The sequence below is a fragment of the Phalangium opilio genome, unplaced genomic scaffold (assembly GCF_054372755.1).
Source record: "Phalangium opilio isolate 3A_F unplaced genomic scaffold, DU_Popi_V2 ptg000042l_1, whole genome shotgun sequence".
NCBI classification, from domain to species: Eukaryota; Metazoa; Arthropoda; class Arachnida; order Opiliones; family Phalangiidae; genus Phalangium; species Phalangium opilio.
Window position 1 is genome coordinate 10648616 of NW_028324166.1, and position 72089 is coordinate 10720704.

The 72089-nt window shown below is 35.9% G+C and overlaps 2 protein-coding genes across 5 annotated transcripts; one reads left to right on the plus strand and one right to left on the minus strand.

Annotated features, from left to right (window-relative positions):
* The first annotated feature begins 271 nt into the window (after positions 1-271).
* On the plus strand, positions 272-4852 carry LOC149679117 (uncharacterized). Its single transcript, XM_089836939.1, has 2 exons — positions 272-3728; positions 3802-4852. The coding sequence occupies exons 1-2, from the start codon at positions 354-356 to the stop codon at positions 3871-3873; spliced, it is 3447 nt and encodes a 1148-aa protein (XP_089693065.1). The 5' UTR covers positions 272-353; the 3' UTR covers positions 3874-4852.
* Positions 4853-18982: 14130 nt separating this feature from the next.
* LOC149679118 (uncharacterized) lies at positions 18983-24128 on the minus strand. 4 transcript variants are annotated; one of them, XM_089836943.1, is made up of 3 exons: positions 23202-23857; positions 22914-23116; positions 18983-20197 (listed from the first exon to the last, which is right to left on the minus strand). In XM_089836943.1, exon 3 carries the CDS (start codon positions 20118-20120, stop codon positions 19296-19298), a length of 825 nt encoding a protein of 274 aa, XP_089693069.1. In that variant the 5' UTR covers positions 20121-20197; positions 22914-23116; positions 23202-23857; the 3' UTR covers positions 18983-19295. The 4 variants fall into 4 exon arrangements, with proteins under 4 accessions (XP_089693069.1, XP_089693067.1, XP_089693066.1 ...); XM_089836941.1 differs by lacking the exons at positions 22914-23116; positions 23202-23857 and adding an exon at positions 23901-24128; XM_089836940.1 differs by lacking the exons at positions 22914-23116; positions 23202-23857 and adding an exon at positions 23871-24128.
* Positions 24129-72089: the final 47961 nt, after the last annotated feature.

Consider the following 72089-nt stretch of genomic DNA (forward strand, 5'->3'; position numbering starts at 1 on the left):
AGTGTCAGTCTAAAATATAGTCAGAAGAGTTGATAGTTTCGCTATCTATGATAGTTTGAGAGGAAAAATATCTATCTAACCAGCAATGTCAGTCTAAAATATAGTCAGAAGAGTTGATAGTTCCGCCATCTATGATGGTTTGAGAGGAAAAAAATCTATCTAAGAAGGAGTTCCACTCTAAAATATAGCCAGAAGAATTGATAGTTTCGCCATCTATGATAGTTTGATAGGAAAAAAATCTATCTAAGGAGGAGTGCCCAACTCTGCTCAAAGTGTGTCGCTACGGTTTTCCTCGAAACGTAACAAACGTTGCGACTTTGAACTCTGTTGAATCAGTTACGCGTCATCGTAAAATGAAACGAGGCCAAAAACGTCTGTACGATTTGCCCAGAAATGAAAACGAAGTTTTTATCAATGACTACAATCCGGCATTACTTTTGGCTTTGAAAGCCAATATGGATTTGCAGTTTGTCGCCGATTCCTCGGAACAAGTGGCGATATACGTCACGTCGTACGTGACAAAGGGAGATCGGGCTGAAATGGATCAGTGTTTCGCTGAGTTGGCACACGAAAGCTTGTCAAAAAGATTGTTCGCTTATGGACTGAAATCTTTCACAAATAAGTCGGTCGGAATTTACGAAGCTTTGGACATGATGTTGGGTCAGAAATTGTATCAAAAGTCTGACAGCACCAAGTTTATTAACACTAACGTGAAAGAAAACCGATCCAAAGTTTTGAAATGTTACAAGGATCTTGCACGCTTGAGGGAAATTGATCCTGAAAGCGAAGACATCTGCCAAAAAGGGTTTGTGGACGACAAGTATCCCAACAGACCCGATAGCTTGGAAGATTTAAGCTTGCGAGAGTTCGGACGGTTTTACGATTACGTAAAGTACTCGGAGGGAGCTAAAAAATCTGAAAATGTAATCGAGTTGAAAAATAATCTCGGTTTCATGAGAAAGAGGATTAAGCCCTACATAATAGAACATTACGTTCACGACCCAATAGAGGAACCAGAAAAGTACTGCCACGCTCTACTAATTCTGTTCAAACCATGGCGAAACGAGACTGAGTTATTGGGCGAGTTTGCAACGTTCGCTGAAGCTTTCGAAAGCTCATTATCAACGCTAAAACCCATGAGAGAATACCACGAGAAATTCTCGGTATCCAAAGAAGTTCTAAAGAAGCGCAAAGCCTCCGAAAAAGCTAAAGAGATTGCCGCGATTTCGGATGCAGAAAGCTATGACGATGAAAATGCCCTTCAAGGGAAAGAAATCGTCGTTGAAACAGAAAATGCGATGCATGATGTCGAAGCCGCTATGGAAATTGATTTCGAGGGCACGGCACTAGACCAAGTTGCCTTACTCAACAATGATCAAAAAAGGGTTTATGACAAAGTCATGGATCACTTCACTCAAGAGGGAGGGAAAATTGAGAATTTCTGCCACTTTGTATCTGGTCCGGGCGGCACTGGAAAGTCCTTTCTTATTGCTACTATCGCCAACGCCGTTAGACGTCACTTTAAAAATGCCGGTAGCGTCGCGATAGCCGCTCCCACGGGCTTGGCAGCCCTAAATGTCAACGGCGTAACGTTGCACAGATTACTTATGTTGCCAGTAGAACATGGGCGTACCGCGGAATACCATTCCCTCAATTCCGAAAACATTTCCATTATGAAACAAACTCTGGGAAATTTGAAACTCTTGATTGTCGATGAGATTTCTATGGTGTCTTCGGTACTACTAACTTACGTTCATTTGAGGCTAAATGAATTTTGGGAAATGAACAAGCCTTTCGGCGGTGTGGTTTGCGTTCTTGTTTTTGGAGATTTCTTCCAATTGCCGCCTGTACAGGGTAATCCTGCGTTTTTAAAAGTCACTTCCCAGGAAGCTAGACTAAGATTTAATAGCATTGGAGGCACTGATCTTTGGAAGTATTTCCGATACGATGAACTAACGCAAAACGTTCGTCAGGCGGACGACCGAGTTTATGGCGACCTTCTTAACCGAATTAGAGTCGGAACTGTTACGAAAGATGACGTTTCAACCTTAGAAAGTAGACTAGTTACGGGAGGGAACAAAATTCAGGTGGCTATGAATCTTTACCTTAAGCTGGTTAAAGAAGGATTTCATCCCATCTGTTTGATGCCGAAATTGGCCATGTGCGATAAATTCAACATAAAAATGCTAGAGGAAAGCCGACAAAAAGTTGAATGCGTTCAATGCGAAGACAAACTCGTTGATTACGACAAAAAAATTACCAAAAACATTGTCAGGAGACTGAAAATGTTAGACAATGAGCCGTCAAAAACTGGAGGTCTAGAGAGCAAGCTGTATCTCTGCGTTGGATCTCGAATAATGGTTAGGAGAAACATCAATTTCGAAGAAGGTGTTATTAACGGCACCATGGCCATTATAACGGGATTCCAAAAGAACGACAGTGGGAACATCACTGGTATCCGTATCAGAGTAGATCGGGAACCAAGCGACGAGAACAATAAGCCCGACTTTTTAGTCGAGAAAATAAGCGTCAAGTTCTTGCTAATGACCAATTTATACGTCAAACGAACGCAATTTCCGATAATCTTGGCATATGCCATTACTATACACAAAAGCCAGGGAATGAGTTTAAAATGCGCAATTATGGATTTGGGATCAAATTTATTTGGAACTGGCATGGCATACGTCGCTTTATCGCGAGTGACTTCCTTGGCCGGTCTCCATCTCTTGCAATTAGACCCGAATAAAATTACGGCAGATGGACGAGCCATTGCGGAGTATAACAGGCTGCGTCAAAAACACAGACCTGATCTTCCACTTATAGAAATAGTCGGGTCGGAAGGAAAGAGAGGTACAAAAAGGCCGACGTCGAGGTGTATTTTAGAAGTTGAAGGAGAGAGATCTGATGAAACGTTAAAAGAAAGACCAAATAAAAAGATCAGACTAGGTCTTCAGAGCATAGACATTTTTCCCTTGAAGGGATTTCAAAATGGAGATGGAGTAACGTGCTACGCAAATAGCGTTTTGCAATTGTTGTTACTGATTCCGGAATTAAGGAACATTATTAAAGAGCACAAAGGATCATTGAGCGATAAGCCCATTTTGACTTGCCTTCGTAACACTATTGAGCATGTTGAAAATTCCAATGAGAGTTTCAGCGACGATGGTTTCAATTTGCGAACGGCTGTTGGGTTGCCTTTTACCCACAACGAACAGCAAGATGCAAGTGAATTCTTATGGGTTCTCTTGCCAAGACTTTGCGAAGAAATGGAAACTCCTGACTCTAACGCTCTGCGGGAACTATTATGGACAAAGTCGCAAAACGTTACCAAATGCCCCAGCTGTCACCTGGAAAAAAGTTCTGGAAACTTTATCCAAAGCTGCATCTTCACTCTTCCTTTGCCAAACCTCTGTAAAATTGATTGGAAACTATTAGTCGAAAGGATGAGACCAACAATGATGCCATGCGAAACGTGTAAACGCAGAGAAATTGATGAACGTGATGTATTGATTTCAGCCGGTAAGTACGTATTTCTGTGGTTTCCAAGAGATACTGTAGTAAATGGTCACCCAATTAAGATTTTAACCAAAATATCCGGATTCGAAAATCAGAAAGTGGTTTTAAACCACAGCGTTTACAAAACTAGGGGCGTGATCATTCATAAAGGTTCTTCTTTAAACCAAGGTCACTATCTAAACTTTATTCGAAAAGATAACAGCTGGTACGAGGTTAGTGACACAACAATCACCAAGCGAGACAGATTCGTCAGTAACTTGACTGACGTCTCAATCATCCTTCTAGAGAAAGTCTCTCTTTTTTAAAGAGAACCCAGCAAAACTGGCGTTGTTCAGAGTGATCAATAAAAACTGGTAAATTAAGGAAACATAGGAAATTTGCCCTTGAAATATACGCAGATATTGGTGTAAAATGTTACCGAGAAAATAATGAAATTGCAGGGGAAAAACTTGGGAGAAATTGTGGGGAAAAAACTAGGAAGAAATTGTAGGGAAAAAACTAGAAAGCAATTGTTGAAAAATAACGGAGATATAAAGGAAAATATAAATTATCTAGCAAATACTCCATTCAAATATTAAGTAGGAACTTTATTATAATTTCATGGTTTCTGAGTTCAACAAAACTAATCAAAATCAAATGTTATAACTTCACTATTGCGAGTTAAATTCCAGCAATTTTGAAATTCATCCAAGATAAAGGAAATAGTTATAGTTATTTAGAAGTTATATACAAACCCCCAAGAAACTAATTCCCTGGCGACTATTGCTATTGCTAAATATTCCCCGCAAACGAAGAACGCTTAGGAATATTCCAAAATGTAACTTTTCCGTTTTAATTTCAATATATCATTAACATAGTTCGCAAAATCACCAGCGCCAATTAAATCTAGGAACATTAAATTATATAAAGCTGCCAAACAAAACAAGGGGATCTAGCTCATAATTAAGCCATATCACTTGTGATCTCTCGCCATCCCTGATTCAGTAAATTTTCTCTTACTGAAATATCCTCTAGTATACGGGTGAATGGGGGGCGGGTATTTTTCCTTTGCCTGCGATGCAACGTGGATCACACTTGTCTAAGGCCATACTTAATTCCGTTAAAAAGATACTATGGCCATAATCTTCCAAGCACGCGCCTAGACAATCTTCTTTAGGCTTTTTCCCTCTGACCGCTTCAATCTCTTTTTCCTCTCTCTTGAGGCTGATTTAGCACCGTTAAAAGTATTATAGACATCGTCTTCAAGCTCTTCTACTCATGATGCATTCCTCAAAAATTCTCATTGATATATGTATAGAGTGTACACAACAAATAAAAAATTTTATTCTACATTTCAAATACTGTCATTTTTAAACTAACTTCATATATAAAGTACAACATTATATACTTATCGAAAACTATGTTATTGGATATGAGTTCATATAATTAACGATACTTAAGTACTTATTTAAGCTATTAGAAATAGATCAATCCCAAATGTATGTCATTACAAAAAACATGAAATTATTCAAATTTTAATTACATTAAGACTGAAGGGACAGATATTATAAAAAAACGTCTTGGTTTGGACCAAGGCCGAAAAAACAAACGATATGTCTGAGGTATATCAATTGACTGAAGTTTCAGATATTGCAATTTCTTTTTAAATTATTTTTATTCCTTTAATCCTTAATCAATATTTGATTCAATCAAGTAATTTTTACTGTTAATCGATCTATTCCCTCTAAATTAATTTAAAAAATTACATATCTACGCTTTTTCAAGAATAATTCCATTTTCCGAAAACATTTTATCATGAAATTAATTATTTTGAAGGGATTTCGTGTCGATACTCTTTAACTTCTAAGCAACGGACACAGTTTTAAGTCTTGCTGCCTTGACAAATTTTCAAGTTTGCACCAAAATAGTTTAAATCTGTTGTAAGTTGCTGAGAAATTATGATAAAGAATTTATTTTGCTCAAACTAATTTATAAACTTATGTCGTCTACTTAAGACAAAGCAACAACCTCGGTCCTGTGTGGTTTCTTTTAATAGGTAGCTCTCATTTTATGCACTGGAAAAATATGATATCGGTATAAATATAACCAAAGGAAAGGGTAAAGTTTACATAAAAAGAAATACTTCTCAGTTCCAATTACTTGTTTTTTCCTGAGGAAGTAAAATGGTTGAACACATCATACCTTACCAGTTCTGCCAAGGACCGATCATACAGAAATTACATAAGGAGAAACTAAAACACGGGCGATGCCGCCATTGGGGTCTTCTCCCTCTCGCCTAGAAGCACCGCTATAGGCAGTGCGAGTTGACTTGCCTCCCGCCTGTAGTGAACTTTGGCCCCTCGCCCCTGTGTGTTTTCCGAAATGGTCTCTACGCCTGATAAAATGATTACGCGTAATACGTAACCGGTGTACAAGTTGCGCCAACAATGTAGTAAGGGGTTCCAAATCTAGATTGAGTTATGGCCAAGAAGCTTTGAAGTTCGGAGAGGGAAACTGCAGTGCAACCTTTCTTTCATAGTCGCGACAAAAAAAATGTATCATTTCGATATTCGAAGTTAAATGTATAAATTCGCGCCCCCAATATATGCATCCACTATTAAATATTTACATTTTCCTTTCGATTTATATCAAAGATCGCTTCCTCTTTTTAGACACTTCGTATGATAATTCAAATATTCAATATTCATCCCCCAACACGTACTCCCTTCAAAATAATTAATTTCATGATAAAATGTTTTCGGAAAATGCAATTATTCTTGAAAAAGCGTAGATATGTAATTTTTTAAATTAATTTAGAGGGAATAGATCGATTAACAGTAAAAATTACTTGATTGAATCAAATATTGATTAAGGATTAAAGGAATAAAAATAATTTAAAAAGAAATTGCAATATCTGAAACTTCAGTCAATTGATATACCTCAGACATATCGTTTGTTTTTTCGGCCTTGGTCCAAACCAAGACGTTTTTTTATAATATATCTATGGCCTAAGCGGAAAACCACAGTAACGCGGCGGCGAATCACTTGTACCTTTGTATCCCTACCTCTTGAAGTTATAGTTCCTGGTACACGTGACTATTAGACCGAGTGGGGAAAGGTAAAGCCCCGCCCATTGACATGCGCGGTAACCACATAATGTTTTACTTCCAACAGCAACAAGTAGATGGCGGGAAAAATCTATCCTTTAGCGCGAAATTGAAATTGCTTCGTTTTAGAACATTGCTTTTGCTATAGATAATGTAAGTTCAAATCTTAATAAAAAGATGAATGTTCGTTGTATTATATAGATTTTAAAATATATTTCTCGCCATGTTTTAAACAACATACACATTGTTTATTACTAAACAATATAAGTTAATATTTTTAAGTCCATGAGTTTTTTATTATTCTTTTATAATTATGGGAATAAGTTGTCTTTAGGATTTAAATTTTATTATTTCTTAAAAAATATGAGTTGTAAATGTCCAATCCCGAGTTGCAGAAACAGAAATGGATGTATATTTCCCAAATAATCCCAACGTTAGGAAAAAATGTTCAAATTTATCGGTGGACCAAGCAATGATGCCTTAAAAGGATAATACCGGCACTTCCGTCTTTTGCAAGATAATGTCTTGTTCTATCAATGAAAGATTAATAGTTTACTAATAGCCACTTCGTTTGCATTATCATTTTTCTCTGAATTGCTTTGGTAGAAATAATAAAGAAACTCCCAAATGAAGTTCCTTCAATTGAAGCCCCAAAACCAACTGATGCATTCTTGTGTCTGAGATGAATAAAAGAATGAACAGAGGAAATGTATAACAAGTTTGGATTTAATAACATCTCTTGCTCGTTTGCAATCAGGATTGTTTTTGTTATTTATTGAGGTTAATTCCAGGATGAGGAGAGACGTTTTTGTAAAGTGCTACGCTTGAAGTTAATTGAATTGGTCAAAAACGTAAGTAATCGAAATTATGAAATAGAATGAATGTATGTTAAACTTGCTTTGCTTGGGCAAAATTAATGCAAAGTTAAGACCATAACAAGACAAGTCATTATCGTCATTATTTACGTTTGTGGGAGCTAAATTGACTCCAAGAGCCGCTCTTTACAAAGACTACTCTCCTCATCCTGCAATTAACTGCAAACGTTCGCAGACAAATGATCCTTCAAACAAATTAGCTATTTGAAAACTGTTAGTCTTTTATTGAAAAAAAGAAGACATGAACTCGCAAAGACGCAAGGGCAGGTATTTTCCAATCAAGGCATCATCGTTCGGTCTACCAATAATTTAAACCATTTTTCATAACGTCAGGATTAATAATAATAAATGTAAATCCTTTATTGTTTAGTAATAAATAATGTGTACGTGGTAGGAAATATACATATAACACAAATATTCACCTTTTCATTATGATTTGAACTAACGTTACGTATAGCAACACCAATGATCTATAACTTAGCATTTTAAATTTCGCTCCCAAAAAGTAGATTTTTTCGCCATCTACGTGTTGCTGTTGGAAGTACAACATCCAGTGGTTATCGCGCATGTCAATGGGCGGGGCTTTACATTTCTTCACTCGAACTACTTTCGGTGATGAATTGCTTTGAAGCACGATTGGCTGCTCTAAACGGAGGGAAGTTCGAATACCACCAATCTGGTTTGACTTTATCTTTTACGCGTCGTCTGCTCAAGAGTTTTCTTTAAAACCACAGGAAAAGGCGCTACAGACTTCAATTTCTACACTTTCTGTACGTAGTAGCCTATTCACTTTTGTTAATACTAAGGGGGATTTGGCTGGATACCCTTATAATTTAAGTTCGTAACATTTTCACTTATCTTAGCGACCTGGTCCACGATGTACGGGAACGGAACGTTGCTGAGGAAGGCGCGCACATATTCCTTTGTTTCAAAACGGTTATGAACACGCGCGCGTTAGTCGGGATCAACTTGAGTTTCTCCGCACGAGGGTTATCCCTTAGTCTTTAGGTCGAGTTTTAGGTAGAGTTTATTTAACATGGGCAGAGATTTGCCATCTCTATCAAAACTTAGCGAGCGCGAAGTTGTAAGCGCGCGTCCGCTTCGGACTAGTCCTGGTCTCGATCTACTCAACCCTTTCTCTTTCCAAGATGTTCTCTGATATTCGTTTTGAAAAGAAAGAGAACCCGTGACCCGAGGTTTTTTACCTTTAGGTCGTTTCGGGTCAACCTTAATGTTATTGGGCCGGGCAACCTTTGTACGCGGGGCCAACAATCCTCCTTTGAAATCTTCTTAAGAATTTTTTACGGGTCACATCTACGCGAGGGTACCCAGCTTTAGGGAAATCAGTGAGCACAAAAATAATTGGATAATGTGCTCCCTGGGGAAATCCAGCCATTGAAATTGTAATCTTTAAACCATTATTGTTTGTTTTCATCAATAATAAAATAGGGGCCTTTTTACCAATATAAGTAAATATCGTAAATGTCGTTACAAATCCAAATATCGTCACACATTCCTTATTGTTCCATTAAAGTCACTTTTTAACTTAATAATATAAAGCTAAGTGTGCACTTTTACGGCAATAACTTAATGCAATTGATCATTTAAGTACAATTTGAGGAAGATACGTGTTAGTCACTTGAGTAAGTACGGCTGCTCTTTGTCGGTTTAAGGCTCTTTCGGCTTCAGCAAATTAAGCATCTTTCCGTTTGATCGCCATGACTATCCTAGCTCTTTCTCGTTCCGTAGCTGCATATTCTGGGTCTTGGCGCTTCAGAGCCATCAATTCTCTGTTTCTCGCCCGCTCAAATTCCATAAAGGCAGGGTCTTTTCGTTTTCTAGCTTTGGCCTGACGAACATTTTCTCGTTCCCTCGAGGCATATTCGGGATCTGCTCTTTTTATCGCCATTCTTTGTCTAGCTTTCATATGCTGTTCTGCTTATAGGTATATCCAGAAGTATATAATTCTTCTCTTCGAGAGAAGTGTACCACAAAGCTGGGTGAGTGTAACGTCACTCTTCCCATTCCCAACATCGGAACACTTAGAGCAAGGTTACTAAACCGAATCACACACACGATAAATAGTTCCCTCATCATTACTCTATTAGCGTTTAAATATTTGGCAAGACGCGCTTGCGCATTTTGTCCCACGTCAAGACGAGATTTGTGGGATGATTGCTGGGGATTTAGTGCCAAACAACTATTGAATTCACCTTACGGTGCGATGCCCATTTGTAGTTTGATGAGCGGGAACGCAAACTAAAAGGGGGAGCCTGGGAAGAATGACGTTACATAACTAAAGCATTAAGAGGATACAGAGCGTCATCCTTCTTCCATTATCCCCTTCTGGTATAACATAATTTAAGTCCTAAGTCTTTTTAAAAAATAGATTTTAATAACGCTAATTATAATCAAAAATACGACGGACAACGATAATTGAATATTTTAAAATAACATTCTGGTACATTTTTATACGCTTAACAACGTATTTATATTATATCCACATTTAAGATGATCAACCTTTAAATTGATAGTGAATGTTAGGAAACAATCAAATGCTATTTTTGTCTAGATTGACTAACTGGTATAAACTAAACCGTCCTGGTAAAGTTTTATACGCTTAACAACATACTTAAATTTAATTAAGATTGTGCGTGTCAGTTTTAAGATATTCAACATTAAAAGGTAGAGTGCAACAATTTTCGCCTATTTGCTGTCAGTTTTCCTAGTTTGTAATCGAGTTCTACGCGGTTCCTCATATAAAAGTGATAGTTTTTATTTTAGTTCAATGCGGTTAGTAAACATATACACTGTCAAATTGAAGATATTTAACTTTGGAGTTGAACACCTTGATATTATATAAATTTGTCACCATGCCCATGTGCCATCTAGGGAAGAGCAGTGTAACAAATTTATAATAATTGCTCTTTTAACCCAATTTTTACTTCCTCGAGTGACGTATGTCTCGGAGTGGTTCTAATTACAACGCGTCTGTCTGTCTGTTGTTACACCCCAGGGGACCGCGTTCGCAGTTGGAAAATCGGGGTAAATGTGTTCTCAATTTACGGACCGGAAATTTGGAAAATTGTATTCCACTTACACTGGCTATTGCACCATTGCCACCACCATCTTCTAGTCATTTGTCCATCCCACATTTGCACCACTCTATAGTCATTAGCTTCTATACATTACCATCACCTGGACTTTGTCCATCCCACATGGACACCAGTAGGCACTTACTGGCTTTTAAACACCACCATCATCTGGTCTCTTGTCCCTCCCACTTGGACACCAGTCTATACTTACTGGTTTCTAATCACCACCATTTTCTGCACTTTGTCCATCCCATATGTACAACAGTCAGTACACACTGGCTTGTAATCACCACCATCATCTGTTTTTTCTCCATCCCACATGGACACCAGTCTGTACTTACTGGCTTATAATCATCAACTGCTCTTTGTTCATCCCACATGGACACCAGTCTGTACACACTGGCTTCTACACACCACCATCTTCTGGTCCTTGTCCATCCCACATGGACACCAGTCTCTACACACTGGCTTCTACTCCATCATCATTAAGGTCAAGACGTACGCGGCGATCGGCTAGGGTTACGAGAAACGTCTAGCCTCCCAATGGCGGGGTTTCCACCAAAGGTTCACGCAATTATTATTATTTGAAATGGCTGTCTATATATTACTTAAGCTATACTACATCTGTATATAGGATAATCCTTGCTTTAGTGATTACACGAAAAGAGCTAAGGCCTTGACGCTGTCTTGTAAATCAAGTATTATCCGATATAGGCTTGGTGAACCAAAGAGTAAATAATTGAGACCTGAGGTGAAGTAAACTATGGGTTTTGATTTGCGTGTCTGTATTGAAGAGACATAAACGGTTCAGAGTGAGCCGAAAGTTAAATACACGTTTAAACAATAAGGTTTAGATTGTTAGGAGTTGACGCTTAAACCCGTTTTAAATCTGGCGCGGTTATTGATTATATGAACACTAGCGACATCTACAAAAGCAATCAAGCTAGCATTTTTAATCATGTCATCAGATGTATGAGTCAGCTCGGTTAAGAAACCGACGTCCAATTATGTTTTCAGACTCTCGTAGCATATTTTGTCATTTCTCTTGTTAATAAATCGTCTTTCGTTATGCTTGAGTAGTTCTTATTTAGCTACAGTACAAATTATAACAGATTTTATAAAAGAAGATAGCATCGTGGTGGCAATTAGATGACTGAAAGCGCTAATCGTAATCGGGTTGTAGCTTCGGAGTTTTCATTCTTGTTATGGTGCGCATTGATTTTCATTGCGTGTAAGAAAGTCAGCTTTGGTGATATTTAACGTTAACACTCATGTTGGCATTTGGCAAACTAAGAATATCGTTGAGGTGAAACGAGATGTTAGGGCCACATCATAGTGATGTTAGGGCCATATCATAAATAACACAGGACTAACATTTAAGTTTCGCGCCTTCCTATCACATATTCAATAACAGATGGCCCTGTGCACTACGGCCTGTAGAAATATATCTCGAAAACCAGCATGCCAAATAATCTCTCTTCAGTTCGCGCTCAGACTTCACGGTCTTCACCTTGTACCAGTATAAATCCTTGTTAACTATTTTTTTAATACCAAGGCGTCAAATTGTAGCATTTATTGTAAAACAGTAAATATTCTTCAAAAATAAACTCCACTAAACATTGAAATTAAAGAAAATTATTAATTTAAACTCGTTTTATATACTTAATCAAAAATCCCATTAACTCAGTTAAGATTCCTATTTCACACTAGTTAATTCATATTATCTTTAAAATACATAAATAGGCGTAAAAAAGTTTGGGGTAAACTAGTGAATGTTCGACAAGTATCAAATCTCCACTAAACATAGCAAAGAAGCTAAATTATTTATTGAAACTAATTTTATAAGCTAAAATAACATTGTCAAACCACAATCAAACATTAATTTCAAGTTACTTAAGTATAAATAACGTGAAATTAGACCAAAAACATATATTTTTGAATAAAAATTCCAATAACTTTTAATTGAACTGCTTAATTAAGATTAAAACTAAACGACCCGTTTTTTCAAGTCCCATTTTTTCCTATTTCACACAAAAGTTAATTTATTATATTTATAAAATACATTAATAGGCGCGAAATTCAAAAGTTTTCGGTTAAACTAAAATAGTGAATGTTTGGCGAGGATAAAAACTCCACTAAACATTGTAATTAAAACGAATTATTTATATAAACTCATTTTTTGGACTAAATTAACTCTACTGAACCAAGATATAACGTTTAATTCAACTTAACGTGAAGTTAACACAAAACCAACAGCTTTGGGTAATATCACCGATAACTTTTAATTAAAGTAATAAGTGAATATTAAAAATGCACGATTTGTATCGTCCAACCTCATTTTTACTATTTTACGTTTAAATTAATCTAAATAATAGTTAAAATACACTAATATTAGTGAAATTTAAAGGTTTGTGGTAAAATAGTGATAATTGGGCATTTTTCAGCAAAATATTATTCGAGCCTTTCAAGAAGAGCGAAATTCGAAAGTTTGGGGTAAAATAGTGAATGTTCGGCAAGGTCCGAATCCAAAACTCCACTATGAATTGCAATTAGGGTGAACTATTTATTGAAACTCAATTTGTCAGCTAAATTAACTATAATGAACCCCGATGTTACGTTAATTTAAACTTAGTTAAAGTGAAATTAACTGAAAAAAACAATTTTTTGTTTAAGAACATGGATCACTTTGAGGTAAAACTAACAAATTAAGATAAGACATCACATGGCGTACAGCGTCAAATGTTTCCTATCTTACATTTAAAGTAATATAAATGATCATTAAAAGACATAAAAAAGGAATAATTTAAAATTTTAGGGTAAAATAGTGAATATTCGGCAAAAAGTTAAAAACGCCCCTAATTGTTGCAATTCTAATAAATATTGAATTAAAACTAGTATTACAAACTAAATCAATACTAGAGAAACAAAACATTCCTTTAAATTAAACTTAACGAAGTATAATTAAGCTGAAATTAACCCAAAACACAAATTGTTTTTGATAAAACATTGACAACATATAATTAAACTAGCAAATTAAAATTAAAACTACACTTATCATTCACCGAGCCTCCAGTTTCCTTTTAATACTTACAATTATTTAAATTGTCACTTAGAAGCATTTTTTCATAGACGTTAGACACGGCTTCAAGCAAAAGAATTTTGGTGGACTGCTGGACGTTTTAGGATTCTTACACCGGATGTTTCATTGAAACCCTATATCAAGCATGCTTTACTATGCCCACCCCCGTTTTTGTAAAGGGTCTTACTGAACGATGATTTAAAAAAATCTAAGTCAAATGAAATTGTTGAACTACTTCATTTTCCCTTGAATCCGCCACTGCGTTCTAGTTCAATGTTTCGTAGAAACCCATTTGTTCATAAAAATGAAACAGTAAGTTTAAGCCCGTTAGTCTTCAAGCTTTAAACATGGACTTTGTAAGTCTAAAACGAACCAGCAAAGACATCCCTTGCAACCAGAGAACAGTCCCCCAACCCACAAAAATATGAAATATTATGAATATATATTTGACTAGTATCCCCGCGTTGCCCGGGTGTTTTAAGGAACTATGTCGACGATAAACACTAAATAGACTTTGCTCCCACTTCAATTTTTTTACAACTTTCAAAATCAATGTTACGACGCTTAAATAGTGGCTAAAATGATCCAGAGTATGATGTTCTTAACAGGCTTAATGGCTTGGGTTCACCGCATTACCAGTCTATAGACGACTACAATCAATGCACTTCTAAAACTTTCCCATAGTGTTAACGATGTTGGGAAAGAACAAGCATGCAAACCAAGAACTTTCGAAAATATATTTAGATTAAAATTTGATCACTGTGACGGTCCTAAGACAATACAGAATGCCAACTTATAATAATAAACGTATGATAACATGTGTGGCAATATGAACAAACAGTAATATTAAGCTATTAAACCTCTATACGTGTTACCAGAAGGGGATAATAGAAGAAGGATGACACTCTGTATCCTTTTAATACTTTAGTTATGTAACGTCATTCTTCCTAGGCTCACCCTTTTTGTTTGCTTTCCCGCTCATCTAACTTCAGATGGGCATCAGGTGAATTCTATAATTATTTGGCACTAAATCCGCCGCAATCAACCCACAAACCTCGTCTTGTAGCCCAGGACTTTTAGGGTTTGACCTAGAACATTTGAACATAAAGATGAAAATTGGTACATGTGTTATTTTCGACCCAACAAAAATATACTAAAAGTCCCCTGCTGTAGAGCGCGAGCTTTCGCCGCCATCTTGGAAAATGGCCGCCGGGAATGCCAGCTACAATGTATGCCACATTCTTCTTCAAAAATTATGAAAATTGGTACACATTGTGACTGGGACCACATGAGCATCATAGAAAAATTTTACAGCTCTGTGTTCGATAGTTTGGTCGCCATATTGGAAAATGGCCGCCGTGAAAGCTAGGTACAGTATATTTCACTATGTTGTTGGAAAATTATGAAAATGGATATATATTATAATCAGAGCTGTGTAAACATCATAGTAAAATATTGAAGCCATTCATGAGATAGTTTGGCCGCCATGTTGGAAAATGGCCGCCGGAAATGTCATTTAGATACAGTATACTTTTCAAAAATTATAAAAATTGGTACATTTAGTGTTGAAGACCGTCTAAACATCATTATTGAATATTGAAGACGTGCTACTGATAGTTTGGGCGCCATCTTGGAAAATGACTGCTGGAATTACTAAATATATTTCAAACATAAATCTTTTCGAAATTCCTATATTGAGTAAGTGATTTTCATTAACGTAATAAGCACCAAAAAATAGCCATCTCCAAGTCGATATTATTGACGCCATCTTTAAAAATGGCCACTCGAAAATTATTACCCTAAATTCTGAAAGAATGAAAAGTCATTCAAAGCTGTAATTCTCAACATGTTGATTAGGGTATATAATTTAATATGGGGGTTTATACATTCTTGTGTTGTTAAAGATTAGATTTAAGACAAATCTCTAACAGTTCGTTCATATTCATCTCGTCAGTCTGAAGATTTTTTTCACAATAATTGCATGTCAGAGGCCTTGATTAGGCGCAGTACCTAGCTGTTGGCTCATCATATTCCAAATTGAACCTGCGGAAACGTCGTGATGGCACACGGGATCGGACAGCGGCCCCGACAAACGCCCCTTGGGCAGGTGACAGAAGCTGGACACCGTCAGCGGCGAGCCTAGCCAGAAGGTGGTCGGTGAAAGGGAAGGATTAAGGCAGCAGGAGGGTCGAGGGGACGGAGGATTTCCATCCAAGCACATCAGTGCCACACGACCGAAACAATGTATCTGCGACCCTCAGAGGGTTGCCAATATCGGGGTCAGCCAATTAAGGCAACACCTGGGCGGGGGCGAAGCGGCCGAGCAAAACCTTCAGGGAACGGGACAAGGAACGGTCTGAACCAAGGGTGAACCCAAGCAACTCCTGAACCGGCACACCGAACTCGGGCCCCCTCCGCCACAAGAAGCCCTTTTGCTCTGATCCATCACAGCTAGTACAGCGACAATGCCCACACAATGCTGAGTAAACTAATTCACATCGTCTACATCCACAGCTCTTTACACAAGAGGTTCTGGAGTTACAGATAATGAGTATTAAACGTTGGTCTTGAGTGGCGTGAATGGGACTTAGGATTCGGGATCGCGAACCCATCCCCATTCTTCGCGGTTTAAATGGTTTCCTAGCTATTGTTGTAGCGGAATAGCTTGGCTCTTTTGCTAGACTATCACACCAGAATTGGAACGTCTTCATTCTTAAATCTGAGACCAAAACGACACCAAGAAGAGAATCTCAAATGGAGGCATTTGAGAAAAAAAGGTTCAGAGAACACTTATTTCATTTACATACTGGATGTGGTTATGATAAGGCGGGGTTTAAAGGCACAGGATCACCGAATTTCTAGTCAGGACATAGTTTCAAAAACTAGAAATTTTGCCCTGCCGTCAAGTAGCGCCCTCAGAAAAAAAACGGGGAAAATCATCATGAACCCCTTCATCATCTCTATTTTAGTCCCCCCATCCAAAACCGAAAGAATTTACCCCTCCCCCACTCTATTTTTTGACACGTGCAGTTTCACTACCCCCTAATCCCGTTTTCACGGTGGTATTGCCCTCCAAAACTTTCCATACAGCCCTGCACTTGAAAAAAAAAAGCTTCCCTAGGGGCTAGGGCATTTCTTCGAACTTCGAATCATTGAGAATAAATATAAGGAGGACTAAACAGCATAGCTTTCAGTTCCGCCTTGCTATAGTCGTGTTCAAGAGCAGATGAGCGGACTACTTGTTTTTCTATAGAGTATCACCAGCCCTAATTATGATTGTATAGGCATCTTCTCATCAACAGAAGTATAGTAGGCAGTACTCCCAAGCACATTCATCAAAAGGTCCCAAGTTTAGGCGTTACTACTCCTATAAATTCTCTATGGTTTATGCTATGTTGGTGGTAAAATGCATAAAGGTCACGCCTATTAGATTATTTTGAGGGCTTAGGTTCGGTCTAAGTAAAGGGAAACCAAAAACTTTCCTTTATTTTTTATTGTTCAAATTTTCAATGGTAAAAAGAGTAAGAATTTTTTTACTCCTGAGTTGTCTCATTCGCTGCTTTTCAGTCACTAGACTCGGGCAAAGAAAATATACGCTCCAGGAATGGAAGGTATGTCTCGGGGTTGGGTTGACAAGGAACTTCCGGTCTATGCAAATAGGGTGTGATACTGTGCCTTTAAAGTAATGAGAGATAATCAACATCTTACAAATACGTTGAGAGTTTTTAATGAAAATATTAAGTCAACAATAGCTAGAAAACGATTTAATCCCGAACAGTGGGCATGGGTTCGCTATCGCTAAAGTCAAAGATCTATTCACACTCTGATTCCTGCATCAGATATAGCTTTGCTTTCCTTTGTTTCAGATTTTAGGATAGTAATCTTTCAGTGACCATTTTTAAAGAATGGGGTCGATAACTTAGACTTGGAAATAGTTATTTTTATGGTGATTAATACGTTCATGACAATCATCTACTCAGTAAAGAAATATCGAAAAGATTTATATATCGGTAATATATTCGGCATTTCACGCAGTCAATTTCCAAGTTGGCGCCCAAACTATCAGCAGCACGTCTTCAATATTCAAGTACGATTTTTAGACGGTCTTCAACAATAAATGTACCAATTTTTATAATTTTTGAAAAGTATTTTGTATCTAAATGACATTCCCGGCGGCCATTTTCCAACATGGCGGCCAAACTATCTCATGAATGGCTTCGATATTTTACTACGAGTTTCTCACAGCTTTAACTATAATATCTATAAATGTTCATAATTTTCCAACAATATGGTGAAATAAACTGTACCTAGCATTCACGGCGGCCATTTTCCAGTATGGCGACCAAACTATCAAACACAGAGCTGTGAAATTTTACTATGATGTTCATGTGGTTACGATCATAATATGCACCAATTTTCGTAATTTTTGAAGAAGAATGTGGAATACATTGATGCTGGCATTCCCGGCGGCCATTTTCCAAGATGGCGGCGAAAGCTCGCGCTCTACAGCAGGGGACTTTTAGTATATTTTTTGTTGGGTCAAATACAACACATGTACCAATTTTCATCTTTATGTTCAAATGTTCTAGGTCAAGCCCTTTTTTAGCCTATCTGTCCTGGCCTATTGGGGGGGGGGGAGGGAATCCACAAGCTTGTCTTACCAAATTGTTAAACGCTAATAGAGTAATAATGAGGGAAGTATTTATCGCGTATGTGATTCGGTTTAGTAACCTTGCTCCAAATGTTCCGAAGAATGACGTTACACTTACCTCGCTTTGTGGAACACTTCTCTCGAAGAGAAGTATTATATACTTCTGGTGATACTCCTACTACTATGTGCTGAAAAAACAATAAGCAAGAATGCAACGGTAAAGTTAGAGTTAGCGACAGTCTGGGAAATAGCACACTTCCTCTGGTCCAAAACCAGTTTATTAATTGCTTGGACTAGTTTTTTAATTCAAAAAGTGGGGCTTACTGGTCCTCGGGACCAGTTTATTATTTGCAAATCTATAAGAGAACAAAGCCTGGGACCAGTCCGGAGACCAGTTTATTATTTCGGACCCTAGGGGGGTCACTGGTCCCAAGGACTAGTTTAAAAAATATCCTTATTTCCCAGACTGGTTAGCGACATTTTTCCTGTCTTTGTTTTTCTTTTTGAGACCATTCAGTACCAGAGCCGATGACGAAGTTAAGCAAATGACGATCCAGGACCTTTATCAAGTACTACGTTAAAACCTGAAGAAACTTCAGACAATTCAAGTGGAAATGAAAGTTCCGAGGAGTCTGGTGGCAGAAATGGAACTCGTTCGAAAGAAAAAAAAAGCTCAAAAGTTTGGAAATGCGTTTGGGTATCCAAAATTTATTATGGATTTTTAAATTTTAGTATCCTCTATGTGAATTTTATTACATTTAATACAAAATTAATTCTGAAAATGGGATTGTAACAATTTAATATAGTGCCCCAAGTGTCTTGTCTCTGAAAATGTGCTCCGCTTCCATTAACACCCTCCCGAACAGAAAAATTGAATGGTTTATTACACAGTTTCGGGGTATTCATTACAGAAGAGGACGATAGATTGTTTTTTGTCCTACATATTAAAAATGTGAATCCATCCATTCATGTGACTTTTCCGTTTATGTACTATCACATGACATCTCTGCCTGCATCCATAGTCACGCTGATCACATTTGAAGGTTTTTTACCACTGTGAATGCGTTCATGTCTGATCAAATAATTTTTCCGCGTACTTGCATAGCCACATTGATCACATTTGAAGGGTTTTTCACCGCTATGAATGCGTTTATGTGTGGTTAAATGGAACTTACGCCTGCTGGAAAAGTCACATTGATCACATTTGAAGGGTTTTTCAGCACTGTGAATGCGTTGATGTGTGATCAAATCTTTCTTCTGTGTACTTGCATAGTCACATTGATCACATTTGAAGGGTTTTTCAGCAGTGTGAATGCGTTGATGTGTGATCAAATCTTTCTTCTGTGTACTTGCATAGTCACATTGATCACATTTGAAGGGTTTTTCACCGCTATGAATGCGTTGATGAGTGATCAAATTATTCTTCTTTGTACTGGCATAGTCACATTGATCACATTGGAAGGGTTTTTCACCACTGTGAATGAGTTGGTGAGTGATCAAATTACTCTTCATTTTACTGGCATAGTCACATTGATCACATTTGAAGGGTTTTTCACCAGTGTGAATGCGTTGATGTTTGATCAAATCATTCTTCCACGTACTTGCATAGTCACATTGATCACATTTGAAGGGTTTTTCACCACTGTGAATGCGTTGATGAGCGATCAAATTATTCTTCTTTGTACTGGCATAGTCACATTGATCACATTGGAAGGGTTTTTCACCACTGTGAATGCGTTGATGAGTGATCAAATTATTCTTCCACGTACTTGCATAGTCACATTGATCACATTTGAAGTGTTTTTCTTCCTTACCCATTCTAGCGCGACGCTGTAGACCCCTTTTATAATCAGTTGAATATTTGAACCGAGTTGAACGTTTCTTCTTGAATTTCCCTACAGAAAATTATTAATGAAATATAAAAACCACACATACACCATTTACTTTTTAGTATCAAAAATACTGTAACATTCAAGCGCACTTCATAAAAAAGGATAATGCTAAGGTCTACGAAAACTAAGTTTTAAAGAAAAGAAACGGTACTGATCAGGGGGTTATCCGATGAATAAACGACTTTATCAACAAAAAGGAGATGTACATCAACTGAAATGCAGGCCCGCGAAACTAGAAAGGTCGTATTTTCATTAAATTAATTTAGCCTGGATAATTGGTTCAAATAAGCTACATCGAGGATGTCAAAACCAGAACAAAAAAAAAAAAACTCGGTAAATTCAAGTACGTTCTGAATTAAAGAGGAAGAAAGAGGGAAATTGAGCTCCACGAAGAAAATTTTAGTTAAAAATCCTAGACACTTTTCAAGATTATGCCTGACTATTTGAGTTGTAAACCAGAGCCGACTTCATCGTAGCATTGAGCGCCCCATGATTTGATTAAAACTTTTTACGACACGTATAAACCCCGAGATTTTTGCCAATTTTACGCAAATTCCTCACTCAGGTATGAACTTTGAAATGGGGGTCTACCTATTTACACCAGGAGTGAAATGGGTTTCGGTTTTTCACCTACATCAATGCCACTAGCGTATTTCATTTACCGCTCAATGCCGCTAGATAATCTCGAGCTCGGATTTCCGTTTTCCAATTACCGAGCGCTGGATCCGAGATCTCATTGGTGCCTATCTGTACAGAACAGATAGCTCGCTAAATTTTTAAAAACATGACGACCCAAGAGCTCGTAATAGCAGCCACATCATACCCTACTTAACAGGCGTACATAACATTTATGTGAATAGCCCCTCGATGCGCTACTTTTAACTGTGCTAAAATGATTACCCGTAATCCTTACTTCAATAAATTTACTTATGTTATAATTGTAATAGTGCGACACAAAGAGAAATTTTGAGTGAGTAGCCCCTCGATGCGCTACCCTTAACATTGCTAAAATCATTACCCGTAAGACCATTTTAAAAACAACAATGCTAAAATGATTACACACAAGTAACCCTTAGTATCAGAACAGAAAATTTTAGTGGTTACCCCCTCGATGATCGAGTTACCATTAACAGTAACTGGCTCTATACTGGGATCATCAGACCCATACTATCTTACGGGGCACTTGTCTGGTGGACAAGGGTCCGGCTTAAGACGGTGCAGGCTGCCCTGCGCAAGCTTCAAAGGCTTGCCTGCATTGGTGTTACGGGGGCCATGAGATCGACCCCAACTGCTTCCCTGGAGGTGCTCCTTGACATGCTTCCTCTTCATCTCTTCATTGAGGAGGAGGCTGTCATGGGAGCCTACAGGCTCAACATTAGTGGCTGCTGGGTTCCAAGACTTTGGGATTACAGCCATACGAAGCTCTTTCGGGAGTACGCCGCACTTGAGCCGTCGCTTACGATGTGCTCTGACAAAACCGTTACCAGTTTTGATTTCACTAAGCCTTTCAGCATCCACTTTCCCAGTCGGGCAGAGTGGACTAACCTGCTGCCTCTTGGCACTGGGGGTGAAACTATTTGGTTCACCGATGGTTCCAAGACTGATTCCGGCGCTGGCGCCGGCTATTACTGCCAAACCACAAGGGTCGGCTTTTCTGCTTGCCTGGGTACCTTCGCTAGTGTGTTCCAGGCGGAAATTGCCGCGATCTGTTATTGCGCAGATTACTGCATTAACAAAGGGTATACCGGACGGACTGTGAGAATTTATTCTGACAGTCAGGCCGCCCTGAACGCGCTGAACCAGTGTCAGATTACCTCTCAACTGGTGCGCAGCTGCCTTGATCTGCTAGCTCGACTGGCATCCTGCAACAGGGTTCTGTTGTACTGGGTGCCAGGGCATAGCGGATATCATGGCAATGAGCAAGCCGATAGATTTGCGAAAAGGGGTGCGGAGGCCAAGCTCTTGGGGCCGGAGCCGGCCGTCCCCATCCCCTACAGGCACGTCAAACGGTGTCTGCATGACAGGTTGACTGTCATACAAAACCAGCTCTGGCATAACATGGAGGGCCAGAGACAGACTAAACTTTTTGTCAATGGTCCCTGCAGGTCTCGTGCCAGAGACCTAATTTCGCTCAGCAGACGGGATATTAGGCTGGCCACCGGTCTTTTGACCGGGCACTGTCGGCTTAATAGGCACCTCCATCTGATGGGTTTTGCCGACGACCCTCTCTGTAGGTCGTGTCAGGAGAAGGAAGAAACATCCGCTCACGTACTTTGCGAGTGCGACTGCTTCGCCTCGCTTAGACTAGAATATTTTGATTCACATACTTTGGAACCCTCGAGGGTCTCCTCTATTACGGTGGAGCGAATTCTACGCTACGCTGCAGCTACGGGCCTATTCAAGGCCTGAATATGAGGATGCACAATATGCCTTTGGCATCGGTGCTAGGGCGTGTACCCTCCTCAACAACAATAATAATAATAATACCATTAACAGTGCTAAACTGAACACGTACTTAACGCTCGATTAATACACGCACAGAAAGTTTTAGTTTACAAAATAAACTTATGCCGACGCATGCTTTTCGCATCTTATAAAATTCTAACATGAACTTATGGCCAGAAGCGTTTGAAAGAGAAAGAATTCGGTAAAACACCCAATAATTGTTATATCCCGGTGCCTTATGACCAATCTAAAAATAGCATCAGTATATACTTGCTTTTGCTTTTAAAATTTCCCTTGATTTCTTTGAATGTTGAAATAGGGGATGGGGAGCGTGATTGAAAGCGTAAAATCCTTATTGTCGACGGCTGACAGAGAATTTAAAGGGAGTAGGAAACCTCCCATTTAAATTAAGGCAATAAAATAATGCTCTCCCTCGCTTTAAATATATCCAGCAAACGTAAAACTCAATTCACAATGCTTAACCACAAATAAATGCTACGGTTATACTTACTATTATAATCCCCTTCATCTTAAAATACACGAAATTAAAATATCACCTCACCACAATTCTCTCTCATTCACTCTCCCTTCAATGACGAACGAAAAATCTTTCAAGACAACGACACCGCCCACCACAACTGACAACAACAACAGGGCAGATCAAACTAAGACCCACATCGTAGATGTTCATCATACCATGTGGCTAAAAACGTTAACGCAGCTCCGGAAAAGAAGCGGATTTTATGTTATCGAGAGCAAATAGAGAGCGGTCTCATAGCAGGTAAATGGAATACGCTATTAGACCAGGGTTCGAATTAAAAAGCCCAGCCCAAAATAACCCCGCGGGTTTAATTGGGTTTTACCCACCATAAAAAACCCATTTAATAAAAGCCATCACTAAGATCTTCAATTTTGATGAATTTGAATGCTAGATAGTTTAAGATGTTTGTTGTTTCAACTTCAAAAGTATTATTTAACAATATTCATTATTTTTAATGAAACGTTTTAAGACGTTTTATTAAGCTGTTACTTTTGAATGACAATTTCTACCATGAACGCAACTGCTAAAGTGAAAAAACCCAAAAAAAAAACTTAAATACGCAATAAAACCCGGTGGGCTGGGTTTTTTTGAACCCTGTATTAGACTTTACACCGAGAGAGCGGGATTAATTGATTAGCATATTTCCCCCATCCTGGGTACTCAAGACTATTAAAGTATAAAATGGCTTACCAATTTCCGAACAAGGCGATGAAGTATTACCTTCGAAATTCTTTGGAGCGACATCTTCACGTGTCTCCAAGTTGGACACCAAACTATTGCTTTCAACTTCAACCGGTATTTCGGGCAAATGGCTTCCCAATGAGACGGAGGTCAATTCTGATATTTCACTTGGGTTACGTCCAAGTTTAGGTACACACACTGGATCACTCGATGACCTCGGATCAACAAACTTTCGCTTTCGCAAGCGCAGTTTCATAGTTTCATTTAGTCTATAAGTTTTCCTCGCATCTGTCAAGGTGATTCTGGATTGGATATCATCAAGATCGTTTTCTAGGGCTCCTTCTAGTGAATCGATTTCGACATTTGCGTCAAGATGATTTTCGACTTCAACATTAAATTCTGGAACACGAAATTTCGGCGATCGAGTTGCAATATCCTCAGTTTCTCCCTCAGTCGAGAAATTTTGTGATTTACAGTAATAATCATCGTTAATGATAATATTGTTCTCGATAGGTCCTCCTGGCGAATAGCTTTTTGTCGTCGTTGTGTCAGGAGGTATTTCGAATTGGTTTTCAACCTCGAGGTTACAGGGTAAAGGCGCGCGTAGAGGAAAATTGTTACTCGTAATTTGCGTTATAAGCCCCTCATTTTCAGCCTTTTTCGACGTAATTTTAGTTTCGGTGTTTGTATCGTGAACCTCCGCAACATATTGACAATCAGAAACTGTTGATTCTTGAATAATATCCTCTTTACACGGAATGCATTGGACAATTGGAAGGGTTAACTCCTGGCCATTACTTCCCGAATCATTTTCAACAGGTTCAGTTTTCACGTAGTCATCGTTGGATAAATGATGTACTCCACATTGCTCCTATTTTTTTTTAAATAATTAACAATAGTTCTTAAACTAATTAATTTTTCTATTGACCATGAAGATGAAGAATGTTCCATTATTTCCATACCATCAGATCTTCGATCCTCCTTTCCAGCTCTTTAATGAGCCTATTGAGCCTTTCAATTTCGTCAACTTGCTTATTTATCGTTAATGAAGTTCTGATTCTCTCTTTTTCCATGTTTGAAATTAAAACATTACACTAAACAAAATAAGATTCCATTACAAAAGTTAATATTCTCGGGACTTCCTTTGGGGGATGAGCAAAAAGGTCCTAATTCTGTTTCTTTGTTAATAACGACAAAACTAAATATTTATTTTTGATAACGAGGGATGTGCTACCAATTCTCTTAGCTTTGATTCCCTTACTTCTTTGATCAGATCATCTTTGCTTAAGTCATCATAATTAAAATTTTCCTCATCTTTCATTTCCTAAAAATATGGTTTCCGTAATTTTGTATTTTCCCAAAACAGGGAACATTCCAATAATTTCGGAAATACCTCTTTAATCGCCACCCTTTGAAGATTGACCAAACTCATTTCGGAATTTTGTAAATTGAGTTTGTGAAATTGTAAATCTTCCCTAAAATAAAATCATTTAAAAAAAGAACAATTAACAAGTAAGATCTATTTCTTTTCAAAGTATAATAGTTTCGATATGGTTGGATCCATTACATGCCCTATTGACATCCAAGTCGCATTATATTCTTCACTTACCAGCTTAAACGTTTGACCATAACGCGACAATCTTTCAGAAAATCCATCATACTTCTTAGCACAGTTTCCCTGTTAAGATAACATATGTAACGGCCGCCACTTTTTTACAGAATTACAGAAAGTGCCTACAAGTGCCCTCAGTAGGAAAACTACTATAGCAGTAGTTTTATAGAAAAAGACTTATATTTAAGTTAATTACCGGTGAAACTGGTTCAAAATTGCATATATATAATAAGTAAGCTATGATCTATATTATAAAACATTTTAAAACTTAATTCCGAACTAATTTACTTAAATTTAAGGGTGACTACAACTTACTGTTATACACAAAATGCTTACATTTAAGTTAATTACGGGTCAAATTAATTCAAATTTACTATACATAATCAGAAACGTGTTTGGTTTAATATACACTACTTAAATAGTTAATAACTAGCTATTGTCTCACTTAATTTCAGGGTGTCTACAACACACTATTTTACAGATTCATGGGTGCCTCCAAATATACTATTTTACAGAAAATGCTTACATTTAAGTTAATTACGGATAAAATTAATTCAAATTTACTATACATAATCAGAAACGTGTTTGGTTTAATATACACTACTTAAATAGTTAATAACTAGCTATTATCTCACTTAAATTCAGGGTGTCTACAACACACTATTTTACAGAAAATGCGATTATTTAAGTTAATTACGGGTCAAATTAATTCAAATTACCTACATCTACTAAGAATATTACGCTCTATAATATGAACGCATTTAAAAATTAATTTCTATCAAATATACTTAAATTTAAGGGTGCGTACAGATTTTGTACTCGGGAAAAGATGACTTACAGGAGGCACTATTTTACAGAAAATGCGATTATTTAAGTTAATTACGGGTCAAATTAATTCAAATTTACTACACATAATCAGAAACGTGTTTGGTTTAATATACACTACTTAAATAGTTAATAACTAGCTATTATCTCACTTAATTTCAGCGTGTCTACAACACACTATTTTATAAATTCATGGGTGCCTCCAAATATACTATTTTACAGAAAATGTGATTATTTAAGTTAATTACCGATCAAATTAATTCAAATTACCTATATCTACTAAGAATATTACGCTCTATAATATAAACGCGTTGAAAAATTTATTTCTATCAAATCTACTTATATTTAAGGGTGCGTACAGATTTTGTACTCGGGTAAAGATGACTTACAGGAGGCACTATTTTACAGAAAATGCGATTATTTAAGTTAATTACGGGTCAAATTAATTCAAATTTACTATACATATAAAGAAACGTGTTTGGTTTAATATACACTACTTAAATAGTTAATAACTAGCTATTATCTCACTTAAATTCAGGGTGCATACAAAACACTATTTTACAGATTCATGGGTGCCTCCAAATATACTATTTTACAGAAAATGCTTATATTTAAGTTAATTACCGATCAAATTAATTGCAATTACCTACATCTACTAATAATATTACGCTCTATAATATAAACGCGTTTAAAAATTTATTTCTACCAAATATACTTAAATTTAAGGGTGCATACAGATTTTGTATTTGGGAAAAGATGACTTACAGGAGGCACTATTTTACAGAAAATGCTTATATTTAAGTTAATTACGGGTCAAATTAATTCAAATTTACTATACATAATCAGAAACGTGTTTGGTTTAATATACACTACTTAAATAGTTAATAACTAGCTATTTTCTCACTTAAATTTAGGGTGTCTACAACACACTATTTTACAGAAAATGAATTATTTAAGTTAATTACGGGTCAAATTAATTCAAATTTGCTATACATAATCAGAAACGTGTTTGGTTTAATATACACTACTTAAATAGTTAATAACTAGCTATTTTCTCACTTAAATTCAGGGTGCCTACAACACATTATTTTACAGATTCGTGGGTGCCTCCAAATATACTATTTTACAGAAAATGCGATTATTTAAGTTAATTACGAGTAGTAATCATACTTAAACTGAGGAAGGCAACAAGACTTTCGTAATCTTGTCTACTGGGGTAAGAATTTTACCAAAATGTGAATATTTAAGTTAATTAAGTATGAAATTAAATCTAACTTGGATTATAATGCTATTTGAGTGTGATGTTCAAATTAAACACTATGAAAAGTAAATTGTGCCAATTAAACTTACGGTAAGGGTGCCTTCAAAATATTGCTAAAGGAAAACCACGGCCACAGCGGTTTGAACTGTCCAAAATGCTTTTATTTAACATAACTATTAAAGTAATGAAATTTAATTTGTTAATGTGTCATATGAATGTGGTGCTCAATTTAAACGCAATTTAATGTTAATTGCGAGCAATTATTCTCAAATATAAGTTGCCTACAACTTACATAATACAATTTTACATAACCTGGGTGCCTACGAGACACAATTTTACCAAAACGCTTTCATTTAACTTAATTTTGGATGGAATTCGATCTAAGTTGGTACATATACATTTGAGATTGCGCTGATTAATTTAAACGCGACTTAAAATTAATTCTGAGCAATTATTCTCAAATAAATGGTGCCTACAACTTTTGAATTTTATATAACCTGCGTGCCTACAAGACACTATTTTACCAAAACGCTTTCATTTCACTTAATTTGGATGGAATTCAATCTAAGTTGGTACATATACATTTATGATTGCGCTTATTAATTTTAACGCGATTTAAAGTTAATTCTGAGCAATTATTCTCAAATATAAGTGGCCTACAAATTTTGAATTTTACATAACCTGGGTGTCTACAACTTTTGAATTTTACATAACCTGGGTGCCTACAAGACACTATTTTATCAGAACGCTTTCATTTAACTTAATTTTGGATGGAATTCAATCTAAGTTGGTACATATATATTTGAGATTGCGATGATTAATTTAAAGGCAACACAGTTTCTCGATGCAACTACCCTTTTTGAAACACTCTGTATAAATTAACGTAATAATTTTTGTAAGTTTTGTTAATGGTTTTGATGTTATTTTAGCAATTTAAAACAACAGCACTCTTCCGTTTTGAACTATTAAATTATTAAATAACAAAAGAATTAACACAACAGTTATCCAGGAAAAAATTGGTGTGATGGGTTATATTGGAGAAATTTGATCACATTAAAATTTATTAAATATGACGCAAAGCAATAGGACTAGGGCGCTTACTAGACCCAAAAGCTATCATCTGTGTGGGCTAATTATTTTTGGATTACATGATATGGGGTATACAAGTTTCTAGTACCCCTAGCACGTGACGTGATTTATTAATGGCCCCTCGACAACTATGCGTTTTACAAGTTACGAGTCTAAGAGGGAAAGGCGCGGGGTAAAACTCTGCCTTCCATCTCGCTTTTTAGCCCCACCGCTGTGGGTGTTTTGGATCTGAGAGTGCACAAACACAGCACTAGAGCAACTCTCTTGTATCTCCGGATACTTAGGGTTGCCTACCCCCTTTTCCCGTCGAAAGGGTGTATTTTCTATCGCGCTTTGTAAAACCATAAGGAGATTATCTCTCTAAGGGCCCAAGATTCTATGCTACGGTTGAAATGTATGTATGTCCGATTTGGTCAGCCATCCGTCTCATCTCAAGTAGTATAATAATTGTATAGCCTAAACAGAGGCCGAGCGCATTCGCTGCAGAGTAACCCGGCATTGAACATTTTTCCCTCCTTCAAAGATTTCTCACGACAGCGCTTCGTGATTTTTACTAAGCGCGAATTTACCTCTTGTGTCTGAGAGAACTGGGGGGTTCTGGAAATTCTCTTACTTATTTTTTCCCCTCAGTCCTTCCTCTCTCGCGTCTCGCCACTCGCCTCCCCGCCTGTTTTAGTTTGATTCCCAACCGCTTGGGAGCGTTATCTCAGAGCTCGCGTCTAGACCACGACCGGCTTAGGATATCATTCGTGGCTGATTTTGAAAATTATTTTTCTCTCCCGCGAATTTCACGAAAAATTCGGAAGGAGCCCCTATACAAAATCTACGTCACATCTAGCAGAACTAGATGTTTTTGCTAATAGATGCGCTTGGGCCCTTAGAGAGAGAGATAATTTCCTTATGGTAAAACGCATAGTTGTCGAGGGGCCTTTAATAAATCACGTCACGTGCTAGGGGTACTAGTAACTTGTATACCCCATATCATGTAATCCAAAAATAATTAGCCCACACAGATGATAGCTTTTGGGTCTAGTAAGCGCCCTAGTCCTATTGTTTTGCGTCATCTATATCTATATAAATCAAAGTCCTGACTGACTGACTGACTGACAGACTGACTGATAATCAACGCCCAGCCCAAACCGCTTGCCCTAGAAGGCTGAAAATTTGCAGGAACGTTACTCATAAGTAGTAGGCGCGTACTAAGAAAGATTTTTTCAATCCGCCGCCATCTTAAAAAATGGCGCCCAGAAATGTAAAAAATATTCTCTATGCAATTAAGTACGCGCGTTTCAACCGATTTCACAAATATTTAGTACACTGGTTTGCTTTAACCTTAAGACGGGCTGAATGGTCTTTCGGGTTTGATTTTTCGCCATCTTTTAAAATGGCGCCCAGAAATGTAAGAAAATATTCTCTATGCAATAAAGTCCGCGCGTTTCAACCGATTTCACAAATATTTAGTACAATGGTTTCCTTTAACCTATAGACGGGCTGAATGGTATTTTGGGTTCGATTTATTGCCATCTTTTTAAATGGCGGCCAAAAACTTAAAAACCCTTCTTTCTGGAATAATGTACGCGTGAAAAGTAATAAAAAATATCCCGACGGGCTGACGGACTGTGCTGAGTGCCTTCGCTCCTAGGGTGCTACAAAAATATTAGTCATCAGTAAAATCTACACATTCTTTATATCATTTTAGATGGAAGTTCTTATTACACGCGAGCAACGCCGCGGGTAACGGCTAGTATTTAATAAATTTTAATGTGATCAAATTTCTCCAATATAACCCATCACACCAATTTTTTCCTGGGTAACTGTTGTGTTAATTCTTTTGTTATTTAATAATTTAATGGTTCAAAACGGAGGAGTGCTGTTGTTTTAAATTGATAAAATAACATCAAAACCATTAACAAAACTTACAAGAATTATTCCGTTAATTTATACAGAGTGTTTCAAAAAGGGTAGTTGCATCGAGAAACTGTGTTGCCTTTAAATTAATCGTCGCAATCTCAAATATATATGTACCAACTTAGATTGAATTCCATCCAAAATTAAGTTAAATGAAAGCGTTCTGATAAAATAGTGTCTTGTAGGCACCCAGGTTATGTAAAATTCAAAAGTTGTAGACACCCAGGTTATGTAAAATTCAAAAGTTGTAGACACCCAGGTTATGTAAAATTCAAAATTTGTAGGCCACTTATATTTGAGAATAATTGCTCAGAATTAACTTTAAATCGCGTTTAAATTAATCAGCGCAATCATAAATGTATATGTACCAACTAAGATTGAATTCCATCCAAGTTAAGTGAAATGAAAGCGTTTTGGTAAAGTAGTGTCTTGTAGGCACCCAGGTTATGTAAAATTGTATTATGTAAGTTGTAGGCAACTTATATTTGAGAATAATTGCTCGCAATTAACATTAAATTGCGTTTAAATTGAGCACCACATTCATATGACACATTAACAAATTAAATTTCATTACTTTAATAGTTATGTTAAATAAAAGCATTTTGGACAGTTCAAACCGCTGTGGCCGTGGTTTTCCTTTAGCAATATTTTGAAGGCACCCTTACCGTAAGTTTAATTGGCACAATTTACTTTTTATAGTGTTTAATTTGAACATCACACTCAAATAGCATTATAATCCAAGTTAGATTTAATTTCATACTTAAATATTCACATTTTGGTAAAATTCTTACCCCAGTCGACAAGATTACGAAAGTCTTGTTGCCTTCCTCAGTTTAAGTATGATTGCTACTCGTAATTAACTTAAATAATCGCATTTTCTGTAAAATAGTATATTTGGAGGCACCCACGAATCTGTAAAATAATGTGTTGTAGGCACCCTGAATTTAAGTGAGAAAATAGCTAGTTATTAACTATTTAAGTAGTGTATATTAAACCAAACACGTTTCTGATTATGTATAGCAAATTTGAATTAATTTGACCCGTAATTAACTTAAGTAATCGCATTTTCTGTAAAATAGTGCCTCCTATAAGTCATCTTTCCCCGAGTACAAAATCTGTATGCACCCTTAAATTTAAGTATATTTGATAGAAATTAATTTTTAAACGCGTTAATATTAGAGAGCGTAATATTCTTAGTAGATGTAGGTAATTTGAATTAATTTGATCGGTAATTAACTTAAATAATCGCATTTTCTGTAAAATAGTGTGTTGTAGACACCCTGAATTTAAGTGAGATAATAGCTAGTTATTAACTATTTAAGTAGTGTATATTAAACCAAACACGTTTCTGATTATGTATAGTAAATTTGAATTAATTTGACCCGTAATTAACTTAAATAATCGCATTTTCTGTAAAATAGTGCCTCCTGTAAGTCATCTTTTCCCGAGTACAAAATATGTATGCACCCTTAAATTTAAGTATATTTGGTAGAAATTAATTTTTAAACGCGTTTATATTATAGAGCGTAATATTCTTAGTAGATGTAGGTAATTTGAATTAATTTGACCCGTAATTAACTTAAATTTAAGCATTTTCTGTAAAATAGTGCCTCCTGTAAGTCATCTTTTCCCGAGTACAAAATCTGTATGCACCCTTAAATTTAAGTATATTTGGTAGAAATAAATTTTTAAACGCGTTTATATTATAGAGCGTAATATTATTAGTAGATGTAGGTAATTGCAATTAATTTGATAGGTAATTAACTTAAATATAAGCATTTTCTGTAAAATAGTAAATTTGGAGGCACCCATGAATCTGTAAAATAGTGTTTTGTATGCACCCTGAATTTAAGTAAGATAATAGCTAGTTATTAACTATTTAAGTAGTGTATATTAAACCAAACACGTTTCTGATTATGTGTAGTAAATTTGAATTAATTTGACCCGTAATTAACTTAAGTAATCGCATTTTCTGTAAAATAGTGCCTCCTATAAGTCATCTTTCCCCGAGTACAAAATCTGTATGCACCCTTAAATTTAAGTATATTTGATAGAAATTAATTTTTAAACGCGTTAATATTAGAGAGCGTAATATTCTTAGTAGATATAGGTAATTTGAATTAATTTGATCGGTAATTAACTTAAATAATCACATTTTCTGTAAAATAGTGTGTTGTAGACACCCTGAATTTAAGTGAGATAATAGCTAGTTATTAACTATTTAAGTAGTGTATATTAAACCAAACACGTTTCTGATTATGTGTAGTAAATTTGAATTAATTTGACCCGTAATTAACTTAAATAATCGCATTTTCTGTAAAATAGTGCCTCCTGTAAGTCATCTTTTCCCGAGTACAAAATCTGTACGCACCCTTAAATATAAGTAGATTTGATAGAAATAAATTTTTCAACGCGTTTATATTATAGAGCGTAATATTCTTAGTAGATATAGGTAATTTGAATTAATTTGATCGGTAATTAACTTAAATAATCACATTTTCTGTAAAATAGTGTGTTGTAGACACCCTGAATTTAAGTGAGATAATAGCTAGTTATTAACTATTTAAGTAGTGTATATTAAACCAAACACGTTTCTGATTATGTATAGTAAATTTGAATTAATTTGACCCGTAATTAACTTAAATAATCGCATTTTCTGTAAAATAGTGCCTCCTGTAAGTCATCTTTTCCCGAGTACAAAATATGTATGCACCCTTAAATTTAAGTATATTTGGTAGAAATTAATTTTTAAACGCGTTTATATTATAGAGCGTAATATTCTTAGTAGATGTAGGTAATTTGAATTAATTTGACCCGTAATTAACTTAAATTTAAGCATTTTCTGTAAAATAGTGCCTCCTGTAAGTCATCTTTTCCCGAGTACAAAATCTGTATGCACCCTTAAATTTAAGTATATTTGGTAGAAATAAATTTTTAAACGCGTTTATATTATAGAGCGTAATATTATTAGTAGATGTAGGTAATTGCAATTAATTTGATAGGTAATTAACTTAAATATAAGCATTTTCTGTAAAATAGTATATTTGGAGGCACCCATGAATCTGTAAAATAGTGTTTTGTATGCACCCTGAATTTAAGTAAGATAATAGCTAGTTATTAACTATTTAAGTAGTGTATATTAAACCAAACACGTTTCTGATTATGTGTAGTAAATTTGAATTAATTTGACCCGTAATTAACTTAAGTAATCGCATTTTCTGTAAAATAGTGCCTCCTATAAGTCATCTTTCCCCGAGTACAAAATCTGTATGCACCCTTAAATTTAAGTATATTTGATAGAAATTAATTTTTAAACGCGTTAATATTAGAGAGCGTAATATTCTTAGTAGATGTAGGTAATTTGAATTAATTTGATCGGTAATTAACTTAAATAATCGCATTTTCTGTAAAATAGTGTGTTGTAGACACCCTGAATTTAAGTGAGATAATAGCTAGTTATTAACTATTTAAGTAGTGTATATTAAACCAAACACGTTTCTGATTATGTGTAGTAAATTTGAATTAATTTGACCCGTAATTAACTTAAATAATCGCATTTTCTGTAAAATAGTGCCTCCTGTAAGTCATCTTTTCCCGAGTACAAAATCTGTACGCACCCTTAAATATAAGTAGATTTGATAGAAATAAATTTTTCAACGCGTTTATATTATAGAGCGTAATATTCTTAGTAGATATAGGTAATTTGAATTAATTTGATCGGTAATTAACTTAAATAATCACATTTTCTGTAAAATAGTATATTTGGAGGCACCCATGAATCTATAAAATAGTGTGTTGTAGACACGCTGAAATTAAGTGAGATAATAGCTAGTTATTAACTATTTAAGTAGTGTATATTAAACCAAACACGTTTCTGATTATGTGTAGTAAATTTGAATTAATTTGACCCGTAATTAACTTAAATAATCGCATTTTCTGTAAATTAGTGCCTCCTGTAAGTCATCTTTTCCCGAGTACAAAATCTGTACGCACCCTTAAATTTAAGTATATTTGATAGAAATTAATTTTTAAATGCGTTCATATTATAGAGCGTAATATTCTTAGTAGATGTAGGTAATTTGAATTAATTTGACCCGTAATTAACTTAAATAATCGCATTTTCTGTAAAATAGTGTGTTGTAGACACCCTGAATTTAAGTGAGATAATAGCTAGTTATTAACTATTTAAGTAGTGTATATTAAACCAAACACGTTTCTGATTATGTGTAGTAAATTTGAATTAATTTTATCCGTAATTAACTTAAATGTAAGCATTTTCTGTAAAATAGTATATTTGGAGGCACCCATGAATCTGTAAAATAGTGTGTTGTAGACACCCTGAAATTAAGTGAGACAATAGCTAGTTATTAACTATTTAAGTAGTGTATATTAAACCAAACACGTTTCTGATTATGTATAGTAAATTTGAATTAATTTGACCCGTAATTAACTTAAATGTAAGCATTTTGTGTATAACAGTAAGTTGTAGTCACCCTTAAATTTAAGTAAATTAGTTCGGAATTAAGTTTTAAAATGTTTTATAATATAGATCATAGCTTACTTATTATATATATGCAATTTTGAACCAGTTTCACCGGTAATTAACTTAAATATAAGTCTTTTTCTATAAAACTACTGCTATAGTAGTTTTCCTACTGAGGGCACTTGTAGGCACTTTCTGTAATTCTGTAAAAAAGTGGCAGCCATCAAGAAGCATCACTATTATTAAAATTATCCAAGTCTGTAAACCAAAAACGTTGCAAGTTTGCAACATAACCTTCAGCTTAAAAACACGAGAGTGTAGGCCAAACTAGACGACACTGGAGGCTCAGAAGCTGGGTAAGTGTAACTGGGTTCTCCCGAGTCCCGACTCCGAGAATCAAGAATATATACAAATACAATACATAAGAAACCTAAGCCTTGGTCTTAAAGAACATCCAAAAACCAATATCTTATAATTTAATGAAATCAATTACCTTTAGTTTTATACCTGGATTGCTTTATTAAACAAAATTTCGACCTGATAGCAAAGTGTTTCTTAGCAAGAGTGTTACAGAAAATTTATAAAATGAAATAAATATTTTGAGCCGGTAAAATACTAAACAAGCGTCGACTGCTCAAAAACAAGTTTAACCATGGAGCCTGTATCTTGTTAAGATTAAGGCTCCATGGTTCAACTTCCACAGAATGAATCAAACTGAAAATGTCAATTTAACTTGTTATTAGGCACAAAGCTAGGCCCTCCCTTGTTCTCAATATGCTTGAAAATTGAAGAAATGGGTATCAGCGCGCTAACAGGTTAACCTGACGTTTAACTCAAGAGTTGTACTTCCGTAATTAACTAAAATTAACATACTTAGACTTAATTGTTTCTGATTAGACTAGCCGATCGCACACCCTGAATACTTAATTGTTAAATTAAGAGTATTCCGAAAAGTAACTTCGCTCTAGTTTTTCGGTTAGAGGTGGCTAAATATCACGAAAAACCCCATGTTAATCTCCATAGGAAAATTGGCAAAAGCATGTGAATTTTGCTTTAACGTTACAGAAGAGTATCAAGTCATATCTACAAGGGCCTACCGGCCCTGTAGAATTCTTGAAACTATTATTTATGAGCGAGATAATGGATTTTATTAAGTATCACGCAAGAACAATTTTTATGAAACCTATTACCAAGGTTCAAAGGCAAACAGGAATAACTTAAAGTTAGGTAGTACGACCGGCTCATGACATATTGTCTCTCAACCAAAGAACCCCACATACTATTCACCCTACAGAAAAGTATCTTCCGGCCCAGTACCAACTTACTTTCAGTATTTTCTATTTGAAATTTACCCTTGCTATTACTCAAGTCATAATTATAGAACTGTTTTCTCTTTGCTAGCGTATATTGCATTTATTTTCTTATTAATTCTATAAATGATGCAGACTTAATTTGAAACTTTCCAATAAACCATCAAAGGAAACATTGCTATTGAGTAAACAATTCTACCCAAAATCAATACAGCAGTTGACCAATAAATTGTTTATACCTTCAATCAGCAGTAATATGGACAACTCCAAGATACAACTCTACTGGATTTCTCTTGGTACGACACATTCGATTTTTACATTAAAATGACCGTTAATAAATTTCATTTGGAAGCCAACAATTATTCTGTTAAGTCGATCGTTTACAGAGCAGCCGATCATTAACAAATCTGGTCTGCAAAGCAACCATTTATAGACCATATAGCCGACTATTAACAGATCACCAAGACGACCATTAACAGATCATCAAGTCGACCATTAACAAATCGGGTTGCAGGTATAGAAAACCCAAATAATTACAAGATTTATTCTGAACTAAAATTGCATGATTTTGCTGCCGTAAATTTGTGCTACAACAAGAATTTCATTAAAAATCTAACAATTTACTGTAACATGCTTATTTAGCCCGATTGAAATATAAATTTTTAAGCATTAATTTACAAAAATATCAAAGGAAATGTAACGGATTAAGCTAGATTCCCACTCGATCGAAAACACGACTTTATATAAAATAAAGTTGCTAAGGGTGGTTTTCATTTACATAAAACTAATCAGCCTTTTTGGCAAAAAACTGGAAAATTCCCATAGAAATAACATGGGAATTTTTATAGAAAAGGCCAAATTGTGGAACATATACTACAAAAACTATACATTTCGTAGGATTTTAAACGGTTTTGAATGAACATATGATCTTCATAAATAGGTCCTTTTCTAGTTTTTATTCAGAAAAATTAAGGTTTAGTATGTTTATTTTTAATTTGCGATTTTTTTCAATGATATTAGAAATTGACAAAACGTTCGAAAGTTGCCTTTATTAGCGTTTAGTAATTGAGTAACATTTGGAGTGATTATATTTCAAGTTTTATGGATGAAATTCTCTATTGAAGGTTAAATAAGCTTGAATAGTTAGCGAGTCGATAAGCTCGGTTCAAATCTAACTTATTTACTTTTAGAAGCAACAGCTTTGCCCAAGTCTATGACGTCACTGAATTCTGTAAGTGCACAAGTCTAAGACTAATTAAGCTAGATTCGTGATTACAGCAAATTAAGCTAGATTAGCCATTACAGCTAATCAATCTAGATTAGCTATTACAGCTAATTAAGCAAGATTAGCAGTTACAGCCAATTAAGCTAGGTTAGCGATTACAGCTAATTAAGCTAGGTTAGCGATTACAGCTAATTAAGCTAGGTTAGCGATTACAGCTAATTATGCTAGATTAGCGATTATAGCTAATTAAGCTAGATTACCGATTACAGCTAATTAAGCTAGATTATACAGCTAATTAAGCTAGATTACCGATTACAGCTTATTAAGCTAGATTACCGATTACAGCTAGTTAAGCTAGATTAGCGATTACAGCTAATTAAGCTAGATTACCGATTGCAGCTAATTAGGCTAGATTATCGGTTACAGCTAATTAAGCTAGATTGGCGATTACAGGTTATTGAGCTAGATTACCGATTACAGGTAATTCAGCTAGATTACCGATTACAGGTATTTAAGCTATATTAACGAACACAGGTAATTAAGCTATATTAACGAACACAGGTAATTAAGCTATATTAACGAACACAGGTAATTAAGTTAGATTACCGAACACAGGTAATTAAGCTAGATTACCCATCCCAGGTAATTAAGCTAGATTACCTACACAGGTAATTAAGCTAGATTACCCATCACAGGTAATTAATCTAGATTACCCATCACAGGTAATTTAGCTAGATTACCTACACAGGTAATTAAGCTAGATTACCCATCACAGGTAATTAATATAGATTACCCATCACAGGTAATTAAGCTAGATTACCCATCACAGGTAATTAATATAGATTACCCATCACAGGTAATTAAGCTAGATTACCCATCACAGGTAATTTAGCTAGATTACCTATCACATGTAATTAAGCTAGATTACCTATCACAGGTAATTAAGCTAGATTACTCATCACAGGTAATTAAGCTAGATTACTGAACAGAGGTAATTAATATAGATTATTGAACAGAGGTAATTAATATAGATTATTGAACAGAGGTAATTAAGCTTGGTATGTATGACATGTGTCGGTGCACAACTCTATGACATGTGTTGGTGCACAACTCTATGACATGTGTTGGTGCACAACTCTATGACATGTGTTGGTGCACAACTATATGACATGAGTTGGTGCACAACTCTATGACATGTGTTGGTGCACAACTATTTGACATGAGTTAGTGGACAACTTTATAACATCTGTTGGTACAAAACTATATGACATGTGTTGGTGTACAACTCTATGACATGTGTTGGTGTACAACTCTATGACATGTGTTGGTGTACAACTCTATGACATGTGTTGGTGCACAACTCTATGACATGTGTTGGTGCACAACTCTATGACATGTGTTGGTGCACATCATGTCTACGATATTTGTTCGGAATCTGTAAACAGGTCTGCGGAGTCATTTTGTGCACAGGTCTAAAAAATCTTTTTGTGTACAGGTATAAAAATCTTTGTGTGCAAAGGTCAACGGAATTTTTTGAGCATAGGTCTACGGAATATTTTTGTGTACAGGTTAACTTAATTTTTTTGTGGTAAAACTACCGCTTCCTCTAAGTTTTGCATGTTAAAATGACGGTGAAGCAATTTTATTTCGACTGGGCGTCGATTGTCTAGTCAAGCAGTCTGAATTTACAGTTCTATAATAGATTTATGTTAGTTCAAACGAGTTAATTAATGCATGCGCATCGCCCTAAGACTTTTTCTCTTCTAAGGTTTTTAAACAATTTTAACTAATATTAAGACCAAAGTAACAGATATAATTGAGGGAGGTGTAGGTAGGTCCTTCCCACTGAGGAAGCGGAGATAGAAGTTTTAGGTAGAGGGCAAGTGGCAGTGAAAATTTTGGAACTGCACCAGTCTTTTCTCTCAGAATGCCCATGTCGGAAATCTTCTAAAATACCGAAATTTTATCACAATATAGTGAAGGGATCTATTGCCAGTGCTACAGCCTTCTACTTCCAGCGTATACCATTGGGGAAAAGCTTTCGAAAACAACATATCGACACCACAAAGTAGCAATAGAGAGAAAATAGTTTGCATGCGCATCGCCCTAAGACTTTTTCTCTCCCAAGGTTTTTAAACAATTTTAACTAATATTAAGAGTGAAGTAACAGATATAATAAAAACTGTCATTGTAGACAAAGACGCGAAAAACTAAAAGATAAAAGTAGAAAATTAATTGCCTGAAGTAACAGATATTCAAATTTTCTCTTTTGAAGACACGATTATTAAACATCAATTATTTTTAAAAATTCTTATCTTAGTTTCTTTCACCAAAATTTCATTTGCCCAAAAATATTTTCAACATTATATGCACAAGTATTTTGCTCTCAATAGTAGATCTAGAATAAATAGTATCTACAAGAATTTTTTAAGGGATACTAGGTTAATTTTTCACCAACATTTGCATTCTTAAAAATTGAGCTTTTAAATTTTTAGCCACATCGTATATACGATGGGCTATTAGTTTGACCTGGTGTGTAGAAGAAGAAGAAGAAGATGACGATGAAGATGATGATGATGATGATGTTTCGTTCGCTATTTTTAAATAGTACGTCGAAAAATCACTTCTAGGTGGTGCTGGCTCCATATTTTTCGTGTGAACGATTTTTAAATTCTTAGTATCTATTTTCTTCTCCACCGCTACCGGGAACCGAACCCGGAACCTATGGCATGCTAGCCTGATACTAAACTGCCTTCTCTATAGGCGCTTGTTGAATGACGGATGTAGAGATAGGAGAGAGAACGAAAGTATCTACGAGCTGTGCTGAGCTCTAAGAGAGAGAGAGGGAGAGAGGAATGGGATGGATGTAGAACCGGTCCGAGCGGGCGAGAATTCTAGAAGCGCGCTTTGGAAATTTTTCGGTTTCTTCTTAGCTACAAGGAATCGATGGGACTAATAGTTTTACCTGAGTAGTAGTGGTGGTAGTAGTAGTAGTATTAGTAATTTAGTAACGGGCGTTGGCGATATTTGATTCTCTTTGCCAAGCAGCCATTGAAAAATTATTCCCTCTGACCGGTATATTAGCAGAAGCCGATTAGGCTTTACACATGAAGTACGTAACATGTGCCTTGGGGAGCTACACGATATTCTCTAAGCTCCTAGGAAAGAACCTCCCCTTACGCGGAGGGAAATAGTTCAGTAACGCGGCTCCTCCGGATCCATCCGATCCTTCCGCCTAAAGAACCGATTTACCTCGTACCTAAATTCGAGAACTACTATAAAGACTGAATAGGGTGTCTAAAATATTCTTTAGATAAAACTATTCACAATACCAAAGATTATTTGGGAGTAAGACGTTAAAATGTTATCAATCTTTGTAGCTTTTGCTTGGACTATTTAAGACGTCGCGCATCTGTTTTTTAACGAGGTATTTTTCTGTTCTCGCCGTTACGGCAAGCCCGGCCGCCGGCGGCTCGAGATGCGCCGCTCGGCCTCAGCCGCTGATATCTAGCCAAGGCTTAGTGTAGTTTTCGTGTCTAATTTTATTGGCAGAGCTATATTTATGTTGAAATTTAAAAAAATCTTATAATATTTAGTTGAAGACTTAGTAAATGTCTCAAAAAATTTCGAAACTGAGCTTTAAAACGTTGAATATTTTATAAGGCCTACCGCAAATTCGCCTTCCGGCCTTCCCGGTTATGTCGACGGCAAGAAAATAGTAATAGCCGTCGCCGATTGGTCTGGCATTAAAGAGGTTATCTATGGTTAGGGGGCTCATGATTGGTTAAAAGCTTTTTTGTTCGTCTGCTTAGTTTTTACTTCGGGAATATCATGAAATCCATGGCCAAAGCTATGGAAAAGTGGGACTTACGTACTTTATGTGTGAAGCATAATCCGCTTTTGATATTAGGGGATATTTCAATAGAAGTATATTTATTGTAGTAGGGATAGCGAGAGTACCTAAACGATGTGGCTTAATTATGGGCTAGACCATCTTGTTATATTTTAAAATTGGAAATATTGCGAAGCGCAAAGTAACCTTGGCTTTGATGTAGTTATTAATTTCGAAAAGATCTGTAGATTGGTCGTGATCTTTTGAAGCTATCCAACAAGTAAATTTTTTAAGATTCGAAAATATTAAAATTAACGAATTTGTTTTGATAAATTTTCATATGGTTTTTATTTTATCAGCTGTAAACGATTTTCAGTCTATTTATTCTCTTTGAGTCTCTGTAGGGACGAAGTGGACGAATACTCAACCGCACTCTATTTTTTCGAGAGAAAATAAAATGAAAACGCTTACAATTTTTAAAATGATGCTCATGAATCATGATAAAATATTTTTACTTATTTTAGTAATTTTAGTGAAAAAAGTTAGATAAGAATTTTTTCAAATAATTGATGTTTTATAATCATGTCTTCAAAAGAGAAAATTTGAATATCTGGGACTTCAGGCAATTAATTTTCTAATTTTATCTTTTACTTTTTCGCGTCTTTGTCTACAATGACAGTTTCTAATTTTACACGGAATTTATTCCGTTAAAATTTAAGAAACGACACCAAAACCCCTGTCCCTGTGCCGGACGCGTCCGCGAAACGAACGCTTACGATGATAGAGAGGGAAGACGCGTCCGCGAAACCGGTTTTAAACGAACGCTTACGATGGGAGAGAGAGAGAGGGAAAACGAAAGCGTGCGGGGAGAGATCGCTAGCGTACGCGATGGCGAGATCGGAGGGAAACGAAGCTACGCTGCCTGCCTGGTATATTAGTGAGAGGGGGAAGAGGGAGAGGGGGCATCCTGCTCGGAGAGGAGAGAGAGGAAAGAATGGTAGTTTAAATCTCGCGGGCTTTTTTGGGTGAAGGAAACAAGATGATAATTTTTGTTGAAATAATCTATTCTAGTGTCGTTGTTAATGAATGAGTTTTATTTAATTCAAGTTAAATTATAATAAAGTATAACATTAGTAGAAATAAATAACAAATTAACTAAGCCTAACCATAGCCTAACCGGCAAACACCAGAACTCGGAAGCAACAACCTTACACCCCAAAATGGGAAACATCAAGTAAACAAAGGGGGCGTGGCCAACCGGGGTCAAGGGTCTAATTTCGTAGCTTATCTCTAGTCTACAAAAAAACATTATGTCTAATACTCCCCTTTGACTAAGATAATCTTACGAAACGGTATCATAATTAAGCTAACATAGATTCATTAATACACAAAATTCTAGAAATTTTCTTTTCGGTAACAACTTTGTGAAAATATCTGCAATATTATCATTTGTACGTACAAAAACTAGGTTAAACAACTTATTATTTAAACAATCACGAACAAAATGAAATCTCAAATCTATGTGTTTAGAGCGGTTATTCTCAATTACATTCTTGGCAAAGTCATTTGCAGCTTGATTATCACAGTACACTCTGGTTAAGCTTAATTTCAGTTCATCGGGGCAGCATTGTTTGGGAAGTTCATTCATGATCGGAGACAACCAGGCTATTTCTTTCGCTAATTCCGCTAGTGCTATATACTCGGACTCCATTGAAGACAAGGCAACGCAGGACTGCTTGCTTGATCGCCACTGGACTGGGTTGTTTCCGATGTTGACAATGAACCCACTGGTGGATTTGCGGTCCTCTGTATCCGAAGCCCAAGAGGCATCAGAATATGCGATTAGACCTGCATCCGATGTCTTGTGATAATGCAAGGAATAATCTTGGGTGTCAATCACGTACTGGAGGACTCTTCTTAGGTATGCACTATGACGCTTCCCGGGATTCGAAGAGAATTTTGCCAGGCATGACACTACGAATGTTATGTCTGGTCTCGTTCGCTGCGACAGATAAAGGAGGGTTCCAATGATTCTCCTATATCCATCTTCTTCTCCTGGTTGGTGGTGTTCGTTTCTTGTTAAGCATGTTCCATTCGGGAGTGGGATATCCAATTTCTTGTCTGATGTTTCCATTGCAAATTGTTTCTTGATTATCTCTATGTATCGTTGTTGATGTATTTTTGCTTCGCCTGATCTGGGAAATTCAAATTCTACTCCGAGGAAATAGTGGAGCTCTCCTAAATCCGTGACCTCAAATACGGAGTTGAGTTGGCAGAGGAGCTTCTTCATCGTATCACTTGTCGTGGTAAAGAGGATGATATCATCTACGTAGACTATTAATACCGCTTGCGATCCATATCGGTATAGGCAATTACAACCTAAGACTTTCGTATATCCAAGTTTGGCCAATGTGGCATCCAATTCCCTGAACCATTGGTGGCCGCTCTGCTTTAACCCATAGAGTGCTTTATTCAGGTGCCATACGGTATCTCCTGTTTCTGTAGCATAACCCTCTGGTTCGGCAACATGGATGTCTTCTTCAAGGCTACCGTAGAGATATGCGCTCTTTATGTCTAGCTGTCTGTGCTGCCATTCTAGACAAGTGACAAACAGGAACACGCATATCCTGACTAGTGTGAAATTTATGACTGGAGCATACGTCAAGTCATAGTCTTCGCCGTATCTCTGCGTGTATCCCAGCGCCACCAACCGGGCCTTGTATCTTGCAATTTCGCCCGTCGATTTTCTCTTGATGGCAAACACCCATTTGGTCCCGATAATCTTCATTTCCGGCGTTTTCTTCACGGTCTCGTATACGTTCCTCTGCCTAATAGTCTTCATTTCCATATCCATTGCTTCTTTCCACTGTTCCTTTTCGTCACTTTCTATGGCATCAGCGTAACTTCTTGGGATTTCTATGAGGTTTGCCTCTACGTTTTCTTTTGCTTTCTTCTTCGTAGTGCTGAAGTCGAATTTCGTAGCATCGAATACCTCTCCCCTTTCTTCTAAATACTCTTGAATATCTTTCAGGCATTTGTATTTTCTCGTTCCTCCCTCAGGACGATAATATACATAGGTTCTTCCTCCTGTTTTGCTTGGCTGTATTTCCCTCTTCCATATCGTGGTAGGAGTGTTATTTCCGTCCTCAAGTTCTTCCTGACTGGTTTCTGTGGACCCTATTTCCCCGCTTTCTTCTGACGAGGTGCCGTCATTTTCTTCTGATGCTGTGTCTGTTGAGTCTTCCGAGCTTTCATATTCGGCTTCTACATTGTGCAATTCTGGCCAATAGTCATTGTACACCGTGACCTTGTCGTTTTTTCTTTTCGTGGGTGAGATGGCTTCAATTCCTCTCTTGCCTTCATCGAAACTGACATGTTTAGTCTCTGCGGTAAAGTCTTCCTCAGGAAACCATATGCGATACCCTTTTGTTTTGACAGCGTACCCAACGAAAACTCCCTTCCTTGATCTCCTTTCCAATTTGCTCCTCTGGGGTTTGTGCAAATGGGTGAACGCTAAGCAACCAAAGCGCTTCAAATGACTAGCCGACAACTTCCTACCAATCCATTGCTCTTCTGGAACCACTCCAATCACCTTGGAATGTGGTAAGCGATTATTGAGGTAGGTAAATGTTTGTAACGCTTCCGCCCACATATGTTGCGGTAAGCCTGAATCTTCTAGAAGTGCTCGTACGCCATCTAACGCAGTTCGGTTAAATCTCTCCGCCACGCCGTTCATCTGTGGAGTATAGGTATTGGTCCTTTCCATTTGGATGCCTGCACCGTTGCATATTTCTTCGAATTTTCCGGAACAATATTCCAACCCATTGTCTGTTCGGATTCTCTTGAGTTTATGTCCTGTTTGTCTCTCAGCCCAAGCGATGTACTCCTGGAACGTCTTGTATAGGTCTTTCTTCGATGCGAGAAGATAAACTCTTGTCTTTCTTGAGAAGTCATCTATGAAACTCACGAAGTATTTTGCTCCTCCATTTGATTGGACAGGTGCAGGTCCCCACAAGTCGCTATGTACCAGTTCTAAGGTCTTTGTCGTTACGATCTTGTCAATGAGTTTTGATGGGGCCTTCGTTGATTTTGATACTCTGCATGGAACGCATACTCCTAATTTCCTCTGAAATGTCGGCAATCCCTTCACCATATTCTTGTTACTTAGGGCGATCATTCTATCGATACTTGGATGTCCCAGTCGCCTGTGCCAGAGTTCCGTTTCTTCTGCGGTACTGGCATTACATGTTGGCGTTTTACTTTCCTTTCCTTCTACTCGGGCATCCACCATGTAAAGATTATTCCTTCGGAGTGTAGCTGTCATGAATACCTCATTATCCTCCTTATTGAATACTTCCACTAAGCCTTGGTGAAAGGTTAATTTGTATCCCAGCTCGTCTATCTTCCTTACGGATAACAAATTCCTTTTGTAGGTTGGGACATAGTAAACATCTCGTAACGTTATGTCCTCTTCGCCGTAGTTCGTTTTTACCCTCAGAATCACGTCTCCGGTCCCCTTGGCCTGGGTTTCGTTATCGGCCGTATCCACGTTCAATTCTGTACTCTTGTAGTTAATCATCCATTCTCGTCTCTTGCAAAAATGGTGTGTAGCACCGCTATCGAGTACCCAGGTATCTTCTTCCGATTTGGAGACCATCGCAGACGCGTAAAAAGATTTTCCTTCCCTTTTGGATGATGTAACGCTCTTCTTCTTTTTCGTATCGTCATATTGATCTGGGCACTGTCTTGCAAAATGACCTTTTCTATGGCAATTGAAACATTCCACTTCCTTTTTCTTTCTTCTTGGTCGTCCACCTCCTCGCTGATTCATTTTTGATGCAAATCCGCTGTGTGTCTTTGCCTCCTCCATTTCTTCGGCTATCGCCTCTTGCTTCTGCCTTTCAAATTCTTCAATGAGGAGGGTCTTTACGTTGTCTGGAGTGAATTCTTCGTCCGTTAAGTTGCATATTCTGAATTTCACATTAGAATATTCGCTGGGAAGTAAATGAATCATCTGGTAAGCCACCTCCTTTGATGGGATAGTTCCACCAGCTTGCGCTAATTTTTCCACGACTTCTTCCATCCTTGCCAGATACCCTGCCATAGACTCTGGCGGGGTGAATCTAAGTCCTTGTAACTCCACCCTTAGGTTCAAGATGCGTGTTTTCGACTTTGGCTCATGTTGCTTTCTTAGCCTTTCCCACGCCTCCACCGCTGTCGTACATGGTGCTATGATTCTCTTATGTTGGCTATCTACTGCGAGTAAGATCTTGGATAACGCTTTCTCTTGCCGTAATCTGTATCGCTCTCTCTCGTCTGCTCTTGCCGTCTCCGCTGGAGGAGTTTCTGTGTCGGCAACGATCCCCCAAAGTCCTTGATCCAATAAGGCGCTCTTCATGTCTACCTTCCAATCCGTATAATTGTCATCTGATAATTTCATAAATTCGAAAGCAGGCATTCCTCTACCACTATCGTACCGTTCCGCCATGATTCCACGGTCTTGTTTGGGCTTGCTTGTTGAGTGCCGCTTTGGGGGGGGGTGGCTCTTAGTTACTTCCACCGCTTGACATGAGAACTTCTTGCATGCAGCCGGGCCTTGGGTTCATTAACAACGAGGTTCCGCGCTCGAACCACGCTCTGCTACCATGTTGAAATAATCTATTCTAGTGTCGTTGTTAATGAATGAGTTTTATTTAATTCAAGTTAAATTATAATAAAGTATAACATTAGTAGAAATAAATAACAAATTAACTAAGCCTAACCATAGCCTAACCGGCAAACACCAGAACTCGGAAGCAACAACCTTACACCCCAAAATGGGAAACATCAAGTAAACAAAGGGGGCGTGGCCAACCGGGGTCAAGGGTCTAATTTCGTAGCTTATCTCTAGTCTACAAAAAAACATTATGTCTAATAATTTTCGTGCACTACTGCTCTTTGTGCGCGTGATACATCAGATTATGCTGGATGGTTAGGTTAGGTTTTCGTGCACTACTGCTCTTTGTGCGCGTGATACATCAGATTATGCTGGATGGTTAGGTTAGGTTTCGTAAAATAGAGGGGACGCTTTACGGTCATAGTGATTTCTTGTTTAGGGGATCCAGGATTTTGTTTTAGATACATTATTTGATTCGTAGGGTCTTTAAAAATTATTCTTTAGTGGGGTGCACAATTTAGTTTCATTAATATTATTTGAAATGTGACGTTATTAGAAATTAAGGGGATACACGATTGTGTTTCAGACATGTTTTTAGTTGTACGATTTATTGGAGATCAACTATACGGGGGGTCACGTGAGCCGTGTAAAATTAGTATTAAGGCCCAGCCCTTGGGCCATCTTGTTATTAATAGTATACAGACTTAAATCACCTTATACATCGATTTTAAAATGTAGTGCCGTATATTAGCAAGTGGTTAAAGCTCACGTAATCTTTAATTGTAATAATACTTTCAATATTTAGTGTTATAAATCTATATTAATTTCTTTAAACTCTTGCTTTAACACCAAGATAGGTTAAGTTATCAGTTAGATAACTGCAGCTTCGCTTCAGTTTGGAAACCTCCAAATATTCATTTGGTATTATTCGGTTTATAACTCTAGAATTCCTAAAGAATTTCTTTAGAAAATAATCCCTAGACCTTCTTAGGAAATTGATCTTTAGAATTCCTAAAGAATTTCTTTAGAAAATAGTCCCAAGACATTTTTTGGAAATTTATCTTTAGAATTCCTAAAGAATTGCTTTAGAAAATAGTCCCAAGACATTCTTTGGAAATTTATCTCTAGAATACCTAAAAAATTTCTTTAGAAAATAATCCCAAGAAATTCTTTGGAAATTTTTCTCAAGAATTCTTTAGGAAATTCCAAGGAAGTCTTTGGAAATAGTTTCTTTAGAAAATGATCCCAAGGGCTCCGTAGGGTTCCAAAGAAATTCCTTTAGAACTCTTAAGAAGATTTTTGTAAGGGGATCCGAACCCGACCCAGGATTTAGCATTTAAAAAAGTCCGAAACCCGGCCCGGTCCGAGTATAATGACGAAGTAGTTGTAGGCTAGCCCAACCTGGTCCGTTACAATCATTGACCAAGCCCGGTCCATCATGTGAATTGACTAGGCACTGCCTTGCCGGGCTCTGGCGTCACATTTGTTCTTAGAAACTTTTATATGGGGTCGACTAATCTGCAGGTCCTCTGAATGTCTGAAATGCAGTCCACGGTAGGAAACCTACTATTTGTAGTATGCAGGATCGGTTCACATTTAAAAATAGAAGAAAGCAATTCTAAAATTCATTGCCTAACATACAGTCCAACAAAATTAGAGTTTCAACTCTGAAATCTTTTGACTAAAACGCAGTACTCTGAAATGCAGTCCTCGAAAATTATTATTTTCAACTCTGAAATCTTTTGACTAAAACGCAGTACTCTGAAATGCAGTCCTCGAAAATTATTATTTTCAACTCTGAAATCTTTTGACTAAAACGCAGTACTCTGAAATGCAGTCCTCGAAAATTATTATTTTCAACTCTGAAATCTTTTGACTAAAATGCAGTACTCTGAAATGCAGTCCTCAAAAATTATTAATTTCAACTCTGAAATCGGTTGACTAAAATGCAGTACTCTGAAATGCAGTCCTCGAAAATTATTATTTTCAACTCTGAAATCTTTTGACTAAAACGCAGTACTCTGAAATGCAGTCCTCGAAAATAATAAATTTCAACTCTGAAATCGGTTGACTAAAGTGCAGTACTCTGAAATGCAGTCCTAAAATATCCGAATTTCAACTCTGAAATCGGTTGACTAAAATGCAGTACTCTGAAAAGCAGTCCTCGAAAATTATTATTTTGAACTCTGAAATCTTTTGACTAAAATGCAGAACTCTGAAATGCAGTCCTCGAAAATTATTAATTTCAACTCTGAAATCTTTTGACTAAAGTGCAGTACTCTGAAATGCAGTCCTCGAAAATTATTATTTTCAACTCTGAAATCTTTTGACTAAAATGCAGTACTCTGAAATGCAGTCCTCGAAAATTATTAATTTCAACTCTGAAATCGGTTGACTAAAATGCAGTACTCTGAAATGCAGTCCTCGAAAATTATTATTTTCAACTCTGAAATCTTTTGACTAAAACGCAGTACTCTGAAATGCAGTCCTCGAAAATAATAAATTTCAACTCTGAAATCGGTTGACTAAAGTGCAGTACTCTGAAATGCAGTCCTAAAATATCCGAATTTCAACTCTGAAATCGGTTGACTAAAATGCAGTACTCTGAAAAGCAGTCCACGAAAATAATAAATTTCAACTCTGAAATCGGTTGACTAAAGTGCAGTACTCTGAAATGCAGTCCTAAATATCCGAATTTCAACTCTGAAATCTTTTGACTAAAATGCAGTACTCTGAAATGCAGTCCTCGAAAATTATTATTTTCAACTCTGGAATCTTTTGACTAAAATGCAGTACTCTGAAATGCAGTCCTCGAAAACTATTAATTTCAACTCTGAAATCTTTTGACTAAAGTGCAGTACTCTGAAATGCAGTCCTAAAAAATCCGAATTTCAACTCTGAAATCTTTTGACTAAAATGCAGTACTCTGAAATGCAGTCCACGAAACTTATTCTTTTGAACTCTGAAATCTTTTGACTAAAATGCAGTACTCTGAAATGCAGTCCTCGAAAATTATTATTTTGAACTCTGAAATCTTTTGACTAAAATGCAGAACTCTGAAATGCAGTCCTCGAAAATTATTAATTTCAACTCTGAAATCTTTTGACTAAAGTGCAGTACTCTGAAATGCAGTCCTCGAAAATTATTATTTTCAACTCTGAAATCTTTTGACTAAAATGCAGTACTCTGAAATGCAGTCCTCGAAAATTATTAATTTCAACTCTGAAATCGGTTGACTAAAATGCAGTACTCTGAAATGCAGTCCTCGAAAATTATTATTTTCAACTCTGAAATCTTTTGACTAAAACGCAGTACTCTGAAATGCAGTCCTCGAAAATTATTAATTTCAACTCTGAAATCGGCTGACTAAAATACAGTACTCTGAAAAGCAGTCCACGAAAATTATTAATTTCAACTCTGAAATCGGTTGACTAAAATGCAGTACTCTGAAATGTAGTCCTAAAATATCCGAATTTCAACTCTGAAATCGGTTGACTAAAATGCAGTACTCTGAAAAGCAGTCCACGAAAATAATAAATTTCAACTCTGAAATCGGTTGACTAAAGTGCAGTACTCTGAAATGCAGTCCTAAATATCCGAATTTCAACTCTGAAATCTTTTGACTAAAATGCAGTACTCTGAAATGCAGTCCTAAAAAATCCGAATTTCAACTCTGAAATCTTTTGACTAAAATGCAGTACTCTGAAATGCAGTCCTCGAAAATTATTAATTTCAACTCTGAAATCGGTTGACTAAAATGCAGTACTCTGAAAAGCAGTCCACGAAAATAATAAATTTCAACTCTGAAATCGGTTGACTAAAGTGCAGTACTCTGAAATGTAGTCCTAAAATATCCGAATTTCAACTCTGAAATCGGTTGACTAAAATGCAGTACTCTGAAAAGCAGTCCACGAAAATAATAAATTTCAACTCTGAAATCGGTTGACTAAAGTGCAGTACTCTGAAATGCAGTCCTAAATATCCGAATTTCAACTCTGAAATCTTTTGACTAAAATGCAGTACTCTGAAATGCAGTCCTCGAAAATTATTATTTTCAACTCTGAAATCTTTTGACTAAAATGCAGTACTCTGAAATGCAGTCCTCGAAAACTATTAATTTCAACTCTGAAATCTTTTGACTAAAGTGCAGTACTCTGAAATGCAGTCCTAAAAAATCCGAATTTCAACTCTGAAATCTTTTGACTAAAATGCAGTACTCTGAAATGCAGTCCTCGAAAATTATTAATTTCAACTCTGAAATCTTTTGACTAAAGTGCAGTACTCTGAAATGCAGTCCTCGAAAATTATTATTTTCAACTCTGAAATCTTTTGACTAAAATGCAGTACTCTGAAATGCAGTCCTCGAAAATTATTAATTTCAACTCTGAAATCTTTTGACTAAAACGCAGTACTCTGAAATGCAGTCCTCGAAAATTATTAATTTCAACTCTGAAATCGGCTGACTAAATTACAGTACTCTGAAAAGCAGTCCACGAAAATAATAAATTTCAACTCTGAAATCGGTTGACTAAAGTGCAGTACTCTGAAAAGCAGTCCACGAAAATAATAAATTTCAACTCTGAAATCGGTTGACTAAAGTGCAGTACTCTGAAAAGCAGTCCACGAAAATAATAAATTTCAACTCTGAAATCGGTTGACTAAAGTGCAGTACTCTGAAATGTAGTCCTAAAATATCCGAATTTCAACTCTGAAATCGGTTGACTAAAATGCAGTACTCTGAAAAGCAGTCCACGAAAATAATAAATTTCAACTCTGAAATCTTTTGACTAAAGTGCAGTACTCTGAAATGCAGTCCTAAAAAATCCGAATTTCAACTCTGAAATCTTTTGACTAAAATGCAGTACTCTGAAATGCAGTCCTCGAAAATTATTAATTTCAACTCTGAAATCTTTTGACTAAAGTGCAGTACTCTGAAATGCAGTCCTCGAAAATTATTATTTTCAACTCTGAAATCTTTTGACTAAAATGCAGTACTCTGAAATGCAGTCCTCGAAAATTATTAATTTCAACTCTGAAATCGGTTGACTAAAATGCAGTACTCTGAAATGCAGTCCTCGAAAATTATTATTTTCAACTCTGAAATCTTTTGACTAAAACGCAGTACTCTGAAATGCAGTCCTCGAAAATAATAAATTTCAACTCTGAAATCGGTTGACTAAAGTGCAGTACTCTGAAATGCAGTCCTAAAATATCCGAATTTCAACTCTGAAATCGGTTGACTAAAATGCAGTACTCTGAAAAGCAGTCCACGAAAATAATAAATTTCAACTCTGAAATCGGTTGACTAAAGTGCAGTACTCTGAAATGCAGTCCTAAATATCCGAATTTCAACTCTGAAATCTTTTGACTAAAATGCAGTACTCTGAAATGCAGTCCTCGAAAATTATTATTTTCAACTCTGAAATCTTTTGACTAAAATGCAGTACTCTGAAATGCAGTCCTCGAAAACTATTAATTTCAACTCTGAAATCTTTTGACTAAAATGCAGTCCTCGAAAATTATTATTTTCAACTCTGAAATCGGTTGACTAAAATGCAGTACTCTGAAATAAAGTACTCGAAAATTATTAATTTTAACTCTGAAATCTTTGGACTAAAACGCAGTACTCTGAAATGCAGTCCTCGAAAATTATTATTTTCAACTCTGAAATCTTTTGACTAAAATGCAGTACTCTGAAATGCAGTCCTCGAAAATTATTATTTTCAACTCTGAAATCTTTTGACTAAAATGCAGTACTCTGAAATGCAGTCCTCGAAAACTATTAATTTCAACTCTGAAATCTTTTGACTAAAATGCAGTCCTCGAAAATTATTATTTTCAACTCTGAAATCGGTTGACTAAAATGCAGTACTCTGAAATAAAGTACTCGAAAATTATTAATTTTAACTCTGAAATCTTTGGACTAAAATTGTTCTAAATGACTAAATTGCAGTATTCAACAAACTATATTGTTAATATTAACTCTGAAACTGATTTCCAGATTCCTTAAATTTATTCAGCAGTTCTTTTTTCACACTTATTAAATTAACAATATTTTGGCTTTTATTTGCAGTTATGGCATACAAAATAATCCTCTTTTAGATTCTTCTTACTAGTGCAATTTGAGTGAAACCAGAACCGGCAGGCAACGCAGAAAACTATTGTATCCGTATTATTATCATTTATTATACACGAAGGCGTATCACAAGTAGACCATTCTTGCTCGTTGAACTTCTTGTCCAAAATTCGGTTTCTTCTTAGTTTCCCAAATTTTATTTTGGTTGGAAGAGGGTTTCTCAATAAACGTAGAAGGTCTTCTTGACTACTTTTAAAATGTGGTGGCACTCGCTTTTTCTTGTCATAATTTTTGTCAAAAATGTAACCTTGTGATGCATTTTCATAAATTCGATTGATCCAGAAACGAAGTAGTTTGGAGTTGCGCGAAATGTTTGAATCAACGTGTACTCCCCTTAAAACGGAGTACACATTTAAACAAACTAAAGGTCCACAGTCATATCCATTTGTTTGGGTTGAGTAGTTGTCCACCATTATAAATTCCCATTCAACCTTAGAAAATCTAACACAAGCAACGGAATGTGCTATTGACGCAATTATCAGTAAGCGTTTGAACTCGTCTTCTCTAGGAGTGTTTTTTGCTTGCTCACCCCACAGGCTGTCTATAATATATATATTTTTTTGGTTCAATGATATGATTCCTAGCATCCAGTGCTCCCCCTTTCCCAAGGCATCTGTATTAATCGAAACAAATATAGAATCTCTGTTCAAGCCACCTATTCTCGACAGGTAATTAGCAGCGCTGTTAAAAGAGTTTCTCGAAAGTGCAGTGTACTCAAATGAAGAGAAATAAGCAACCGAGTCTTCTAGTCTGAATGATTCAATCATGTATGATATAACAGTGTTCATTACTTCATCGTCCAGCCATTGTTTGGGTTTCAGAGAGTCATTAACGATATTAAAAGTTTTTGGAATTGTTGTTTCATCTGGGATGTTCACTGATTCATCCACTGGAAAAAAATTCGACCGATTTACAATTGAATGACCAGCTTAAATATTCCTGGTAAAAACTGTCAAATTAAGGCTTACCCGGACAAATTACTGGTTGAAATTCATCAATACTAGAATCAGTGACGGATTTTGAAAGGTCTTTTCTTGAAATAATTTCAGCCTCATGGCATTTGCTCGCTTCGTAATTTTCTAAGCTCGACCTTCCGTTGGAAATATCTTTCATCGAAAGGCCTCTTTCTTCGTTAGAATTGTGGGATGCGGTAATGTCAAGGTTTGACAGTTCTTCCTCGTGAAATTCGTTCGCTTCCTTGTTATTGAAGTTTAAATCTGCACCATCAAGTAAAGATGAAAATAATTTGAATTATGTTTTCATATGCCCAAGCTTTTCCCATTCCCTCAATTCCAACTGAAACCGAGTTTAGAATGTTATAAAATACTTCACGTTGATAGTAAAATCCAAAATAAAAATTAAAATGTGCGCTTTACATTTCGCTGCATCATATTATTCTACCTTTCCCTTCTCCTACGCGTTTTCTAAACAACTTCTTAAACTGCACACTTCAGAAAAGATAAGTGTTACACTGGCAAATATTAAGGGCCGTGATGTTCAATGAAGTCAAATTAAAATAAAAAACTCATAGAACATGGGTCTTACAAATCAAAATTTACGGAACATGAACCCTTAAAACAATGAAACAACCTGAAATGTGAAGAAAGTAAAATTCGACTTGGACGAATTTTTTTTTTTTTGGATAATCGGCGTAAATAAAAGTTTAGTTCCTTTCTTTCCGTTCGTAGCTAATAAGATTGTCAATATATTATAAAGAAGCTCGGGTAAACGTTATTATTACCTTCATAACATTAACACAAATCCATTGTTTTTAAGGATAGTTTAGCTAGTTCACATTGTCCTCACCATGAGTTAATAATATGTTAGCTCCCTATAAGTTACTCAGGCTCCATAGGCGTAATGTATCCAGCGATTTCTTCTCATTTCGCCCGCGCGGGAAAAACATCCGAATGTTGCGCTCTCTCTTGTCGAAAAAAAAATCCCGCTCGTAGGGCTCCTCGACCTCGAGTCGTCGGCTGCATTTTCACCAAGGGAGTGTTTTAGTCGTGAATGCTTATGTTTTATAATTTAACATTAAATCATGGCGTTGTGTCAGTACCGAGACAAAAAAAATGCAGGAACTCAATGCAATTTGCCTATTTTGATAAAGAATGCTAAAGATAAGAGTTGTTATTGTGACTTGAAACCAGAAAATTATACAACTGAGCTAAACCCAATCCACTTAACTGTTTTCTTAACCGAGGCTACTGAGCGAAATATTCGGCTGCTTAAATAGCTCCGATATCATTGGCTAGCTTCCACTACACGCGCTTCCGGGGAAAAACCGGAAAGAATAGTAAATAAGATTTTCGTTCACGTGGCGGCCGCAGAGCGTCGCATATAATTGGGAAGCTGGCGGCGCGGGAGAAAACGGTGGAGTATAAAAATGAATTGCCTGAGTAACTTATAGGGAGCTATTATTAACTCATGTCTTCACGAAAAATTGTAGAACGTACAATTTTTTCAATAATATTTAGAAAAATTTTGTCTCTCAGACCTTGCATAGCAAATTTTTTTAAACTCTAAGATTAACTACATAGAAACTTAAGGTGCACACAAGAACTGTGTTTTATAACTAAATGAGTTTTGAAATTAAATTCTAGCTTACCGAATTCTAATAAATCGTCGTCTTTTGTAACTACTAAGGAATCGGGTGCTGGATTCACAATCTGTAAAATATCCTCAGGTTTTGGTGCTTTGCGTCCAGTTTTTCCTGCGTGACCTCTCGTTTTTTTAATTAAAGGTCTAAGGTAGTATTTGTAATTATCTTCATAATCACTGCCAATGGCCTTATTGACCGCAATTCTGTGGAAACATAATCCAGTGCTGATGCAGGAGCAAGAAAAGCAATTATCAGACTTGATCAAAGTGTAGACGTTACTATTCAAAGGATGCGTCACAAGAAACACTTTTGACGCAGAATCAATGGAAACTAGGTTTTCGCGGCAAGCAAGATTTGCAAGGACATTTTTGGTAGCCAAATACTTTTTATCGCTATCCTTGGAAATATTATCTTCGGATTTTACGCAAGTTTTGAACTGCTTTCTAATAGCATCGTCTGACATAAGCAAATAGATGGGAAGACAAAATGGAAAACTGGTTTCGTTCACAACTTTACTCTTGATTGTATAGTTTCCAGTGTTTTTATAACAATTGCTGAAATCAAGAACAGTATTGACTTGCATTTTAAACAACTCAAACACTAGCGAATCAATCGGTAGTTCTTTCCAATTTATTGTATGCTTGATTATAAAATTGAGGCTCTCGCTTTGGTTATTTGTTGGCGAAACGTTTTCGAACGCAGAGAAACGACTGTAAACGTATTTTGCAGAGTACTTCTTAATATCATCTTTAACATTTTCGTCCATGTACTTCTTGAAAGGAACGGACCATGTTTCACTGAACGAAGAATAAACTGCTTCGAAATCCTCTTCCTTGTCGACATTTAGAAGAGATTTGACTTCCAACAAAAGAGCGTCTTTGTCATCTTTTTTTTTACCCTGACAACTCGATATCCATAGTTTAACGTCAGTGAGAATGTGATTATGGCAATGAATAATGTTAGTATTTGGTAAATTTGTCAAAATAGCATTCCTCAATGCTTTTTCTCGGTCAATACAAATAGGAATGTTATCTAACGATGACAAGTTTAACACTTTTGAGGCGACTTCAAAAAACATATTATGCACACGCTCCAACTTTCTATCGTGTATCATTAAAATCGGACAGAAAATTGGGTCTTTTTCAATTAAAATATTTCTCATCACAAGACAAGACACGTAAGCGTCACCGCAATTGAATGTTGTGTCATAAGTCACCTGTTGTTTAAAAGATGGATTTAAGCAGCTTTGTTCCAAAATAAAGTTGGCATACTTCAAGATCGTTGGCTCAGCAATTATAAGTATTTCATTGGGATGGATTTCTTGGTAGAGGATGAACTCGCCTAAGTCATTGTTTCGAGCCATTTCAATTACGGAAAACAGTTCACATGGAAGCAAGCGCTCTTCTCTGCGAATTGCATGCTTAATGTTGGACACTTGTTTTATATTACGCGGTTTTGAAACGACTTGATCCTGATTTTCCTTAAGTAAATGAAAATAAACTTCTTTCGGTTCGTTTTGACGGTTACATTTTAAATCTGCTTTAATCTTGTTTTTGGCAGTAGTGGTGTTTGGGATGTAAATTCGATGCTTTAGTTTGGAATTACCATGGCTGCGATGTTTGTAAAGCTTCTCATCACCGATGTAGTGGATTAGAACAAAGCCAAAGTTCGGTTTGTTTAAATGGTAAACTAGCCTTTGGAAATCCAAGTATTTTGGATAACAATCGGTGTTTTTCAGCTTATAAGTTGTTTTTGTAACTAATGTACGTTCAGTATTCTTCTTGTTACGGCCAAAGTTTCTAAATCCAAAATATTCATCTTTGATGAAGTCTTTATCCATATTACTCTTTAGCTTGTAAATGAACATTTCACCGCCCTTTGCTCTAGTTGGTGGTAAGTTCATTATGTATTTTTTCTTCTTTCCAGATTCTAACTTTTCCAGTAAAGATTTTGCCTTCGCCAAAGATATAGGTTGCTGCAACACTTTGTAAACAATATTATCCGTAGCGTTATCCATTTTTATATTCACGTTCTAAAATGTGAAGTATTTGATTACACTATTAAAACTATAATAATAATAACATCAGACATTTACCAATTTCTATGTAAATCACGACCACCTGCATCAAATTTAGCTGCACACAGCTTTTAATGGTGCGTCATGCACATGGTATGATACCAGTATAGTAAGGTTGTGACTAAAAAAAGAAGGGTAAACCTTTCAGAAATGACGGAAATCTCAAAGAAATCACTCTTGATTATTTATTTCAACTTTTTTCGATCCAAAATAGAGCAAATTTCAATTTCGTTTCAGAGCTTCTTCACTAGGCCAAATACATAGTTTAGCTTAGTAATAGAAAAATTAAGTATGCTGTACAGTAGAAAACCAGAAAAGGTCGTGCTGTTCGTTTTCCATAAACGGATGCAAAATCTTAGGTCTATTTCTTAGTCAATTAAAATACATGTGCCTTTTAACAATTTGCACTTACCCAACATCTATAGCTGCAATATGTATATTGCCAAATAAATAATTAACAAGTTGATTTGCAAGTGCGCGGTAATATTTTTCTGATCCAAAACGTTTAATGAAGTCCAAAGGTAAGCCAGAACGCGTGTGCGAATAAATGCAGAAAGGAAAACACTTAAACGTCGTCCCTAGCAGACTACTTGGAAGAGAGCTCAAGGAGTATAGCCGACTCGATCACGCTTTGGCTGAAGGCGCTATATAATAAGGGAAGAATACATATTTTGGCCCTACTTCAGAAAATATTGGATCAAATATCTTGACATTTAAATGAGATGTGTAGAAAACGGTTTCTTATTTTTATGCCAAGTTTCAAAGTTGCTTGGAGTGGCTTCAATAGCGCGTGGACCCAAAGCGTGAAGGAGTGGGCTATGTACGGGCTCACGGTCTCAAGACAGAGTCGTCTGCTTAAAGAAACTTCCCGGAAAGTTAGAACATGATGGATTTCACTAACTAACTAATAAGTTAAATTAGTCAATGCAGACATAAATTCCTGTTAGTGAATAAATTTATGTTTTAAATAATAGCATAATTACAATCACTTTTATTTTGAGCAGCTCCAGTTTATTATAATTGATCAGTTAATATGCCTGTAACAGGTTATATGTTTTTATGCTTTTGGAGTCCGACATCATAATTTGAAGGATATATGTTCTGGGTATCGATGTTCGCGCTTTGAGAAATTGGGTACTCGACTTATTTATTTCCAATGAGTTGAATAGAATTGTCTACATTTTTGAGAGAAAAAAACGAAGGATTAAGCTATGGAAGGTAACACGTTTTGATTTCGGTACTATCGCACCTACTGATTTAATATATACGCTGGTAATGAGCCTTAAACCTTTATTCGGATGTAACTAATGCAAGGCCCATTACGGCTATTTCCCAGAATACCACCCACCTCTCGGATTTTAATTTCGTTTGGCTTTTACCTCATATACTTTTAAAAAAACCAAACCAAAATAATATCCAAGAGGTGGGTGGTGTTCTTGGAAATTGCCCGCCTGGAACTTGTTTTGGGTTGCTTTGGTAGGTTAGTATTTTAAGATCATGCTGTTAGGGAAAGTTCATAATAACCATAAAAGGGCTTCAGTCAGGAGAAGGGTGTATTCAAGTTTTGCTAAATTAAAAACCAAAAAAAAAAAAATTGGGAACCACAGTCACGTTTAATACTGACAGACTATAAGTGCTAGTCAAATTCTAATTAACACGACTATGTATAAAAATTGTGTGCATATTAAAAATCTAGATATTTTGGGAAAATTTCACATTTGATTTACTTAAAGGGCTAGTTTAATTTTATGGAGATTGCGTATTTTTAGCGGGAGGGTTTAGATACATGTGACGAAGAGGGGTCAAAATCCGTATTGTTTTACGTGACGTAATTTGTGTGAGCAATTTTCGTTTCAATATTTTGCTATTCAAGAACTTTTCCAACTAAATGACTGATTACTCTGGCTATTTTGATGGTGGCGGAGCTCAATACGAATATAGACTTCATTTTGAGTTTAAAAAATGCCACAGAATCTAGAGTTGCTGCCGAAGTGGTTTTATCTAAATGGGTAGGCCTATTTTCTCTTCTTGGTTTTTGATATTATTTGGAAAAAATATGAAACATTAAGGGGCTATTTAAAACGCGTTGTCTATTTTTGCTTTTTCTTTGACACACCCATGTTAAAAGGGTGCCACAGTGACGTTTGCTTTGAAGAATACACTGTGCTCTTAATGTGGGACGGGAAATGATTCATTTAAGGACAGAAAGATTAGCGTCAGGGGTCGTAAATCCGGTTTGAATTTGAAATCGCCAACATGAAGCTTAACTGGAAAATAAATTTCTTTCTAGATTTGAACGAAAATAGATGTAATATTGTTTTTAAACACCGTAATGAGGCACTGCACTTTACAAAAGCTGAAAAATACATAAACAAATCTTCATCTTCGAAATTATCTAAATACATCGCTAATCGACCACCAATTCTTCCGAAATCCGGCGAAGTGTACCTTTATAGGCGCAATAACGATTCTGATATGGAGTATTTAAAAGATGGCTATAAAGGTTTTGAACAAACTGGAAAGTACTTGTGGAAAAACACCCTTAGAAAGATATACTACAAACTACGCAATCCTGAAAATACACCAAGATATTTAAATTTTAAGAAAGAAGTGACAGAAGCTATTGATTCTGAGATAAAAATTATCATCATACATTATCTAGGAGATAATGAAGTTTACTCCGAAAACTATATGAAGATTCATAAGCCGAGCGATAAACTCACTCCTGAGATCCCTCGACCGCTGCTTTCACACAATGAATCTTTTTCCATAACCAATTGTGAAACTGACTGCAATACCAGAATGAAACGCTCCGAGATATACAATCTTTTAGAAATGGCCAAAAATCACGATTTAGGGGAATTTATTTGTTTATTACAAGTGGCACCCTTTGATATAGTAGTATTAGGGGACGCTGGTGCAATAGCTTTGGCAAACGAAATATTGAAAAAGCAGGATTCGCTTAATGATATCGCTTTTTGTGAGAAAAATGTGAAGTTCTCAAATTTTTTCGTAACGGTATTATTCGTAAAGAACATAGCTTTCGAGGAAAATCCAGTGCTACCTGTTTTTTTCATGATTCATTACTCTAAAAAAGAAGTGGTTTATGAATCATTTCTGAAAATGGTATATGATAAACTTAAATATTCAGTAACGACCAAAGACAAATTGAACTTTATTCTTGGTAGTTCTAATAACTCAAGCTATTTTAATGCGTTAATAACACACCAAAATATCTGGGAAAATTATCCTGTTGACATGTTATCTTTCGTGTTGTATACAACTCAAATCAACTGCTTAATAGATTTCGCAAAATCGTGGAGTGAGGAAGATATTTTTACTCCAAGAACCGAATTTAAGAAGTGGCCTCAAATAATGAAACATTTACCGTTGAGGAGAAGAGTTTACTCCGAAGATATTCTAGTTGAATTACTAAAAGACTATGTTAAAGGAAGCTCAGGACCAAAACCAGTTAACACACACTTTGATAAGCACAATCTAGCAAAAACGGTTTTAGATCAAAACTTGATCTCTATTAATGCGAAATCGAAGGTGTTTATAATTAGGCACCCAACAAAGCGTGAATTGTCATACACTCTAGCCTATGATGAAAAAGGAAACTTATCATGCAGTTGTAAGTCCGGGCCATCAATTTGTTTCCATATTTTGTCTGTTCTTATGCTCTTGAAACAAAGAATTCCGGATTGTAAAAAAGCTTTTAACTTGAACGTGTTGACACGTAAATCGCGAAACAAGGTGGCTTCGAAGCATCGTAATGCAGCTGATAAAGAAAAGTTAAAAAATAAAGAACGAAAAAAATTGATCGAGAGCTGCATGGAAAAGCCCTCAGTAAAACAAAAACCTGATGTTCATGACAAATTTGAAACAATGCCTATGCCACACTATGACAATGATAAAGGTACGTTTTTGAACAGGCTACACTCTACTTTGAATTTTAAAATAGAGATCCTATATAAAACTATTTGAGAAAGTTTGAAAGATGCATTGTATTAGACTATAGAGATACATACAGGGTGTTTGTGAAAAGTCCATCAATAATGAAAGGGCGTATTTATTGGGCCATTTTGAGTCGAAAATGTTCTATGACATTTTGCCGTCCGAGCCACGGTTTTCGAGTTATGATTTGAATATTTTAGGGATGACCCCTTCATTAAATTAGCGCTGTCTTTCAATTTCTTAATTAAATTTAAGGGGTCATCCGTAAATTACTCCAATCATAACTTGAAAACAGTGGCTCGGACGGAAAAATGTCATAGAACATTTTCGACTCAAAGTGGCCCAATAAATACGCCCTTTCATTATTGATGGACATTTCACAAACACCCTGTATAACAAGCAAATCAGATCTCGCGAAAAGTGTATGCACATATCAGTAGAAGCATATAATACTTCTCTTCGAGAGAAGTGTACCACATACCGGCGTGGTTTTAACATGATTCTTTCCAACATTAGAATAATTGTGAGAAAAGCTAGTAAACTAAAATCACATTCGCGATAAATAGTTAACTCTATCACGCTTAAATATTTGCCAAGGCGCGATTGTGGATTTTTGTCCCACTTCAACACGAGGTTTGTGGGTTGATTGCTGACTAGGATTTAGTACCGAACAGTTGTAGAATTCACCCCCTGGTGCGTTTCCCATCAGAAGTTTGATGAGCGGGTGAGCAAACAAATAGGGTGATGTTGGGAAGAATCATGTTACATAAGTAAAATATTTAGAGGATACAGCGTGTCATACTGATATCAGTTAATTTTGTCCATTCACAAAGATTATAACACTGGTGTTTTCTTCTTAAGTAGCATAATATCCATAATGATAAATTTCTGAATAATTCGAAAATAATTCCGAGCTCAAATGAGATGGGTCTATATAGTCAGAAAATCCTCATTTTACATAAATATACGATCTCTGGTTCGTATTTGATTATGATCATCTATTCAATTTATATCTATTTTTTATTTTAGTTTTCGAAGATTTTGACTTGTTTAAAAACTCACCAGACGCGTCAGGCAAGTATATCAGATGTTTTTCGAAAATAATGCATTAACAATGATGTACTAACTACAATACCGTAGAAATTTTTCAATATTTTAAAATATAAAATCGTAGAAAGAATTACCCCCTAAAATTGTATACGTCATTTATATAAAATCAGTTAATGCATTTGGTATTGTTATTCCCATCTAACGCAATAACGAAAATTGTCTGCTTATTACAATCTCGTTTTAAAGGGAGGGTAAAATGGAAAATCAAGTGATTTTTTATTGATTATTACCAATCTGCATAGTAAAACCTCCAGAAAATACATCTGAATGATTTTAAAACCAATTACTTTGAGATTTCATGGTTTATTTAAAATAAGGACCTCCGACCAAGCCTGTAACTCCCTGCACGCTTCATGTCTAGCGCCACGATATTCACATCGCGCGCCATTACTATCAAATCTCGCGATATATTTCATTCGACACCGAGCGTGCCACGAGAATTTTGTTAATAAAAAGGCACGGCGTTACGCGATTGTTCAGAGACCCTTATTTAACATTAATCATGAAATCTCAAACTAATTGTTATTTTAAAATCCTTCGGCGCTATTTCCAGGATGTTTCGCTATGCAGATTGGTCTTATAATTAGTAGAATAATCGATAAAAAGTCACTCGTTTTTTCATTTCACCCTTCAGGTAAAATTCTGCAAGGACGAAGTCTCTAAAACGCTGCAGGCTTAGATCGGTGCAAATGTAACTTAATGACATTTGACTTTCAAAATTTCTTAGAATTTCGTCCCTGGGATGTTTTAGAAGTTACGTTGTCAGAAGATGATACATCTGTTACGTGTAGTCCTACTAAGGGTGAGAAATGTTTGCTAGTTTTCAATATGTTTGTGTTAGGCCAAATTTTTACAATTTCAATATTTAACTATGCTACATTCAACCTATTTATGAAATGAAAGCCTCATTTAGTTTATTGATTTAGATTGAAAATCCCTTCATTGTTACCACTTTTCACCTTCAACACCCACGCATGGTTCATATTTTGCCTATACACTTTTAAATTGCCGATTTCGGTTTTATGATATACACTTAGTGATTTGCCTTGCTAATACCTGTAAAACATTACACAGAATCCAACCGTAGTACGACTAATTTGTCTCAAAAATATTCAGAATTTGATGAGTAAGTTATAAAATATAAAATCATGCAATGGTCAGGGGATAAATAAAAAGTACTCCTTTTTCATATCAAAGACAGTCTGAAGTCATTAAAGGCGTAATATCCGTTTTAAAATGGTGCGAGGAGACTGGCTACTTGAAGAGCATAATGAACCATACACCAGAAAGCGATTTATCAAATGCTATGTAAGTTCAACTCTTGTCTGACGAAAGAGTGAAGTTTGTATTGATTTAAGTGGGCCCGGTGTTGGAAGTTTTACCTTACGCTTTCAAAATCAGTTACAGAGATCATCCAGAATTTATTAATCATGCGAAATATTTGAAAGGCAAGAAGTTCAAGCACAATATTAGTATTAAACCTGACAGGGATGTTCCTTTAGACAGTCAGGTATTATTATAAATATGCAGCTTTTAAAGGTGGTAGTACTTCTGAAGTTCTGAACAACTTCAAATAGTGACAGCAATTGTTCTTACTTTCAAAAAGTCCAGCTGTATAAATAACAGACTAATTGAAAGTTCCATTTACTGCTCTGAGGCGCTCTCGCTTTGCTATGAAACATTTTGTATTCCTATTATAGAGCTAGATCATCTCGCTCACGGAATTGCTTTTTCTATATGCCCAGCGCTCTGAAAGAGAAGCGCTTACGACCAATCTGTAGAAAAAGACATATCACTACTGATCGGTCGCTAAATTTGTATAGGCGTTTAAGCGCAAAACAAAAAAATAAATAAAAAATAACGATAAAGTAGCTCCGTAAATGATGCATATTATATTTCCAAAGCAATCTGTGAATGATCTTATCGCTCTCTATAAGTTTATGTCGTATTATGTACAAAGGTGCAAGCGATCTCAGAGCAGGTAAAATATTAATTATTGAACCTTTTAAGGTTTTAGAATACAGCATGAAAGAACTAAGGAAACAATATATGAAAACAGAGATTATATCACGTGGGTAAGAGGCATTTTATCAAGGACGTTTTGCCTTGGATAAGTTCTTGACACATAATTGTAATGCTTATTCAATTTTTATCACTTTGAATATCTTTATTAAGACACCCAGATTATATATTTGGATTTAATGCTCGACAAAATAGGCTGCAGATACCCGCCGAAGCAATCGCGTTAAGAGAATACTTAAAGAACTTGAAGTAAGTTGGTCAAATAATTGTACTTCCACATCGTATAATTTTATGATCATTCCAGATTGCCAGCTCTCAGACACGAAAGATATTTTCTACATATTATCTGGCATGAATTTTTAATTATATACCTAATTAAAGAAAGAAACCTTTCTTACGAGGAAGCGTCAAAAATTGTTCTGTAAAAGAAGCAATAAAAACTAATACCAAAGGGACAGTTTCAAAAATTACTTTTTTAATATTTCATTTCAGAGGACAGAGTTGAAATTTATTATTTTCGTGGACTGCTTTTCAGAGTACTGTAATTTAGTCAGCCGATTTCAGAGTTGAAATTAATAATTTTCGAGGACTGCATTTCAGAGTACTGCGTTTTAGTCAAAAGATTTCAGAGTTGAAATTCGGATATTTTAGGACTGCATTTCAGAGTACTGCACTTTAGTCAACCGATTTCAGAGTTGAAATTTATTATTTTCGAGGACTGCATTTCAGAGTACTGCGTTTTAGTCAAAAGATTTCAGAGTTGAAAATAGTAATTTTCGAGGACTGCATTTCAGAGTACTGCATTTTAGTCAACCGATTTCAGAGTTGAAATTCGGATATTTTAGGACTGCATTTCAGAGTACTGCACTTTAGTCAACCGATTTCAGAGTTGAAATTTATTATTTTCGTGGACTGCTTTTCAGAGTACTGCATTTTAGTCAACCGATTTCAGAGTTGAAATTCGGATATTTTAGGACTGCATTTCAGAGTACTGCATTTTAGTCAAAAGATTTCAGAGTTGAAAATAATAATTTTCTAGGACTGCATTTCAGAGTACTGCATTTTAGTCAACCAATTTCAGAGTTGAAATTAATAATTTTCGAGGACTGCATTTCAGAGTACTGCATTTTAGTCAACCGATTTCAGAGTTGAAATTCGGATATTTTAGGACTACATTTCAGAGTACTGCACTTTAGTCAACCGATTTCAGAGTTGAAATTTATTATTTTCGTGGACTGCTTTTCAGAGTACTGCACTTTAGTCAACCGATTTCAGAGTTGAAATTTATTATTTTCGTGGACTGCTTTTCAGAGTACTGTAATTTAGTCAGCCGATTTCAGAGTTGAAATTAATAATTTTCGAGGACTGCATTTCAGAGTACTGCGTTTTAGTCAAAAGATTTCAGAGTTGAAAATAATAATTTTCGAGGACTGCATTTCAGAGTACTGCATTTTTGTCAACCGATTTCAGAGTTGAAATTAATAATTTTCGAGGACTGCATTTCAGAGTACTGCATTTTAGTCAAAAGATTTCAGAGTTGAAAATAATAATTTTCGAGGACTGCATTTCAGAGTACTGCACTTTAGTCAAAAGATTTCAGAGTTGAAATTAATAATTTTCGAGGACTGCATTTCAGAGTACTGCATTTTAGTCAAAAGATTTCAGAGTTGAAAATAATAATTTTCTAGGACTGCATTTCAGAGTACTGCATTTTAGTCAACCAATTTCAGAGTTGAAATTAATAATTTTCGAGGACTGCATTTCAGAGTACTGCATTTTAGTCAAAAGATTTCAGAGTTGAAAATAATAATTTTCGAGGACTGCATTTCAGAGTACTGCACTTTAGTCAAAAGATTTCAGAGTTGAAATTAATAATTTTCGAGGACTGCATTTCAGAGTACTGCATTTTAGTCAAAAGATTTCAGAGTTCAAAATAATAATTTTCGAGGACTGCATTTCAGAGTACTGCATTTTAGTCAAAAGATTTCAGAGTTCAAAATAATAAGTTTCGAGGACTGCATTTCAGAGTACTGCATTTTAGTCAAAAGATTTCAGAGTTGAAATTCGGATTTTTTAGGACTGCATTTCAGAGTACTGCACTTTAGTCAAAAGATTTCAGAGTTGAAATTAATAGTTTTCGAGGACTGCATTTCAGAGTACTGCATTTTAGTCAAAAGATTTCAGAGTTGAAAATAATAATTTTCGAGGACTGCATTTCAGAGTACTGCATTTTAGTCAAAAGATTTCAGAGTTGAAATTCGGATATTTAGGACTGCATTTCAGAGTACTGCACTTTAGTCAACCGATTTCAGAGTTGAAATTTATTATTTTCGTGGACTGCTTTTCAGAGTACTGTAATTTAGTCAGCCGATTTCAGAGTTGAAATTAATAATTTTCGAGGACTGCATTTCAGAGTACTGCGTTTTAGTCAAAAGATTTCAGAGTTGAAAATAATAATTTTCGAGGACTGCATTTCAGAGTACTGCATTTTAGTCAACCGATTTCAGAGTTGAAATTAATAATTTTCGAGGACTGCATTTCAGAGTACTGCATTTTAGTCAAAAGATTTCAGAGTTGAAAATAATAATTTTCGAGGACTGCATTTCAGAGTACTGCACTTTAGTCAAAAGATTTCAGAGTTGAAATTAATAATTTTCGAGGACTGCATTTCAGAGTACTGCATTTTAGTCAAAAGATTTCAGAGTTGAAAATAATAATTTTCTAGGACTGCATTTCAGAGTACTGCATTTTAGTCAACCAATTTCACAGTTGAAATTAATAATTTTCGAGGACTGCATTTCAGAGTACTGCATTTTAGTCAACCGATTTCAGAGTTGAAATTCGGATATTTTAGGACTACATTTCAGAGTACTGCACTTTAGTCAACCGATTTCAGAGTTGAAATTTATTATTTTCGTGGACTGCTTTTCAGAGTACTGCACTTTAGTCAACCGATTTCAGAGTTGAAATTTATTATTTTCGTGGACTGCTTTTCAGAGTACTGTAATTTAGTCAGCCGATTTCAGAGTTGAAATTAATAATTTTCGAGGACTGCATTTCAGAGTACTGCGTTTTAGTCAAAAGATTTCAGAGTTGAAAATAATAATTTTCGAGGACTGCATTTCAGAGTACTGCATTTTTGTCAACCGATTTCAGAGTTGAAATTAATAATTTTCGAGGACTGCATTTCAGAGTACTGCATTTTAGTCAAAAGATTTCAGAGTTGAAAATAATAATTTTCGAGGACTGCATTTCAGAGTACTGCACTTTAGTCAAAAGATTTCAGAGTTGAAATTAATAATTTTCGAGGACTGCATTTCAGAGTACTGCATTTTAGTCAAAAGATTTCAGAGTTGAAAATAATAATTTTCTAGGACTGCATTTCAGAGTACTGCATTTTAGTCAACCAATTTCAGAGTTGAAATTAATAATTTTCGAGGACTGCATTTCAGAGTACTGCATTTTAGTCAAAAGATTTCAGAGTTGAAAATAATAATTTTCGAGGACTGCATTTCAGAGTACTGCACTTTAGTCAAAAGATTTCAGAGTTGAAATTAATAATTTTCGAGGACTGCATTTCAGAGTACTGCATTTTAGTCAAAAGATTTCAGAGTTCAAAATAATAAGTTTCGAGGACTGCATTTCAGAGTACTGCATTTTAGTCAAAAGATTTCAGAGTTGAAATTCGGATTTTTTAGGACTGCATTTCAGAGTACTGCACTTTAGTCAAAAGATTTCAGAGTTGAAATTAATAGTTTTCGAGGACTGCATTTCAGAGTACTGCATTTTAGTCAAAAGATTTCAGAGTTGAAAATAATAATTTTCGAGGACTGCATTTCAGAGTACTGCATTTTAGTCAAAAGATTTCAGAGTTGAAATTCGGATATTTAGGACTGCATTTCAGAGTACTGCACTTTAGTCAACCGATTTCAGAGTTGAAATTTATTATTTTCGTGGACTGCTTTTCAGAGTACTGTAATTTAGTCAGCCGATTTCAGAGTTGAAATTAATAATTTTCGAGGACTGCATTTCAGAGTACTGCGTTTTAGTCAAAAGATTTCAGAGTTGAAAATAATAATTTTCGAGGACTGCATTTCAGAGTACTGCATTTTAGTCAACCGATTTCAGAGTTGAAATTAATAATTTTCGAGGACTGCATTTCAGAGTACTGCATTTTAGTCAAAAGATTTCAGAGTTGAAAATAATAATTTTCGAGGACTGCATTTCAGAGTACTGCACTTTAGTCAAAAGATTTCAGAGTTGAAATTAATAATTTTCGAGGACTGCATTTCAGAGTACTGCATTTTAGTCAAAAGATTTCAGAGTTGAAAATAATAATTTTCTAGGACTGCATTTCAGAGTACTGCATTTTAGTCAACCAATTTCACAGTTGAAATTAATAATTTTCGAGGACTGCATTTCAGAGTACTGCATTTTAGTCAACCGATTTCAGAGTTGAAATTCGGATATTTTAGGACTACATTTCAGAGTACTGCACTTTAGTCAACCGATTTCAGAGTTGAAATTTATTATTTTCGTGGACTGCTTTTCAGAGTACTGCACTTTAGTCAACCGATTTCAGAGTTGAAATTTATTATTTTCGTGGACTGCTTTTCAGAGTACTGTAATTTAGTCAGCCGATTTCAGAGTTGAAATTAATAATTTTCGAGGACTGCATTTCAGAGTACTGCGTTTTAGTCAAAAGATTTCAGAGTTGAAAATAATAATTTTCGAGGACTGCATTTCAGAGTACTGCATTTTTGTCAACCGATTTCAGAGTTGAAATTAATAATTTTCGAGGACTGCATTTCAGAGTACTGCATTTTAGTCAAAAGATTTCAGAGTTGAAAATAATAATTTTCGAGGACTGCATTTCAGAGTACTGCACTTTAGTCAAAAGATTTCAGAGTTGAAATTAATAATTTTCGAGGACTGCATTTCAGAGTACTGCATTTTAGTCAAAAGATTTCAGAGTTGAAAATAATAATTTTCTAGGACTGCATTTCAGAGTACTGCATTTTAGTCAACCAATTTCAGAGTTGAAATTAATAATTTTCGAGGACTGCATTTCAGAGTACTGCATTTTAGTCAAAAGATTTCAGAGTTGAAAATAATAATTTTCGAGGACTGCATTTCAGAGTACTGCACTTTAGTCAAAAGATTTCAGAGTTGAAATTAATAATTTTCGAGGACTGCATTTCAGAGTACTGCATTTTAGTCAAAAGATTTCAGAGTTCAAAATAATAATTTTCGAGGACTGCATTTCAGAGTACTGCATTTTAGTCAAAAGATTTCAGAGTTCAAAATAATAAGTTTCGAGGACTGCATTTCAGAGTACTGCATTTTAGTCAAAAGATTTCAGAGTTGAAATTCGGATTTTTTAGGACTGCATTTCAGAGTACTGCACTTTAGTCAAAAGATTTCAGAGTTGAAATTAATAGTTTTCGAGGACTGCATTTCAGAGTACTGCATTTTAGTCAAAAGATTTCAGAGTTGAAAATAATAATTTTCGAGGACTGCATTTCAGAGTACTGCATTTTAGTCAAAAGATTTCAGAGTTGAAATTCGGATATTTAGGACTGCATTTCAGAGTACTGCACTTTAGTCAACCGATTTCAGAGTTGAAATTTATTATTTTCGTGGACTGCTTTTCAGAGTACTGCATTTTAGTCAACCGATTTCAGAGTTGAAATTCGGATATTTTAGGACTGCATTTCAGAGTACTGCACTTTAGTCAACCGATTTCAGAGTTGAAATTAATAATTTTCGAGGACTGCATTTCAGAGTACTGCGTTTTAGTCAAAAGATTTCAGAGTTGAAAATAATAATTTTCGAGGACTGCATTTCAGAGTACTGCATTTTAGTCAACCGATTTCAGAGTTGAAATTAATAATTTTGGAGGACTGCATTTCAGAGTACTGCATTTTAGTCAAAAGATTTCAGAGTTGAAAATAATAATTTTCGAGGACTGCATTTCAGAGTACTGCGTTTTAGTCAAAAGATTTCAGAGTTGAAAATAATAATTTTCGAGGACTGCATTTCAGAGTACTGCGTTTTAGTCAAAAGATTTCAGAGTTGAAAATAATAATTTTCGAGGACTGCATTTCAGAGTACTGCGTTTTAGTCAAAAGATTTCAGAGTTGAAACTCTAATTTTGTTGGACTGTATGTTAGGCAATGAATTTTAGAATTGCTTTCTTCTATTTTTAAATGTGAACCGAACCTGCATACTACAAATAGTAGGTTTCCTACCGTGGACTGCATTTCAGACATTCAGAGGACCTGCAGATTAGTCGACCCCCTTTTATATTTTTTTAAATTACATTTTATTTGAATTTTGAATTAAAGGGGAACCAAGTCCGGCCCGGTAGGAATTTTCAAAAATAAACGAAAACCTGGTCGCTTAACATCCAAACAAAATTAAAATTTGGAAATTTCGAAAGCTCGGTTCGGTTCGTGTAGGGGCTGTTTTCCATGGAAAACTTTGCGAACCGCAATCGACGTTTGAATATAGAAAAACTAATAAGCGTCATAATTCTGACGTCTTTCTAACTGCGTTTTCATTACTTGGTAGCAATACGAAGTCTGGCGCGTGCAAGGTGCAGCGAGATAAATTATTCGTGAGGTAAAATTCGTTATGCATAATAATTAGACAAGCTCCTCCCACAAAATTGACCTAGAGAAAATGGCTACAAAATTATTCCTATTAGCTGCATGTATTCCTGTCTGAAAGTGAATTCTACTTCACTTATGCTACCCTCACATTAGACAATTCTGCTATAAGAATCATACCACTTATTCAAAGTAGATTTTTCACGTAAACCCTTGCGAACCGCAATGGACGTTAGAGTAATGAATAAATCATCACTTCCAAAGTGAAAAGCTTCGGAGGGTATGTTGATGGTATAGAGGTATTTTCGAACTGCTTTTCTAAGATCGAGGAGGGCTATCTTCTCCATTTTACACATTTCGACAAAATTCCCAACTGTCGCAGGCTGTTGAAAACCGGGATACATAGAATCACCAAATTGCTTATAGATTCCAGTGGTCGCTGACTAAAGAGAAAAACATTTCATTAAAGGTTTGCTATCACTATAGGCCAAAGAAAATAGAAGAGAGTCGTA

Coding starts and splice junctions, on each gene's coding strand:
- LOC149679117 (XM_089836939.1), top strand. CDS start 354: ATGAAACGAGGCCAAAAACGTCTGTACGATTTGCCCAGAAATGAAAAC. Junction 3,729..3,801: donor AAGATAACAGCTGGTACGAG/GTTAGTGACACA, acceptor TCATCCTTCTAG/AGAAAGTCTCTCTTTTTTAA.
- LOC149679118 (XM_089836940.1), bottom strand. CDS start 24,117: ATGAAACTGCGCTTGCGAAAGCGAAAGTTTGTTGATCCGAGGTCATCG. Junction 20,198..23,870: donor ATCGCCTTGTTCGGAAATTG/GTAAGCCATTTT, acceptor AATTTTCTGTAG/GGAAATTCAAGAAGAAACGT.